The 72,089-nt window shown below is 33.8% G+C and overlaps 2 protein-coding genes across 2 annotated transcripts; both read left to right on the top strand.

Moving 5' to 3' along the window:
- The first annotated feature begins 33,415 nt into the window (after window positions 1–33,415).
- LOC149374665 (uncharacterized) lies at window positions 33,416–36,969 on the top strand. Its single transcript, XM_089592410.1, has 7 exons — window positions 33,416–33,592; window positions 33,901–34,423; window positions 34,563–35,602; window positions 35,829–35,919; window positions 35,970–36,232; window positions 36,470–36,690; window positions 36,882–36,969. Exons 1-7 carry the CDS (start codon window positions 33,416–33,418, stop codon window positions 36,967–36,969), a joined length of 2,403 nt encoding a protein of 800 aa, XP_089448536.1.
- Window positions 36,970–37,030: 61 nt separating this feature from the next.
- On the top strand, window positions 37,031–38,560 carry LOC149374664 (uncharacterized). Its single transcript, XM_089592409.1, has 3 exons — window positions 37,031–37,771; window positions 37,902–38,390; window positions 38,450–38,560. Exons 1-3 carry the CDS (start codon window positions 37,031–37,033, stop codon window positions 38,558–38,560), a joined length of 1,341 nt encoding a protein of 446 aa, XP_089448535.1.
- The last annotated feature ends 33,529 nt before the right edge of the window (window positions 38,561–72,089 follow it).

Genomic DNA, 72,089 nt, shown 5'->3' with positions numbered 1-72,089 from the left:
TTACTTCAATTTTGTATCTTGCCAAAAGTATGTTTAATTATTTGTAAGATTCAAGAGAGGAAATGAGCAATTCTAAAATAGACGAAATTTCAATACCTGTGTTTGAAGGCTAATATTATGCACATTGGAAGAAAAGAATAACGATGTTCTTAAGGTTTAAGAAATGTGCAACGGTAAATGAATAGAAAAATTATTGACAGACAAAGAAGATCAATGGGCCGAGAACGACTTGAAGGCCATGAATTATATTTACAGTGCTGTTCCAAACAAGCAGCTGGAATTGTTAGTTATTTGGACACGGCATTCAAGATTATAAAAAAGTTTGAAACTATGTATTTAAAGGAATCAACAGCTTTGCAAATAATATACCGGAATAAGCTGAAGAAAATCAGGTTAAATGATTTTCACGAATCAGCAGTCTTTATAAATGAATTTGAAGAATCAGTAAACGAGTTGAAATCAGCTGGTGCTACAGTGAATGAAAAAGAAAAGTAGTTATATTGAAGATTAAATAGACACGTTAAAACCGGAGGATTAAACTGTTAGTTATGTGATCGATAAAATAAAAATGTTAGAAATTGAAAATAAAAGTGAAAGTGCTAGTGTAAGCATGAAATCGAATGCTTTCGTGTCGAAGTAAGAAAATCACGAGGAACAAGAAAGAAAACAAGAAAGAGCTGTGGTTCACAGCTGTGGTGAAATTGGACATTTTAAGAAAGATTGCCAGAATGTAAGCGATGCTGGTTATGGAGGCCGATCACAGTGGGGCGGACGCCAACAATTTCGTGGAAACAACACTTAACAAGGAGCATCAAGAGACAAAGGCAGAGGCAGAGGCTTAAGCAGACAATGAGTGAGAGGCTACGCGTCCGGCGTCGTAACAAAAAATGTGGCAGCAAAGCATCCGCTCTTTCGGCGCATTTTCTGCGAAGCTCGTCGAGTCTCCGGTGATGCATAGCGAAACGCGAGATTAATGTATTAACTGGCTTTTAGATAGCGGTTTTACTGACCATATGGTTAATCAAGATGATGTTTTTGTAAACTTTGTTGATTTAAAAAATCCAGTTAACATAAATGTAAGAGTAGGTAGAAGTTTAAAAGCGACTAAAATGGGAAAAATTTCGAGTTATTTTAATGTGTACGATGGATCAGTGAGAATTGAAATGTCTAGTGAGCACTATGTTAAGGAAATAAAAGAAGATTTATTTAATTTATCGAAAGTTACAGATAGAAATAAAGTTATTGCTCAAAATAATTATTAATACGGCAAAAATTTATAACAGTGAGGGTGCACTTTTAACTATCGCTTGTAAAACAGATAAATTGTACAGGATGCAAAGTAAAATTCGAAATGAACCGAAGATTACCATTAATACTATGAGTACTGAAAATAATATAAGCTTCAAAGGAAAAATGGCATCGTATTTTGGGGCATGTCAATTTTAAATATTTGAATGTTTTATGTAAAAATAATCAAGCGGAAGGTCTGCCCTAAGAAATTGAGAGTGACTATATAAAATGCGCTATTTATATGAAAAACAAAATGCACAATTTACCATTTAAAAATAAAACACAAAAGGCCAAGAAAATTTTAAAAATAGTACATACTGATCTGAATGAGCCTCATAATACTAGTGGATTAAATGGGAATAAATATTTTTTAACTTTTATTGACGACTATAGCAAAATAGTCAGAGTATCTTCAATAGAATCAAAAGATCAAGTATATGATTGTTTTGTGTCATATATGAATGAAGTTGAAAATTTTTCTGGAAAAAAAATAAAAAAATTAGGATGTGACAACGTTAAGGAATATATAAATAAATGAATTTTTGATCTAGTTAAAGAAGAAGAAATAAGTCTAGATGCATGTCCACCGTATGTACACAAATTAAATGATACTGTCAAAAGATATAATAGGAGCATTATGGACATTGCTAGAAGTTTTTTATCTGAAGCTAGAATAAATAGTAGATCTTAGCCAAAAGCTGTATGCACGGCAGCATACTTAAAGAACAGGACACTTGCAAATACTGCCGATTCAAAACCTCCTTTTGAGTTGTTCTTTGGTATGAAACCTAATGTTAAACATTTAAAAATATATGGAAGTAGGGTATTTGTACGTGTGCCTCAACAGAGAAGGGGGTAAAAATGGGATAGAAAAGCCGATTTAGGAATGCTTGTAGGTTATGAAAATGTAGGATATCGAGTTTTGATTTATAATAGAGTTATCGTAGGAAAACATGTAGATGTCATTGACAAAGATTAATATTGTATTGGATTAAGGGATAATAATGCTGATGATGGAGATGGTAAGTATAAAAATGACAATGATATTACTGAAAGAGGAAATGGATTTTAAAATTCAGAAGATAATAATGTTAACAGGAAAGAAATGTAAAGCGTCCTGAAAGATATGATAGTAACAATGTATAAAATACGATTTATGTTAAATATTTGAGTGCAGAAAATCCTAAAAGTTTTGATGGAGCTATAAGAAGTTTTGAATCTGATAATTGGAAAAGTGCGATGAAAAAAGAAATTGAATGTTTAAATAAGAATAAGACTTGGGTATTAGCAGATAAGCCAAAAGATTAGAAAGTTTTAGATGCGAAATGAGTTTACTCTAAAAAGGATGAAAAAAAATTTAAAGCCAGGTCAGCAGTAAGAGGGTTTTAACAAAAAAAATTATGAAAGATATTTATTCTTCTGTAGCTAAGGAAAAAACTTTAAAAATTCTGTTATCATATTGCTGTCAAGAAGGCTCAACTATACATCAGATGGATGTTAAAACTGCATTTTTATATGGGAAAGTTAGATCAGAGGTATACTTCAAACAACCGCAAGGTTTTGACAATAATTCTAGTAAAGTATGTGAATTGCAAAAAGTATTGTATGGTTTGAGAGAAAGTCCTAGAGCTTGGTTTAAATGTTTTTATGAATTGATAAAAAAATTCGGAATTGAAAATAGTAAAGTAGACAATTGTTTATGTTCTTTGAGCAATGGAAAAGATAAAGCTTACATTATTTTATTAGTTGATGATCTAATAATTTGTTGTAAACGTCAAAAGACTGTTAATGAGAGTAAGCAAAAATTGTCAAAAAGATTTGACATCAAGGATTTGGGAAAAGTAAAGAATTACTTGGGAATAAACATTTATTATAATGTAAAGAAAAATGTAATGTTTTTGAGGCAAACAAAATATATAAAATCTTTGGCAAGTAAGTAAAAATTAGAAAATGCTAAATTATATGATACACTAAAGGGAATATGTTACATATAAGAGAGAATTGAATGTACTCAGAGGTACTAACATCAAAATTAATGAGCCACTGATTCGAACTGTAAGTAGTGTAGTTTGCTTGCGAGCTGTAAAGAGGCTACTGCAGACACAAAGATTACAATAAAAAGAAAATGCTACTGTGACAAAAATAATGAGCAGTAGATAATACTACTGGAATGCTTATACAGGTCACAGAGTACGAATCACTACGATATAAATAAAGTAATTGGTTACTAAGATCAACAATTAAGGAGAGGGGTAAGAGGACAACTGTCCCTTCACCACCACCTAACCTAATTAAGCACTTAAATCTAGAGTCACCTAATGTCACTACAAAAGTTATTGGTTTTAAATCATATTCACTTTTATATAAAATATTATACTTGCTTGCACTGTCCACACACTATACTACTGTTAAAAAAGCGTGCAAAATCATGCAGCGGCAGCGGTGGTGATGGCAAGGCGTGCAAAGGCACGTAGCACGCCGAAGAATAAGCGTGTAATGCATATACCAATAATTCCTTTCAAGTAACTTTCATGAATATAATGATAATGCATCTCAACTTATTTCGAATTTTTGGTAAAATTTTTAAATTTCGCAATGCTTAAGGCTCCAGAATTATCTTCATAAATTTTTATCGGCCCATTTAATTTTAACTTAAAAATGTCTACCAAATCTTTTATCAACTTTAAAATCACTTACAGCCTCTGACAAAGCAACATACTCCACTGAAGTCGAAGATTTTGTTAAATTATTTTTTTTTCGCGTTTTCCAATAAACCACATAACCTGAAAATCTTATTTCATAGCCCAAAGTGGATTTTCTGTCAAGGCTGTCACCTGCCCAGTTTGAATCAACAAAGCAATCTACTACATCTGTTTTATTATTTTTCTTATATATTAGGTTTAAATCTCTCGTTACGTAAACGTATTTTAAAATCCTCATAGCATACTCAATGTGCTTCATTATAAAAATTTTGAAATCGACTTGAATAATTAACGCTATAACTCATATCAGGTCTCATGCCTGAATTTATATACAAAAATTTTCCAATCAAATTTTTATACTTCAAATCATTTCTTATATCTTTTACTTTCTTCAGCTTTAAATTTATTTCCATTAGTGTATCATATAGTTTAGCATTGTCTAATTTGTACTTATTTGCCAAAGATTTAATATATTTTGTTTGCCTCAAAAACATTACATTTTTCTTTACATTATAATTAATGTTTATTCCCAAATCGTTCTCTACTTTTACCAAATCCTTCATGCAATATCTTTTTGACAATTTTTGCTTAATTACATCAACAGTCTTTTGACTTTTACAACAAATTCATAGACCATCAACAAATATTTGCTTCGTCTGTCTGGAAAAAGTGTCTTCTCTAAGTTAAACTTATTTAAATTTATTATCAAATACCGATTGCACCAACGGACGGGATTAAAACAGCTATCAACACCTTGTCCGGATTCTACGAATATGTTTTTATGCCTTTTGGGCTCCATAATGCGTCTCAGTCCTTTTAGAGATACATTTTCCAGGCGTTAGGCGATCTTGACTTTGTTTTTTTTACCTTGACAATGTGTTCATCTTCTCTTCTTTCATTAAAAAGCACGAAGAGCACCTTCACACTGTCTTTGGAAGATTGAAACAGTTCAGCCTCAGACTGAATGTTTCTAAATGTGAGTTCGGTAAAACGGAGCTTGTCTTTCTTGGTCATGTTGTTTTTTCCAAGAGTTCTCAGCCCTGCTCAAAGAAGGTAGATGCCATCCTCGACTTCCCTTTGCCAGTCACGATTGCAGATCTTCGCAGATTCCTAGGGCTGATCAACTTCTATCGTCGTTGGCTTCCTCAGGCAGCCTCCTTACAGGCCCTTCTCTTTGATTACACGGCTGATTCAAAGAAAAATGATCAGAGAGTCATTGACTGGTCTCGATAAGCCAAGCAAGCCTTTCAAACTACCAAGAGTCACTTGGCTGAGGCTACTTTCCTGGTCTATCCATCTTTTGATGCAGAAGCACGTCTCGTTACAGGCGCTTCTGATGTTGCCATGGGTGCTACCCTTGAGCAACTCTTTGAGGGAGACTGGAAGCCCCTGGCATTCTTTTCTAGAAAATTTAGCCAAGCTCAACGAAACTACAGTGCGTACGATTGTGAGCTCATGCGGATTTATGAAGCTATTAAATATTTTAAGCATTTCTTAGAGGGTCGTAATTTCAAGGTCATTTCTGATCATAAGCCTTTGATCTACACGTTTATTCAAAAGTCTGACAAGGCCTCTCCTCGCTGGCGTAGACAGCTTTGCTTTATTTCGCAGTTCACTACTGTCATCGAATACTTGCCAGGTTTGACAAATGTTGTGGCTGATGCACTCTCTAGAGTAGAAGTCATTCACCTTTCTCTTGAGTTAGAGCTTCCTAAACTGGCCAAGGAGCAACAACAGGACATTGAATTGGGTCACAGCCACACTAGTCTTTATTGTGATCTTACTAGTAAGATAATTCATCCTTTTATTCGTCAATCTCTACGTAGAAAAATTTTTGATTTAACTCATTCCGCATCTCACCTGGGTACTAAAGTTACTGATCTGCTCATCAAACAAAAGTACGTGTGGCCAAATATGCATAGAGACATTACCGCTTGGTGTAAAGGTTGTCTTGATTGCCAGCAATAAAAAATTTCCAGACATGTCAAAAACGAGCCTTTACAATTCATCGCTCCAGATGATCGATTTCACCATGTCCATATGGTCTTGGTTGGCCCTCTTAATACCTTCCAAGGCTACCGTTACGTTCTCACGATGATTGACAGATTCTCTAGGTGGGTGGAGGGTATTCCTCTTAAGGATATGTCCACTGCGTCGGTTCTTCGAGCGTTTCAGGAATCTTGGGTTGCTCGCTTTGGAGCACCTAGATTTTTGACCACCAATCAGGGATCGCAATTCCAGTACAGCTCTTCCAAGCCTATCTTTCTTTTCTCAGTTTTGAGAGAAAAAGAACGGTGGCTTATCATCCTGCTGCTAATGGCATGATTGAGCGGTGGCATCGTAGCTTTAAGGCGGCCGTGATGTGTCACAGTAATGCATATTGGATCAAGCTTTTGCCCTTAGTGCTTCTTGGTCTAGGTAGGGCAGTAATAAGTGACACAGGTGCTTCCCCTGCGGATTTTCTTTATGGTACAAACCTAAGGGTACCGAGTGAATTCTTTCTTCCCAGCGATTTCACTACTGATCCTCAGATTTTCATTGAGAACTACAGAGAGCATATAAAAAAACTTGGACCTGTACCCGTCACACGCAGATATCAGCTCCGTGCTTTCTTTTTGAAGGATTCACACCCCTTGTGTTGTGTCAACTGAGCTTTCAAAGCCAGCACATTTTGTCCCTGATGACTTGGCTACTCCAGTGCTTACTGAGAGCTCTCAGGGAGTTCAAGTACGTATATTTTTTTCCGTGTCCATTCTTGGCTGTAAATACCGTTTAAGAATTTTTTTGTTTAAATAGATAAATGAAATAAGACTATAAATCTATTCTTCCGACAATCAGTATAATTACAGTCGTGATAATAATATGTAGTGAAAAATTGTATTTTTGTATTTTAATACGCAAACATTTTTTTAAGACTAAAATTCTAGTCTGTCAACCACCAGTTGTCCCTAATTATAATTGCGTACTCTTTTTGTGTATAATAGCATTATTGCTTTTATTTATCTTGTTCTAGGAGGGGAGTATGTAAGGACTTAGAGCTCTGCAGTACTAACTCCGCCCACCACGCTTGCCTGCGATTGCAGCGCTTCTTCATTGTAGTGATTTATTTGCTCACTTTGCTTGCCTTCTTCTTTGTACGACTGCCAACCAGAGCAGTCACCTCACGAGTCGCTCAGTTAATAAAGTCTCTTTTGTTTTAGTGACACGCTGCCTCCTTGATTTCTCCTTCTCGATTGAACTCCTGGGCTTCTGGGAGCCTGTCCTGATCCCAGAGTCAACCTTGGCACCGCGGATCTTACCCCATAAGAAATAGACTCATGGCGCCACCTCTGACCAACAACAGTCATAAGATATTTGTAGACTCTTGGCGCTCGAACGCGGGTGCAAGGCAGATCTCGTCTGTCCGTCGAAGCATACGGTCATGCATGCAAGTAACCGTTTGTCGTTGGCTGTTATGTGTATCGTTCTTATAAGCTTATCCTCATTTCATTAAATATTATTAACTATTATAAGGTGTGTTTACTCATTTCCTGATCCACGGAATAAATTCCTTAATATACAATTATGTCTTGTAATTTTTAAATTTAAATTAAGGAGGTTCAAAAATATCATTCAAAGGGGTAAGGAAGAGGGCGTCCTCTTTGCCCACTTTGTTAGGCCCCTTAACCACGCATTCCCTCTTGCACCCATAAGCTTAATATTTAACTTACGTTCGATGTTGGTATTTTTAAAAAGCATTATAACATATTTAAAAATTAGGCTCACTGAATCATTAAATAATAAATTATTTACTGAAAGTAAGGTGTTTTTTCGATAACTTTGCAATTTCCAAAAACTTCTCTTTGTTGATGTTAAAATTAGGATTGCGTCTCGTAAGAGCCTATGTTAATCACATTATTTTTATTTTTATAATTCTTTAAAAAATAACCCATAACAATGAATTTTAACAATTTTTGATACGTTTTCTGTACTATCTAGAAAATTGTACATCGTTGTGATCTTTGCCTTTTATTACCACCCCTGAACCATCTGAAAAAGAATTTGAATGATTAAAAATTTCCCCACAAACTACGTTTTCAATTTCTGAATTATTTTTACGTTCGATTTGTGTAAAAATTCCATGCTTATTTTTGCCTCTCGATAATGGCACATACAGTAAACCATGAGAAAATAAGAGTTTGTGAAAGTTCCTACGTTTTTAAAATTTCAACTTTGAGATTCATTAAGTAGTTATTAAAAGTTGTAACACGAGAGGAAACTGTGTCTTGTATTTATTTAACATTGATAATGCATCGTCGCCATTTAAGATTTTTTTTGTAAATCAAAACTTTATGTCCAATTTTTTTTTCTGTTATAATTTTTGCTCTTATATTATATTTTAATAACTTAGTTATCTTAAAAGATCAACTGTTGTATAAGCACTTAGCTATACTAAAATATTTTATCGACGTAACAGTTGCTTTAATTTTTTGATGCAGCATATGAGGTAGAAGGATTTAACAGAAAATGTTCAAAATTTTGGAATAAAACTTTATTGAATTATTTTTCTTTTTAAGATTATTATGTGTTGCATAATTTAAGATGTAATGAGTTCTTGCTTTTTTTTAATAGTAAAAAATTTTGTATTTATTAACTAAGTGTATTTGTTGCAAGAAGTAAATATAACACTTTGTGATGAATAATTATTGTTACTTGTAAAAATTTGTAAACAACCATTATTTTCAAAGCTTTTTGACACTTATAAAAGCTTAATCGTGGATTGCTGAGCCTACTAGGTCCATCCGGAAAGCATCGAGTCTACCTCTACAACTACCCACCGTGGTGTTGGAGCGACCTATATGATGTATAAATGTAAACAGTAAAGCCTTACAAACTCACTGGTTGCCCGTTGATGTCTTTTGGACACAAAGTTCATGCGCAGCGCATCTTTGTTTACAAAGTTACTTTTGAGTTTGGCAGATTTCGTGATTGTTCAAAAGGGCTGAAAAGCAAAATCAACGAATTTGTATAAAATTTTGATTTCAGCTCGGAAAAATGAGCTCTGAATCCATTTACATAATGCAGAAGTCTTTTTTAAATGAGTGTATGAGGAGAACACGAATAGAAAAATGATTTAATCGTTTCAAAGAAGGCCATAGTTCTGTTGATAGTAATCCTCGTTCTGGCTGACCTTAAATGCCAAGATCATTGGATAATATTGAGTGGGTGTGACTTTCGATCAAACAAAATCGTCGTATGACTGTGCGGGAACTAGAAAAAAACCTTGGAATACCAAAAACAATAATTTTGAAAATTTTAACCACAAATTCACAAATAAAATGCATGTGTGTGAAGTTCATACAGAAATTGCGTAGTGCAGAGCAGAAACAGCTTCACTTCTAAATCACACAGGACAACTTAGAAATGGTCAGAGCGGCGTTGGCTCAGTGGTAAGCGTGCATGTTACTGATACAACGCTGTTCTGGGGGTCGTGGATTCGATTTCCAGTGAATGCAGATTTTTTCAAAAACTGTTTTCATCAGGAAAAGTTCCTATGTAACCCCAGCTGTTTTGAGGCAGGTTTTTCCGTGGAATTTTCCTTCAGAGTAATTCCAGAGTTTTTTCCTTGCCCCACACATCTTCGGGCCTGTGAGGAGCGGACGTCTTGAAATATGGAGTCCTCTCCTGGAAAAGGCTATACAGTGGCAAGTGGATTCGATGCACCATTGGTTCAGAGAGTGTCAGCTAAACTGGCAAGGTGTTTCACCGGAGATACTCGGACTGTTCTCATGGATTAGGTATAGCAGCTTAGAAATGGTAAAAAATGATTTTACTTTGCTCAGAAAGGTTATTACTAGTGATAAGTCATTGGTTTATGGTTATGATCTTGAAACAAAGCAACAATATTCTCAGTGGAAACACTCTGGATTGCCAAGACACAAAAAAGCACGTCGAAGTTGAAGCAATATTAAGTCAAATTCAATTGCTTATTTTTAGTGTAACTTCTTATGTTAGACCGTCAACAGCCACGTGAGGGAAAATGTGTTACGAAAAAATGTAGCCACCCACCCTGCAGCCCAAGCCCTGTCCTCAATCTCCTCTCTTATACACTGCTTCTCCCACTCTGTCTCTCTCTTTTACAGTGCACGTCAGTCTACTGTCTACCGTTCCGTCGCTTTTTCACTCGCATGGACGCCGCTTGCTTTTTTTTCCTGACGCTGGTACTATCCTATAAATGTGTACATGTATTATAGGTATGTTAGTATATATGTTTCTATACGCTACGACTAAACACTAAACTGATGATATGTATTTTGTATACATATATACGTGTTGCACGTCCCAATCATTTCATACACATGTTCATACCTATACATGTATGAAAGAAAAAATGTGCAAATGATATTAAATATGTACAGAATGACAGCCTTACCTTTAAAAACAAGAAAATAGCTGTATGTCTATTGTTTTTCTTAATCTCGTTTGGATCAAGTTAATTATTTTACTTTTATGGTATCAAAAATTTTATAAAAATTTTATTTGTCGGATGCAATGATTCCAACAAGAGTTGATTGTACACAATAATGCACGAATCGAATGGGAAAATAGTAAATTTAAATAAAGGGAATTTTTGTCCCACCTAACTAGACAAAATTACCTTTTTTGGGGCAGTATGGTGAAAACTACTTTTGTTTCATTCTGCATTACAAGACCAACAACTCGTACACATATAAATACATATATCGTAGGAAACATGGTAGTACTTTAAATTTGGAAATCACATGTTACAAAAGTATATTTATTTTATGCATGAACGTGCTCGAATACAATATAATAAAATAATTCTTACTATTTTAATATCGGATGGTTAAGGACCTATTAAAATTAGGTGTAAACTAATTTTTTTAGTTTTTGTTATAGCCAGTTTAGTAACTTTTAAGTTAAAAGTTTTACTTCTGCCAGGTGTCCCGAGACCCACATCTGGTTTTTTGGTTGGAAAGGTGTTGTGCACTATTAATACGTGATAACAGGTCAAACAATCAATGAACAATTTAACGTTAAAGTTTTAAAATGTTTGCGTGAAGCAGTAAGAAGAAAATGCCCGAACTTTGGGTCAAGTGGTGACTGGCTCCTTCATTACGATAATGCGCCAGCGTATTCATTGAATCTTGTAAAACAGTTTTTGACTTAACACAGTATAGTATTAGTGCGACAACTTTCCTACAGTTTTAACGTAGCCTCCTGGGATTTTCGGCTGTTTCCAAAACTAAAAAAATCACTTAAAGGACAGCGATTTAATGACAAATCGCTGGTTGAGAATAATGCGATGGGAGAACTCAAGGCCATCCCTAAAAGTGAGTTCCAAGACTGTTTCAAGAAGTAAAAACATCGCTGGAACCGTGTTGTTTGATTTAATGGAGATAACTTTAAAGGATGCCATGCACCGGATGATAAAGAATGACGCTAGCGCGAAGTTGTAGAGATGGGCTCGATACTTTCCGGACAGACTTCGTATTTCTCTTAACGGTTTTCTGATACCAATTAAATTAAAGTACTTTAGATTATTCGAACCTTAAAAACACAAAAGATCTTATGGCTAGTCATTTTTTTGGAAGTGATATAGATGCAATTAAAATTTATTATTTGCTTACACAGTGCAACTTTTAAGGTGTTACAACTTTAGTTTCAGTAAATTTTTTCTAGAAAAAGTGAGCTCAGCAATAAGCATAATTTACCTTTTCTTCCGAAATTTTATGTTTGTGTGTAAGAGCAAATGATTTGTACATTCATTTACCTAAGAAAGCTCAGGACGCTTCGAGGCCTGTGAACAAGCTATAATTGAACATGCGTTCTTTTTTTAAGCTTGGAGGCCTTTGAAATGTCTCTACACTATAAAAGTACTGTCACTAGATTGCTATTTGTTAATAATGGCTGAGCTCCTATACCAAAATGAATATACTTATATAATCGAAAAATAGCTTGGAGGCCTCCAAACGCTTCAAGGTAAATAAACGAACCAACCTCAAATACTAAAATTAATAAAACTTATATTAGTTGCAGTAACTATTAACGTTTTATAATGAAAATTTTTACGTTTCTAAATTTTTTTTAAATTTTCCTTTATGCTATTCACTTACTAATAAATTAATAAACAGTGTTTTTCATAACTTTCGAAAATACTGTACTTAATATGCCTGTACGTTGCTGTATTTTTTTCGCATGCTTTTCTTTCTTAAATCTTAATTGATTAAGATTATTCTATAAAATGTTATTTTCAGAAAGATTATTGATTTCTTATGATTTAAAAAAAAAAAAAACCTAATTTGTTGGAAGTCAGCTGTTTGATTAGAAGTTGAGTGACAGTACTTAGTATGATAATCGAAAACCAGACAGAAAACCTCTTAAGAAATTTTTTTAAGAAATAAAATTATAATGTGTATTTCAAATAGGAAAGGATAGGTTGCCTATACATTCATATACATATACATCCTTATATTTTTAAATTATACAGTCGTATGATTCTTAGGTTGAACAAGATCTTCCTCAGTTGAATAGTTTTCCCTTTATTACCCATCAAATTCAGCCCGATAAAAGTTTTTCCTTCCACCTTCACCGAAAGTTTGTTGCATCTGACCCAATTTCGAGCTAGAAAAAGCCTTATGTCAGTCCTGTCTTATGTGCGCAAACCAAGTGCGCAAGTACATTTAGTTACATATTATGTGACAAGGAGCAGCAGCAGTAGAACTGCAGAAGAAGCAGCATTAGTAACAGCAGACGTTATATTATATACATACTAGCAGCCCCCCGTCTAGGCTTCGCCAGAGACTTACTAAATAAAACACTGTAGTGTGTTGAGATGTAATGTGAAACATTTTAAGTTAGAAATTTTACACATATTCCTGATACATCTCAAAACAAAAATCTTCTTATAAAAACATAATTTTTGGGAATCCATATAGTTTATTTGGTCAAACAATAAGGTGTAAAAATTCAAAAAAATAATTATGCTGAAAAGTACCGTGCGTTCTTTATGCCATAAAATAATCGGTGGCCATAAGAAGCCGTTAATTAACAGTTTCTCCCGTGTAATTCACAAAAAGGGCTATTTTTTAAAGCTGTTAAGATTTTAAACCCCCAAAAAATATTTATTAAAAAAATTTTTTTTTCTCATATCTCACAACTTTATTACCAGAGCAACAAAGTCCTGGACCGTAAACCCTACATTTTTAATGCCACAAAAACACAAATACATTTTCTACTCATTAAAAAATCTGAAGTAGGATCTTTAAAGATTTCATTTCAGAGATTGCTGTGAGGGTACTATGAAAAGCTGATCTCTCACGTAATGGACTTTTTAGTTGTCGATTGTGACGCTGCTGTTTTAATCTCGATGAATTTTCTGCGTCAGTTTCTTCACGCCTAAGTAAAATTGTATTTATTAGATACACTTAAAGTTTTTCTTCCAATTCACCCTCTTGCGACTTTTGGCATGCTTAAATTTTTGTAACCACTAAAAGCTGTTTTCTGTCAAATTTTTTAAGTTCTACTATATTTGTTGGCAAGGTAGTTGAACGTCCGATGGCCCTAAAAAAGACCGGTGAGCTTCTTAAGTTAACTCTTTCTTCGGGAGAAAAATTACAAAGTCCGAAGTTTTGGGGCTAGTTGTAGTGCTCTTTCTCAACGTCTCCCGGTATAACGTCGAAGACGTTGGTGTCTAAAGCACCTTTTTTATTTGCAGATTCAGTTGTTTTGGTGATCTTAGACGGGAAGATTGGTTAGTGATACTCGTCCAGTGGAGGCTGTCCCGTTGGCTCAAGTTTTTTTTCCTTGATAGCTGTTGTAGGTTTTCCCAGCGCAGACCTTGGAGAGGATCAGTGATTCCTGGTTGAATGCTTAGAGTCGAGAGGGTAATATAGGGTCAACGGTCACTGGGGTTCCTAGCCTTGCGGCGAACAAATCCGCTTGTGACGTCTGACAGTGAATGACTGACTTTGTTTAATAGTGCCCGTCTTTAGTTAATATAGTCTTTTAGTCGACGAATCGCTTCCGGAAATGGTAGTAAAAATGTATTTGTTGGCAAGGTAGTTTACACTTAGGTGGATCCTAAAAAGAACTGTTGAAATTGATGGTTAAATAATTAGGGAACGTAAATACTTATAATGGCCCTAAAAAGCGCCAGTGGTAAAACTTCCAGGCTATTCTTTATTATTATTCCTGATGATGAAGAGCTGGCTACGGGTTGATTGATTCTTACCCAGGGAGTCTCGATGTACGGAGACTGTGATGAAGGGAGGCACGCCGCTGACCAAAGAATATCTCGTCTTCGGGTCGTTCCCCGGATAACCAACCGCTCATCGTTAGACGGGAACATGTGGGTAAACGCGTTGGGGACGCGACGACCAAGAAGATAGCCGTTGTGGCTGCCCGTGCCCCTCAGAGCTGTTCTTCTCTGGCTTACATTTGTAGTCAACAATTCTCTCACTGCATCAGGTGGGATGGTGGGACTGCCACACAACTCTAAAGAGTTGGTGCAGATTGTGCTCTGGCTAGATATGTCTCCTGGTATTATGCCAGAGACGTCATCGGTTGGAATTAATTTTTTTTTTGATCGCACTCGTTGAGATTCAGGGTGAATGGACACCTAGGTCTCTTCCCCTTTATAGAAAAGTGTCGTCCGTAACCGGGATACCCAGCTGCAAGACTTTCATCAGCATGCCTGCATGTACATCTGCATGGATATCGAGACGCTCCGGCTTATTATAACCACACTTATTTAATTCTGTTGCAGGTAACCTCGATTTTATATCGACGCCACCTAGCGGATTTTACTGAACTAAAGTGAAAAGCTGGCGTATTTTTGCTAAACTTTGAGCTCATTTATTGCTATTGTTATTAAATTTTTTATGACAAAAACTTTACTAAAACCATCTAGGGAGTATCATGAATCAGTGTGCAAAATTTCAGCAAAATCGGTTCAGTAGTTTTCGCGGTTAGCGATTACAACGGTTTTAGCGCCTTTGCTTCATAAATTAGTAAGATATAGCTCTGGACGTATAACCTTTACACTTTATGCGATACAGGGAATCGTAGGATGCATTTAAGTAACATAAGCAAAAGAAAAATTTTTTAAAAAATTATTCAAATTTTGTTTATAATAAATACATCTCAAGAATACACGTCTTATCAGAAATTTTGTTAGATAATTAACTTAAGAAATAAACTTTATAATTGTTTTTTAACAACAAAAAATAGATTGCTTATTTCAAGTAGCAGATCCTTCACCTTGATGTTTACCAAAAAAAAGAGAAGAGCAGATCACTTTTCCTACATAAAATTTACCACCTTGATTTGAAATAAAAAATGAATTCTGTATATCTCTTAAGAAGCAGCCATGTAATCTTTACTTAATTCTCCTCACAGAACATCTTTCTTTAAGTATTTCCAAGAAACTTTGCAGTCTTTTAAATCTGAGCACATCAAATTAAACATATTTTTTTGTTTACTCTACAAAAAATTCATTTACATCATACTGCGCCAAAAGTAGAACTTTCGTTCCGCTCCGCGAAATGAAAATCCCTTTTTTCGGCGCAAGATTGATGAAAAACAGCATACACACTACATTTGGAGGTTAAGAAATGCACGAGATTTTACGTTAACTACCCTCGGCTTTGCCTCAGGCGTTTATTTACGTGAAATGTAAGACATCCTTGGCCTTACTTACTAGATGCTAGTAAAAGTAGAAACAGGCAGCGCTATCACGCTTTTTTTTTCTGCTGATCACATGGATCCTAAGTTCAGGTAAACGCCACTTTGCTCTTGAGCACTAACAAATTGGCAGACTAAGTTAAACTTAGCAAGCGGGATTTTGAAAAATCATTAATATGCTCTGCCATTTTTTTTTATTTAAGATCGAAATAGATCCTTAGTTTCTCTAAACTTTTTGTGTAATCATGTATTCTAACTAGTGTAACTAGAAAGAAGTTGACTTAGTATTTAATGTTGATTAATTCCTGATCTTATGCTTTACAAGAGCAATGGAAATACCAAAAGGATTTTGTTACAAAGATACTATTAAAATTTTTAGTTTTTAATCAATTCTCGTATTCCATAGCATACAATACAAATTCTTCAATTTTTATACCACTTTAGTAATTATAACTTTAATCATTTTTGCCAAAGAGCACTTCAAGTTGGTTAAAAATAACAGTTTGTTAATTGTGATACTCTTAAAAAAAGCATAAAAAATAGCATTTACGTACGATGTAGCTGATACCCAGATGCACTTGGTCATAAAATACTAGCAAGATTTACTGAAATAAACACCGTCGTGTGTTGTCACGTGACGTAAAGTATTCCATCTATTTTTGATACTTCTTGGAAAAAAAACTACCCATTAAAAAAGTTTGTTTGGAAGCTATGCAGTTTATTAGGTTTGATAATAAGCTGTAAAAAATAATAACAATATAATGATGTTGAAAAGTATCGTAAGTTTCTCATTTTATAAAATAATTGGCCGGTAATTTGTACTTTCTCCCGGTATAATTAATAAAAAGGGCTATTTGTTAGGACTAAAATGATTGAAAACTAACAAAAAATATGTAATTAAAAAATTTTTTTTCCTATCTCACAACTTTATTACCAAAGCACCAAAGTCTAAAAGCTTTCTCTCTGTATTTTATATCGCTACAATAAATACAAATCCATATTATTCTATCTATTTAAAAATCTGTAAAACTTAAGTGACAGCTGTCAGGGTTATAATATAAAGGAGATTTTTTACTTCATGGATTATTTATTTGTTGATATTGACAATGCACTGCGGTTTCAATCTCGATAAATGTTCTGCATCAGTTTCTTGATGCATATAATTGTATGCATTTAGAGCATTTGAAGTTTTTCTTCCATTTTGCCCTTCTGTGACTATGGGCATGGTTAAATCTTTTATGAGCTCGAAAGGATGTTCTTTGTGAACTTTTTTAGGTTATAATACATTTTTTGGCAAAGTAATTCAACGTCTAATGGCCCAAATAAAAACCGTTCAGCTGAACCATCTCTTGACTGTAGTTTCCAGCAAACGTGACTGTTTTTTTTGCAGAGCTTAGTCATTTTGGCGATCTAAAATTGGGAGATTGGTTCGTAATTCTTACCTATTGGAGACAATTCCGTTTGCTTAAGATTACTTTTATTTTATAGCTTCAATGTTAGGTTCTACCAGGACAGACCTCGAAAAGGATCGGTGATACCTGGTTGAGTTCTTCAAGTAAAGAGGGTAATGCAGGGTTGTCGGTAGTCACGGTATCCAACATCGTGGCGAAAAACTCTGCTCATAATGTCTGCCAATGAAACTCTGAGTTGGTTTAATAGCTGATGGCTTGATATAGTCTTTGAGTAAACGAATTGTTGCAAAATATAATTGTAAAAATGTATTTGTTGGCAAGGTAGATTAGTAAGGACATATTATGATTGCTCTAAAAAGAACCAGTCAAGATACTTCCAGTTACTTCTTATTATTATTCTTGATGATAAAAAGCCGACTGCAAGTAGCTCCACTCTGACCCTCTAACCAAATAATATCCCGTCTCGAGTTATTTTTCACGTAACAAATTTTTCACCATTAGTCAGGTAAGAAAGCCTGGAGAATGCCTTCACTGTGGGTATACCGTTGGAACGAGCCAATGAGAAGGTGGCCTTTATAGGCTGCTCAAACTTCTCAGGGCTGTTCTTCCTGGCATACTATTGTAGCAAAATTCGCTTAAGTAACACAAAATTGGTCAGAAAAATGAGCATGAAATCCCAAATTGTTAGAGCCGATTGTGCTCTGTCTAGACATCTCCTGGTATTACGCCAGAGACGTTAGCGTTCAGAACGCCGTTTTATTGATGGCACTAGTTAATCTTGGTGATTTGGGACAGAATTCGATGTAAGTGGCTTGTCCATTAAAGAATAGTGTTGTCGGTAGCTCAGATACCCAGATGTACGACTGCCAACTCTATACTTCACCCTCCGGCAGAAAAAAGAAGAGGAGAGGGCCGCCATGCAGGTGACGGGGGCCCCCTGAGTAGGTAAATGTGGACCCAAGCTCAGTATTTATACTGATCAGCGAGGAAAAGCATTAAGTAAGCGCTAGAATACGGGTGCCGATTTTCAGGACTCGAGAGGATTGGCACCTCTAGCAACTGGTGGCGAGCTTGCTCGCTAATGCTGTGAGACGTGATGGTCTCCTTGGTGGCTCCACCCTGAAGTAATGCTAACGCGGTTCCAGGGTGCATCAAAAGCCACGCGGCATGGGGGGGGGGTTTAGTGGGTATGGGTGGTCTAATAAAAAAAAATTCACCGAGTCCCACACTACCGCTGTCCCTGCGGTGTGCCTCATTGCATTTTCCCTCCCTCAAAAAAAAAAAAAAAAAAAAAAACTCTATGCTTCATGCACTGATAGTAAATAACTGTGTTATTCGGCAATTTTTTTAACATATCATAACCAGAGTTGCTTAATTCTATTGCAAGGAGCTTCGATCTCACTTCTACGCCACCTAGCGAATCTTACAGTGCTAAAGTAAAAAGCTAGCGTATTTTTCTAAAACTTTAAGCTTATTTATTGCTATTTGTTCAGTTGAGAATAATCTGTTTTTGTATTTTGGCGCTAGCATGGCTGCCCTTGGCACTGAGACCAGAAGACAGTATACTAGACATTAGTTTTATGTTCAGTTGGCAGTTCATTTTTTTTATTATTTAGGCTACCATACTGTCTCCTCCCTTTTGCACCTCAGAGGCTTGGTGCCTTTGATATCGCGATGTAATGACACGGTGTGCCCGCTCTCTGCTCAACGAGATATCGACCTAGACGGACCTTGCTCATGCAAGATCACTTACAGTGAAGTCCTCTTGCTCATTTTAATTGCACTTAGCTCCAGGTCAACCCTTGCCCTGCACTGACACAGAAATTTCGTTACATTCAAGCATTTACTTTACTGTGTGTCATGGTATGGCAGCTTTGACTCTTACTCGCACATACACAAATCAACGCACATGTTTCAATTCGTATTCTTATATCGCAGTAGTGCAGATCAGTTTACTACCTGCACATCAGGACAAGTAATAGGCATTACAGATTTGAAGTGTTTGCATAGGCACATGTTCGTTTTCGTAATATTCTGCGAATCAATTTTGGATCATTCTTCGATATAGTTTGTTTTAGATTCGTTTTGCTTCAGGTCGACCCTCACCCTTCGCTTATATGCACACCTTGCCAAGCTTCCTCAGCACAATTCTTTAACATTAGTTAGCTAAATTCGTTCCTTTTTCTAATTCATCTTCGAACTCAAAATAGCTTTGATAAGATTTTTTCAATTTGCGTTCAAGTGTTCTACCAACACATGTACAAAATTTGTATTAAATATAAGCTAACTCTGCTACAAAATGAGAGTTGTTTCAAAAATTTATCGTCATCATGCTTTCACACCTCTGCAAATGAATAAGTGCTCCAAGTCTATGGTCGAGTCTCGATCAGTAGATTGACCAAGATATCACTAAATAAACACTATTAGAATTAATTTTTTTTTTTTGAAACTATATAAATGCCATGTAGAAAGTGTAAGGAATCAGTTTTTAAAATTTTATTAAAATCAGTTAAGTAGTATTCATGGTTAACCATTACAACGATTTTTGGAATTTTGCTTCACATATTAGTAAAATAGCAAAAGAAGTTTGTAAGCAGACCTCTTACCTAATTTATCAGACGGTCGCAGTAATATTTCATTTTCATATTTACTAAACATAATGCAAGTCTGTGGCTTTTATAAACCTTAATTATTTGGAGTATAAATGTGTACAAAGCAATATCTTACACCGAAATGTTCAGACCAAAACGCACAAGGAAACTGTATAGCTAGTTTTATTTCATGTAGCGTTATTGTATGCTTGATATAATAATATTTTAAAGTAAGACTCTTCGTTTTCTTCTTATTACATGTTTAACTAATGTTTCAAGATACTTCTTTTTACAGTTACAAACTTAGTAAACTTGTTTTTGACAGGTAGTGAATTATTAAATACAGTAATTTAAAGTGTCAAGCAATTCTATAGCTACCATACAGAGATAAGTTGCCAATAGTGTACAAAAATTTATTTTCGTAAACAACGTACTGCAATATTCTGTGACTACAGTTTATTTAAAAGGTTGTATTTAGATGTAAAAGTGCATGTCAAAAGTAATAGAAGGTTTTGATGAAATAATAATACTGTTGATAACAGTGACTTGACTAACAGTTTTTAGGATTGCTAAAAAAAAACTATCAGTGCATCTCTAAAACTTTGTATGATATTATCTCTTGTATATGTACAACTTACTAATGTTGCCCTGTGTTAAATAACAATTTTTTACTACATGGATCCTTTAATCTTTTGTAGCGTTCTTGGAGTAACTTTATGTGATAAAAAATGACTTTTGAAAAGATTTTTAACGCAACTGTATTACCTATTTATTTAACAGAAACTTACTTTTTCGTAAATAGTATACAAATAAGTCAGATGTGTCATTTAATATTTTCATTTCTGAATTCGTCTTTTTGAATGAAGTTCTCTAAAAGAAAGATAACTTTTCCAGGAATCCAGTGCTGAAAGTCTCATATTGTAGAGATTCTGAGAATTCTCTTACATATATGAAGGATAATAAAATGTAATTCTTGCTTTGAAAAAGACAGCATTCTATCTTCTAAGTACAACAAAATATACACAGAGTATTAACGGTGTAATGACATCAGCCTCAAAGTTTTATGAGCAGGTTATTAGAGCTTTGTCGTTATAGGGGCAGTACAATGTTGTTTTTGTTTTTTTTTTTTTTTAATTTTAAGAGTGGTTCTTGTAAAAACAAAGTTAAAAAAGTTCGTTAAACAATAATGGTAAAGCCTTTTTGGAAAAAAATTAATAATTAAGTAGGAATCTGCTTATTTTGCAACAACCGTAATACTTATCTGTTTAACAGGAACTCAATTTTTCGTAAATAGTGTACAAAGTCAGATGTGTTATTTAATATTTTCAACTCTGAATCCTGAGCCTGTCCGAAAAAGTGCTTTGGATTATTTGACTTTAAAATGCGGTATTGAACTGTACCAGACATAACATTATTGACGTGTTGTTTACTTACCTAACAAAGAAAGGTGTGGACAAGCAAGTGTATCGGGTTACTGCATGGTCAGAGCAAACAAGGTATTACTCTAGGATGAGTTGTACACACAATAAACCATACAATATTGAAGCTCATACTGGATGTTTTCATGAATCGCTTACTAAGTTAACAGAACTGCAAAAAGTCAACATTTTTTACAGTATAATAACAGACAACAATACAATTTTTTTTTAAGCCATCCGAATAAAGAAAAGACTCTTTTGTCTGATACTCCAAGTTGAGTCACAGAATTACTAATGTTTACTTAACAAACAATTCGCATGCTATAGTACTATACTTTTTTTTAATGTGAGTGCGTATACACGGTCGTGCGCACATGTGTGTGTTTTTAATATATGTGCATGTGCCTATATCATAGGTTAATAAGATGCACAAATGTGTGTACAAACTTTATGTACGCATGTGCAGATACGCATGACTGCAAGTTTGGTATGTATTTTACGTACATAAACATACGTATACGCGCGTGTGTGTGTATGTATTAGCATGTATGTTGTGATTAATTTGATTGATAATAATAATAATATGCATGCCCACAAATAATATGCACAAAAGTACTTATACCCATGTACATAAGCAATGGTGTATGTATTATACGAGTTAGTATGCATGTGTGACCGTATAAGGGTCATCATGAAAAAAACTTGGGCGATTGAAGAGTCATTTTGATTCCAAACAAAACAAGTCTTATCATCATTTTTTGTCGATCTATCGTGATAAGTAAGGTGAAAACTAAGAGAAAAAAAGTAGTAGCACTTTCTACGTACGTAAGCATCTCTAAATACGTACAAATTTCAGATTTTTGGTAGTTACGGTAACTACGCACTTTTTCAGAATTAAGATAATTTTAATGTTTTTCAGGATTTTCTTCAAGTTAATTACGCTACTTTCTTACTTTGTCTCTATTTTTGGCTAATTTTGTATTTTTGTAGTGCAATTTTTATTTTATTTATTCTGTGAAGTTTACCCATAACAAAGTTTTTGCGCGATATCGTTACACGAAATCTTTGTAAGAATTCTTGCACGATAGTCTACATGCTATCCTACACGATATTAAGCAAGACTTACGGCAATGAAAAAATAAAAAAGTATAAATTGTTATTCATAAAATTTTAAATTTTTCTGCTTAAACGCTTGTTACCATCCGGGGAATTATTTTATTAATTATTGTATACTAAAATAATCATTTTTCTTAAATTAGATCGTTTCTACATAAATTTAAATTTTGAGTACCGACTTCCAACTAGTACTTGATAGTACCACATATCGCTCGCCAGGTGGCGACCACTAGTCTATATCGAACATCGCAAGTAAGAAAGCGACGTAAAGTATGTAAGAAGGACTGTGTGACGACTGATTGGGATCGATCCGAGTTATGCAAATATGTGTAATGCATACCTCTTAAGCCACTCAATTACTTAAAGTACATATTCAATAAATATCACTGTATCAATACAAAACACTTGTCTACACCCTTTTTGTTTTCCCCTCAAAACAAAAAAACAAAAAAAAAAAACAACAACAAACACCCACTGGTCAACCTGGCCACCAACCCATCGAGGCCTCTACGCATCACTGCTCAAACGCCATATCTCTCCGATGAGTTGGATTCCGAGGAATGAAACGAAACCACTACGCCAACAACATCGGACATAGTACCACCATCGTTGTTTAACCAAAAGGGAAGGCTTGAGATACTTGAGAGTGACTCCAATCTCTTCCAACTACACCCCCCTTGTTCAAAGTTGCCCACCCCCAAAGGCCACTTTTAACAAGCTGTTAGAAAAGCTAATATAAGTATTTAAAAAAAAGCATCTCTTTGCTCTAGTTAGGGGATTGGAACCTGGTCCGGAGGACTCGTAGTCGTGTGTCTTACCCACTGTGGATTAGACACTCGGAAAAGAATTTACGTCCTTATAAGGTAGATCTAAAACTTATGTTTATTATTTTATCATTTCGTAAATAATATTTACCATCTTGGTTACCTAATTAATAATAAACATCTTATAAATGTACATTTTATATTTTTTTGTGTCTCTTAACACGTTTATCAACAATAATTCTAGCAATTGATTTTACAACTACTTTTTGTTCACGGATTTTACTTATACTTTACATATACTTTTCATTCCAAGAGAAAATTAGTCCATATTTAAAAGTGCCCGAACGAAAAAAAATAATGTAAGGAAATTAAACAAACCGTAACTTTCTGTGATGTAATATAACATTTTATTAGATTTTGTACCACATTTACAGTTTGTTACGTTTTGTTACATTTAGTTACAGTTGACTAAAACTTGATATATTACCTTACGACACGTAACATTTACTATAAAGATTCTAAAAAGGCACTCGAATCTCGTGAAAAAGCGACCGTAATAAACCCTATTAAAACGTGAGGAAATGTTGTCATGTGTGATATTTTATAACAGCTTACAGTTTTTAGCAGTTTATTGCACTGGTTTAATTTTGTTATAATTAATAACTTTTAGACACATTTTCTTACATTTTTGAATAAAAATTACTGTCAACGAGAAAACGTTGAGGTATTATTATGGATAATAATTAGTGTAATAGTATGTGTTAAATCATATTAAAACGTAACGAAAATGTAAGAAAACATAACACAACATTATAAAATGTGAAAAACATCTAAACTCCATGAGAATAATAGTTTCTTATATCTTCTTAGTTTTCCTACGGGTCACAGCATATTATCACACATGATGACTTTTTCTTCCATTTTGTAACGATTCCTCATTCCCGCTAGGGTCTAATGAATTTATCGTTACTATCACTACAATGTTGTAAACAACCTTTTCTTTTATAACACATTAATGTCGGTATCGAATACCAGCACGAAAGATAATATTTTTCACTTATTTATACAGGACTCAGATAAATTACATAAATTTTTACAACATAAGTTTATACATGCAATAAATTTTTTTTAAAAACTATTAGATCCAAACAAAAATTACAAAAATTTCTTCTTAACTTGAATAAGAGACTATTAAAAAGCATTATCTTAAAGACATAATAACATCATTAAATGCTATTTTACATAGTTTTATTAAATTATTTGTATTTTTTATAATTTTAATAATAATATTAATCATTTTTTTTCATAATTTTGTTTAAGAAAGACATTGTAAAACATGGTAAAAAAGTATCATATAGGCAGTGTGCCAAGATCGTGCCGAGAACTCGCGCACTCTTGTGCGCAGCCGGCCTCCGATTGGCTGAGCGACTGCGCGTCGCTTAAACCTCCGAAACTCAAAGACATAGCGCTCAAAGCCCGAACACATGAGACCCAAATGCCTAATCCCCAACGACCCAGTGCGCTTACTTGGCCGCACTTTTATTTTATTTATTGGTAAGCAAAATTCCAAGCGGCTAATCCCCAACGACCCAGTGCGCTTACTTGGCCGCACTTTTATTTTATTTATTGGTAAGCAAAATTCCAAGCGGCTAATCCCTAACGACCCAGTGCGCTTACTTGGCCTCACTTTTTTTTATTCATTGGTAAGCAAAATCTCAAGCAGCTAATCTCCAACGACCCAGTGCGCTTACTTGGCCTCACTTTTTTTAATTTATTGATAAGCAAAATCTCAAGCGGCTGATTTCCAACGACCCACTGTGCTTACTTGGCCGAACTTTTATTTTATTTAGTGGTAAGCAAAATTCCAAGCAGCTAATCCCCAACGACCCAGTGCGCCTACTTTGCCGCACTTTAATTTTATTATTAATTACTAAAATTCCAAGCATCTAATCCTAAACGACCTAATGGGATCACATACCACGATTAATTATTAATTTGAATCACAAATCAATTTAAGTTGATATATAAAATTAATAACAAGGAAAAGGATGTCTCAGCATAATCTGGAGTAGGCCGAACTTACGGAATCGTAACGACTCTGCACACTTAAAAGCTTTGCTTCCTAAAGGAAAGAAAAGTTGAACATCTGAGTAAGTGCGATTTATACTAAATTCAGAATAAAATTTAAATAACACAAGTAAAGGGTAAGCTGTGGTTGATACTATCAACATATGGAAGTTTGTAATCTCTTATGTCGTGTAGTGCACTCCCTCAGTTGTTTACGAAGTATATTTTGGAACCAGAAATTGTGAGTTCGAGACTTTAAATTTTTTTTTTCTTCTTCATTTTTTTCTGTGTTTGTAAATACATATAGATATTTATTTATATATTAGTAACTATGTACAAGCATGCATGCATAATAGTCTAATTCGAGTAGCGCAATAACTTCTGTTCGCACATTTTTAAAAAAAATTTTCTTTTATTTAAACTTAAAGGAATTTAATCATCGCTAGCTGACCAATACGTTCATTGCCTGCACTTTTGTTTATTTAATAAATAAACAAAGCTTTAAGCAGCTAATACCCAATTACTCCAAGCTATCGCTTGGCCAAACATTCATTCATTTATTTATTAATCATTTAACTTTTCAAGAGTCGTAGCCTAAGTAAGTTGAAGCGCTCGCTTGTGTGTGCTTCCATTTATTTGCGAAGTATGTTACATTTTGAGAGCGTATTCTACTGTCAAGTAATTCAAAGTGCTTCCCTGGACACAGTATTAGTTATTTATTAAGTATTGATCGTTTCAGAGCCTTATCCCAGGAAATTTTAATTTCTCGATTAAGTGCGCTTTAATTTATTAAGTCAATACACTCATTTTATTAAATTTATTCTCAATTTAGTATAAATCTTACTTACTCAGATGTTTAACTTTTCTTTCCTTTAGGAAGCAAAGCTTTTAAGTGTGCAGATTCGTTATGATTCTGTAAGTTCCGCCTACTCCAGATTATGCTGAGACTTGCTTTTCTTTGTTATTAATTTTTTATATTAACCGAAATCGATTTGATATTCAAATTAATAATAAATCATGGTATGTGATCCTATTGGGTCGTTGGAGATTAGATGCTTGGAATTTTAGTAATTAATAATAAAATAAAAGTAAGGCCAAGTAAGCTTACTGGATCGTTGGGGATTAGCCGCTTTAGATTTTGCTTACCAATAAATAAAAAAAAGTGAGGCCAAGTAAGCGCACTGGGTCGTTGGAAATTAGCCGCGCAGAATTTTGGTAATTAATAAATAAAAAAAAGTGAGGCCAAGTAAGCGCACTGGATCGTTGTGGATTAGCAGCTTGAGATTTTGATTACCAATAAAAAAAAAAAAGTGAGGCCAAGTAAGCGCACTGGGTCGTTGGGGATTAGCCGCTTGAGATTTTGCTTACCAATAAATAAAATAAAAGTGCGGCCAAGTTAGCACACTGGGCATTGGGGATTAGCTGCTTGGAATTTTGCTTACCAATAAATAAAATAAAAGTGCGGCCAAGTAAGCGCACTGGGTCGTTGGGGATTAGGCATTTGGGTCTCATGTGTTCGGGCTTTGAGCGCTATGTCTTTGAGTTTCGGAGGTTTAAGCGACGCGCAGTCGCTCGGCCAATCGGAGGCCAGCTGCGCACAAGTGTGCGCGAGTTCTCAGCACGATCTCGGCACACTGCATATAGGTTTTACTTTGGATTCTTATTAAATCATGGTGAATTAAAATAGCAAAACAAAAAAGGTATTAAAATATATATGTAAAGTTTATTTTGTTCTATACTTTTGAAAACACAAAACTTATTTTAACAACAAAAAAATCGTCAACAAGTAATGCTTCTCAATCATTTATATTATTTAAAAATTGTGTAAGTTGTCTCATTCTAGTATGCTGAAATGTAATGGGATTCAGATTTTTTGAATACTACTACACAAAGTAAAATACATACGTATTTATACAGATATTTAACAATTTTAAAAATACTGTTCATGAAGATACAAGACTCATGAGAGTGACAACAATAATTTTTGAGAAGCATCGATTAAATACTGTGTTTTTGTTCTGAGACTCAAATTTTTAAATTGTTTTGACTAAAAACATTATAGGTACCTGCTCTACAACTTTCTCTAAATACACCTAAATGTATGATCATAAAAATTTATTTCACTAATAGAAACGGTGAATACTTGTAGGAATCGCAAGCGGTGAAAATTGTGTGATGTATAACATATTTATTGAAGATAGTTTGCGCATCACTATTCTGCTCTAAGAATGTTGTTAATACTGCTTGTAATAAGAAAAAAAATCAAAATTTCTTGTCACATATATTTTTAGATTCTTAAAGAAAATGGTGTACCTGTTTTATTATAAATAATCTCACATTCACGAGTTTTCCTCGAAAAAGGAGAGAAATTAAATTTTTACCTTATCTTCACCTTTTCAAGCTATCATACATTAAACACAAAATTTTCAGTCAATTATAGATGTATAAAATGCTCAAAGAAATAGAAACTAACAATGGAATAAGTTATTTGATTAATAAAAAAGATTATGAAAATATCTGTGTCTAAAGCCCGATAAATCTGGGTCTAAAACTAATGGTCCAGCTGACGGTGCTAGACTTGTGATCTTATAGCGCTAGCATAAAAAGTTCCGTACACTCTTCATAATTTTAATTATTTGAAGTTGATTATTTAACTTTTATAGTCGATAGTATTATATATTATGGGTGAAATTAACACTTTTGTTTGATACATATTATTTAAAGGTATTAAAATTTAATCTTTAGTACTAAAGCTGTGAATTTGCTTTTTGCAGAGGAGCAAAACTGTAGTACTGATACTGATGTAGTACTAATAAGCTTTCATAATTATTTAAAAAACTTTTTGTTATGCTGTTAAGACCTAACCTTTATTATTATAAATGTAAAACAAAAAAATATGATCTTTCTTTACAATTTTAATAATTTATCTTACTAAACCATGTTAACAGATTTATTATGATTTAATTTACGAAAAATGAAATAACTTAAATTAAGTTTTACATGAAACAACATTTAATAAAGTTTCTATGTTCTCACGAAATAATTATGACAGGCTTTGAGAACAGTTACAAAAATATCAATTTTCTTGTGTAAATTGAACAGTTTTTAGAACAAATTCTTAATAATTTCAACAAAACTATAGAAAATAACATTTAATAATATTATTGTGTCTTAAGGATATTGCTTTTTTACAATCTGTAATTCAATTTGAGAAAAAATTTTCCTAATTTTTGTTCAAATCTAAGAGTTTTGAAGAATACTTTATTTTATGTATACTCTTATGTTGTAAGAATTAATATAATTAATCTAAGTACTGTATAACTAAATAAAAAATTGTTTTTCCTGCTAGTATTCGATACCCAGATTATAGTATTGAAGAGAAAAAGGTAATCTACAACTTTGTTGTGACAATTACAAAAATTTATTACACTTCTAAATATCGGCTAATTTTTCCTTGGAATGAAAAGTATATGTTAAGTATACGTACAATCCGTGAACAAAAAGTAGTTGTAAAATCAATTACTAGATTTATTGTTGATGAATGTGTTAAGAGACACAAAAAAAAATAAAATGTACATTTATAAGATTTGAATTATCAATGAGGTAACTAAAGTGGTAAATATTATTTACGAAATGATGAAATAATAAACATAAGTTTCAGATCTACTTTGTAAGGACGTAAGTTCTTTTCTAATCCACAGTGGGTAAGACACTCGACTACGAGTCCTCCGGATCAGATTCTAATACCCTAACTGGAGCAAAGAGATGCTTTTTTTTAATACTTATATTAGTTTTTCTAACGGCTTTTAAGCAGAAAAGTCGGCCAGTGGGAGCATATAGAATGTCAGTATATATATACGTAGCTGTAAAAGTTAAAGAGGTTAGGATTTCAGTATATCTACCACAACACAATATAAAGTTCAATACATTATACGAATCTAACAAGATGTAATGATAAGTGCAGTAGGCACTTGTAGTCACTTTCCTGTTGCGTATAATAATTGGTTTTCACTCGCAAAGAACAATTTACATATTGAGCCAAAATAACAATGACAATCCCATACATGTATGCAAGTATGCACTTATATGTATACATACATATCTCCACTGTATATTATAAGCGCACGTACCTACTATGCGCGGTAGACGGTACAGTAGAAAGCCATGCGCAGTATACAAATTTAATAGACTATCCATGGTACAGAAAAATCCTGTACCAATCCGTCAAAATGTGAGACTGGTTGCAGAAATCTCAAGACCTGTACGTTATTTTTCTATGCTTATCACTTTTGGTATAGCTTATTCTGGTAACAACAATCTTCCGTGTTTCTTGCACCATATCGCGCAGAAACTTTGTTACGGGCAATGTTTCATTTTTTTTACTTTTGTTGTTATTTCTTCATTAACTTTAAAATTTTTGAGTTTTACGGAACTCAGTATGATTTTTCTATAAACTGGTGTCATTCTCAATCCTTAAATCTGTTATGTAGGCGAAAAAATGTATCTGTGCAAATATTTAACATTAACATTAATTTTTGGGGTTACGGTAATGACAGTTACGGTAATGACAAATCATCTCAAAAAATGGATTTCTTAACTAAATAATTTTTTAAAACATTTTTCACGCATCTATAACTTATATTTACTATCTTGTTCGAGTTCTTACCACTAAAAATATGTACATACACCTTGACGATACTATACAGCCGGTTACGGTAATGACCGATTTCATTATTTTTTTTAAGAACATGAAAAAAAAGACAGTCGCAAAAAAGTGTATTTTCAATTTTTCAACTGCCTTGCAGGTTTATAAACATAGTCCATACAAATAATAGATAACATCAGTGGCGACCCCACTGAAGTCGAAAAAACGATTGTACTGCAAGAATTCGTGCAAGAAGTTTGAAATTGACAAAACAGAGAAACACAATTTAATAAACAGTATGTACTACGGAAAATTTTTTAAGAATATTTTTACTGTACAGTTGAGTAGGTATTTGACTCAACTTTAAGATATTTCAGTATAAGAACTTAAAAAAATCAAAACTTTCTCTTAATATTGGTAGAAAATGTGGAATTCTTATCGGAGACAAGTGACGGTAATGACACTTTAACACTATACTTTTTGTTCTAGCTTGCAAATCATATTTGATTCGGGATTTTCCGTATACATACAAAAAAACACAATTACTTTGAATAAAATTTTTGTTTACAGTCATTATTTAATTGATCTAACTGTTAGTAAAGAGGAAGAGCATGAAAAGTCCATGTTTTTTTCCAATGACATATATATATATTCACGTTTTTCTGTAAATGTCTATGGGCAATACATCGAGAAAAAAATTTTAACGTTTATTATGAACCCTAACACATAAGTTATAAATAGTAAAAAAACTAAACTATTGCAAGCATTCGCTCAGTAAAATTTTTTTATGGTTTCACAATAAGGGAGTCGGGGCTGAATTAACTTAACGATAAAAATGTTAAAAAAAAAATGTTGTAGGGAAAAATTGCATGGATGTACAGCAGACATCATTATGGTACTTCATGCACATGCACGTGCTCCCCTTTACCTCCCTGTGGGAGTGAGCCAACTCCCTCAACTGGTTGATTTGAGAGATAACGAGCGTTTTGAGTATACAAAAAAATATTTTCTAATAGTATATATTTGTTTCTAGTAGTATATAGTTTTCTAGTAGTATAAAGTTTGTAAATTTGGAGTACATATATTTTCATCTTGCGAAAAATATACTATGTAACGTGTTTAATCTATATATCGCACCATTGTTATCATAGACAATGAATATTTATCACTTTTTTCCTAACTAACAATAGTCTTATAAAATTGTAATGAGAACTACATTTTGTTAAAACGAAGGTTAATAAAATAATCATGCACAAATCATTCATTTTAACAACCCAGAAATGTCTTTAGTAGCGTGAAAAAATATTCATATAATTCTATTAGAAAAAAAATTGCATCGATGCCCGATGGAAGTCAGATATATTAAAATACTATGTCTATGGATTTACTACTACTGCTAGCAGTGTCAGAGTCAGACTGGTATAACATGTGTTGCGACATACCGGTACACACAGATATGCTTATGAATTAATAGAATCCTTACATGATTACCCCCTGTGTGCTACAAAAAAAATTCCGTGATCAGCATGGGATGATGAAGTAAAGTGAACTATGCAAATATTGTAGCTATACTGTACCAATTAACAAATGGTGAAACAAAGATTGAGCAGTACACTACTGAGTTAACGGTGTACGTATATTGGTCATATATAAGCTATAGCAATAAATTGCTTTAAATTTTGATTAATAAGTATATTGAGAAACGTATGGACCGTGTGTACTAGGTAACTGGAAGGAAGTTTTTATGCATGCACGCTTTTTGTTGTTATAAATTATTAAATCAATGAATATTTAAATACTGTTAAACATACAAAGAATTAGTATACTACGTACCTAGGGCAGAAAGTTGGGCTATTACTGACTGCACTATATTATCGGTCGAGCTGGAGGCAAGGCCAGTAATATGCGGTTGATAGTAGCTCCACTTTTTGGCCATCGTACGTATACTTTTTTTCCTTACACCTCAGCCAAAAGATCAACACAAAAATCCAAATGATGTGTACTTCTCGTTGTACTCATATTAATGATTTTTGTAACCTCTACCTCTTCACTGTATGCAGTAGCCACGCTCCTGTGACAGTTAATCATTTAATTTGGAAGTAAATTTATGCTAATGTTTTTTAGTTATTTATGAAAATACAAAAAAAAAAAACCATAGCAGAAAATATGGTTAATTTCGCACTGTTACAGCAATAGTGTCTAATCAGGGCATTTGATATATCGCATATTTCATTATAGCATAATGGTCATGTGTCGTCATTTACCTATTCAATACACAAATGTGTAAAAAATAACACTTGAGAAATAAAATAGCTTAATACTATGGCACTGTAATATAACGTGAAATAATTAGATGTATTTTAGATAACCAAAATTCAAATAATTTTTTAACAAATCTTTGTTTAGCTTATGTCACTAAAATATATCCAACGATTTCCTGTATTGCATAAACTGTGAGGGTTGGTCACGGGAGAATAGGATTGTAACACCAAGCCGAGGGTGAGCCCAAGCAGCGGCGCTATTACATTCCTCCACCCGTGGAGAGGCGGTGGGGAGCTCTCGTGGGTGTTACGAATGTAGTGGTTTGCTTACTACAGTTTCTATTTTTATGTTCCGATGTCCAAACACACATGCTCTCACGAGGGTATCCCCGCCCCGGCTCCTCGAGCGCTCGGGCTTCTCAACGCAACGAGGCCCCGCGCTTGCTCTCTTCGCCTACAGACCGGTGTGCGAGTAACACCTGCGGGAGAGCCTGTTTTCTGCTGCTGAGTCAGGACAGTTTTTGAAGCACATCATGCTATTCAATAATTATGTGCTGCCTCTCTACTTTTGCTGCTTAGGATGCAATTCTTCTCGTCCTCGGCTTGGTGAGCCTAGTTTTACATTCAAGACAGTTCCTTTCTCTTTAAATCGAAAATCAGCGTTTTCTAGTTGTATTTAAACATTGATGTTGTTTCTTCCGCGCAACTTAACAGAATTAAAGCAATGTAAATCGTATTTCTTTTGGATGAATGTAGTTGAATTCTTTTGTTAAGATTATAGTTGTTTGTTGATTTGAGATACGCATCCAACTTCTTATTTCGTCATTGCTTCCCTTTGGATAACCATTCATACCACAATACTTATTAAATCATAATCCTGCTGACGCTCTCTACTCGAGACTTTCTTCACTAAGTTTCGAGTGAGCTAAGCAGTTCATTAAACATTGGTAGAAGAGCTGCAGATACATGGTCTTCTGGAATCTCGTGGCCCCGCATCCATTTTCGATGACGTGGTTCAACACGTCGGCCATCTTTTCTTCGGCAATCGGTTCGGTGGCACGGGGAGGAGAGGAGAGAGGAAAATCTCGTCTACACTAGGCAGCCATTTCATCGTGCTGTCCTTTTCTATTACGTCACATCTACACCTTCTCTTTCATCGCCCCATCGTCGGCTTTGCAGCGGTAAGCGCCTATACCTCGACGATTGAGCGAGGTCAAGCGAGCGGGGGGAGAAGCTCTCTGCAGAAAGGTACTGTAAGTATACACACGTTCTCTCTCTCTCTCTCTCTCGCTCTCACATTCCAGTAGTGCTTTTTCCTTATTTTTTTGAAATCTTATACGCCTTCAGGCTTGTTATTACGTTTTTGCTTGTTGTCTTGTTAAACAGTGCTTATCTTCGTTGTTATTGTAAATACATATTATTTAGTTGTCTAAGTTAACCTTTGTTGGTTTTTTGTTGTTCGTCATGGACAAGTTAATGAAGAAGCAGGTTAAGCTGTTCAACAACATAGTTAACTTTCTAGAAAACTCCACCCCTAAAGTAGGTGTTGAGAGACAAACCTTAGAACATTTTGAGACCCGTTTAGATATGCTTGAAAAATACTGGGCTCAGTTTTTCAAATCTCATGACGATCTCGACGAGGTTAGCTTAGCAGAACACGTTTATTTTAAATCAAATTGTTACTCAAAAGCGGAAGATAGTTACACCCATGCCAAATCTGTCATTCGTAAGCGAATCAAAGATCTCTCGCTGGTCCCACGGCCAACTATGACCCTACGCCTAATCCTGCGGTAGTTGATCAGATTTCTCTTCCTGCACTCTCGTTACCTACTTTCTCCGGTAATCACGAAGAGTGGGAATCCTTTAAACAACGCTTCACTTCGCTGGTTCATAACAAAATGAACCTCTTAAATGTCGCGAAATTATTACACCTGTGAGCTTCAGTACAGGGAAAAGCCGCGCACAGGTTGAAGGGTTTAGAAATCACTGATGCGAATTATACCATTGCTTGGGAAAAGCTTACTCGTTGGTACGACAATATAAGACTCAGGCATTATAACAATATGGAAAAACTTATCCAACTTCCTAACGTTCGTGCACGGAACGCACAAGACCTGAACAATCTCTTAGATCAGGTCGAGGAAACAGTACGAGCTTTATTAGATTTAGAGTGTGAGGTTGCTCAGGCTGATTCTTTTATTGCTCATTGTATCATTTGGAAGTTAGATCCTATCTCGCGAGAAAACTGGGAGATTTCACAAGAGGGAAAACAGGGATTCTCTTCATATAAGGATCTAACTAAGTTTCTCGAACGTAGAATTCAAAGTTTGGAGCAGTCGCGTACAACGGCAGAAAAATCCGATGATCGTTCAAGTTTTCAGTCAGTCAGTAAAAAACAAGCGGCTGTCCATACAGCCCAAACTGTTGATTCTACTCCTAACAAGTCAAACCCGTTTTGCGTGTTGTGCTCTGGTATGCACTGGCTCTTCGGGTGCAAAAAGTTCAAAGACATGTCAATTCAACAAAGGGTTCAGTTTTGCAAAAAGGAGAAGCTCTGTCTGAACTATCTTCAGGCTTCCCATTTTGTCGATAAACGGTTATATATGTCAAGGAAAATATCATACTAGGCTTCATCCAGATAACCCAGGTGCTAACGTCACAAGACCAGGTTGCTCTTCAAAACCTGTGACTGGTTGCCCTTCTTCTTCAGAACACAATGACTCGACACAGCAAGCTACGACGTCGTGTTCTGCCACGATGTCATCCATCGTAGCTAACTCAACTTCTGTGGAGAGTATGGTTTTACTAGCTACTGCTCAAGTGATGCTAGTCGACTCCAAGGGGAACTCAGTTTCCGTTCGTGCTTTGATCGATCCTGGCTCACAGCGATCGTTCGTTTCCAAACGAGTTGTTGAGCAACTCTCTTTAAAACCTACTAGGGTGGCTATTTCAGTTGTTGGGCTTGGTGTCACTGTCACGTCGAAGTCACAAGCTGAAGTGCACCTGTCTGTAAAATCCAAAGTCGATTCACAGTTCAGCTTAAACGTCGCGCTTTCAGTCTTGGATGAGTTGATGAAACTCATTCCTTCGAGAAGACCTGTGGTTCAGCTCTGGTCTCACATTCGAGGACTTTCTTTGGCTGACCCTCAGTTTTCTAAACCAGGCAGGGTTGATTGTGTGTTAGGCGCGGACATTTACGCATCAATCATTAAGGATAGTCTAAAGGTAGGACCGATTGGGACACCTGTTGCACAACAATCAGTGTTTGGGTGGCTGCTCACGGGTCAGGCCCATTCGAAAGTATTATCTGAAACAAATAGTTCAATTAAGGTTTTCCATACCTACACGGAACCGTCGATCTCTAGTCTTCTTACAAAATTCTGGGAGATAAAAGAGATTCGGTGCCAAAAGATTCTATCTCCAGAAGAAGAATTCTGTGAGCAATATTTCGTTGATACTCACTATCGTGATAAGCAGGATAGGTTTGTAGTGCGTCTTCCCTTCTCGCAAATACCCAGATTCACCGGCTCTCGAGAAATTGCTCACGCTTGTCTTCTACGTCTAGAGAAACGGTTAGCGCACAATGAGAGCCTTTCGGACGCCTACAAGGCCTTCATGCTCGACTATTCGGATTCTAATCACATGGAATTGGTATTACCAAATGCCAGATCTCATGAGGGTTATTTCATGCCTCACCATGCCGTCGTCAAGCGAGATGATTAAAAAAAAATTCGCGTTGTATTTAACGCCTCCCAGAAGGATTCAACTAGGCTCTCGTTGAATGATGTCCTATTGCCAGGTCCTAAATTACAAACTGAAATTTCGGCTGTCGTAACTCAATGGCGTTTTTTCAGATATGCTTTTTCTACGGATGTAGTCCAAATGTTTCGACAGATCAAGGTCCATCAAGACGACACCAAGTGGCAGTCCATCCTCTGGCGAGCTGAAGATTCATAGCCAGTTCAGGAGTTCAGGACTACGACAGTGACGTATGGGACGGCATCTGCTCCTTTTCTAGCTCTGCGAGTTACGAGGCAGCTTGCACTAGAGGGAGAACAGATACACCCAGAAGCCGCAGCCATTCTTCAGTATCAGCTCTACGTCGATAATATCTTTGCTGGCTCGGATGATCTGGAGGGAGCTCGTCATACATGGGATCAGCTAATCTCCCTACTTGCGTCTGCGGGTATGAAACTAAGCAAGTGGGCGTCCAATCAGCCCTACGTACTCGATGGACTCCTGTCAAGCAACATATTGAACGTGGAGGTGAAATTAAACGAGGTGATATCTACTCTTGGGTTGTTTTGGAATACAAAAACAGATCATTTCAATTTTCGGGTGTCAACGCCCAAACATGCAACTGAATCTACAAAGCGTACAATGGTTTCTGAAATCGCAAGGTTGTTTGACCCTCTAGGATTGTTAGCCCCAGTGCTTGTCGTCGCGAAAATACTGTTACAGGAACTTTGGCTTCACAAATTGGACTGAAATGAATCACTACCCGATCCATTGCTTCAGCGCTGGCTGCATTTTCACGGCAATCTAGCTCAAGTGGCTGAAATTGCTATACCACGGTGGACCGGCTCAACTACCTCTAGTGAGTGGCATCTTCACGGGTTCGCCGACGCATCCAAACAAGCTTATGCAGCTTGCCTCTACTTCGTGCTACCTGGGAATAAGGCGACCCTGCTCATAGCAAAGTCAAAGGTGGCCCCACTAAGAGTAGTTTCGCTGCCAAGGTTAGAGTTGTGTGGAGGCTTACTTCTCACCAGGCTTGCTGCACAGCTTCTGGCAAGTCTACGTCGACCACCAACGACTGTTAATTTTTGGACCGACTCTCAAATCATCTTGGAGTGGCTTAAGGGTCAGCCTTCTTAGTGACCGACTTTCATCGCAAATAGGGCAATCGAGATCATCTCCTCGTTTTCAGACGCCCCTTAGAGGCATGTAAGATCGGCCCAGAATTCAGCGGACTGCGCAACTCGGGGATTTACAACATCAGAAATCTCAAACTCTGATCTTTGGTGGAATGGTCCTGCGTGGCTCACATCACCCAAGTTAGAGTGGCCACGCTCTTGAATGCACGAGCAAAAAGTTCATGCCCTCCTCACCAAGGAACTGGTGGACACTCACGAACCTAGTAGACCACTCGAATCTCTTTGCTTACCCTCACTTAAGCAAACCACTAGTTTCTTAAAAATTCTACGAATTCTTGCCTACATCAAACGTTGGCAAATCAATGCCAAACTTTCTCGTGGCCAGAGAAATCACGGACCACCGACGGTGGATGAGATCAACGCTGCAAGAATTTTTTGCTTTAGAGCGGCTCAAATTTGTCACTTTGCCGACGATAGACGTCGCTTACTCGAGGACAAAGATCTTACCAAACGAAGCAGTTTAAGACGCTCACACCCGTTTATCTGTGAGAAAGGCTTGATCCGAGTTGGAGGTCGGCTTGATCACTCTACTCTAACCTACGGTGAAAAGCACCCGATCATACTCCCAGAAGGCTGTTTGCTGACCAAAAGACTCGTTCAGGAAGCTCATAGTTTAACCATTCATGGAGGCCCTCAGTTGATGCTCTTGGTTCTCAACTCGTTCTGGATCATTCGGGGTACGAGAGTCATCACGGCAGTTTTTCACCAGTGTGTCTCTTGCGCACGACACCAAGCCAAGAACGCAAGTCAACTAATGGGACAACTTCCAGCGTATCGTCTAACCCCAACTCGGCCTTTCACAGTTACAGGGCTTGACTACGCGGGGCCCCTGTCAATCCTGTTCTCTAAAGGCAGAGGGGCTAAAAGTACTAAAGGTTACGTGGTAATCTTTATATGTATGGTGGTTAAGGCCATACATATTGAGGTGGTATCAGATTTGACCGTTGACGCTTTCTTGGCAGCGTTTAGCCGTTTTTGTGCACGCAGTGGTACTTGCTCGACTTTAATTTCAGATAACGCCTCAACATTCAAGGGAGCTGCCTTGGAGCTCAACAAATTGTTCAACGAGTCATCTGCATTTGTCGAGCACCACTTGCACAAGCACCAAGAGGGTGGTCGGAACATCAACCTTCACCTTTGAAGACTTGGCAACTTTATGTGCCAAGATAGAGGCCTGCTTGAACTCACGCCCTCTTTGTCCCCTCAGCTCCGACGAAGCTTCAGCTGTTGCTCTGACTCCAGCGCATTTTTTAGTGGGTTCTTCATTACTGGCCTACCCTGAGCTCTACTGTGAGAAGCCAACTTCGTCAAACAGAGTCAGCCGTTGGAGGATACTGACTAACCTCAGAGACTCCTTTTGGGCCAGGTGGAAAAAGGAGGTGCTGCGTCACATGCAGCTTCACAACAAGTGGCTGAAACCCCAGCCAAATCTACAGGTCGGTGACATCGTTCTCTTAAAGGAGGACAATATTCCGCCAAGCCATTGGCCATTTGGCCATTGGGTCGGGTGACGATAACTCACAAAGGGGATGACAATTTGGTACGTGCAGTAACTCTACAGACGGCCACATCCACCTTCAAGCGACCAGTGATCAAATTGGTGAAACTACCCACTGAATCGGAGCTTCAACCTTGTTATCAAGATTTCTTCAAGAACCAAGCTAGTGACTAAGTGCAGTGAAGGTGACACAAACAGTTGACATATTAAAAGTTCTATAGTTTACTTTGTTTTTCATGATTCTGACCGTTAGTTTTTTCTACTAATTAGATGTTATTCGTAACTCTTCCCTTAATTATTCTGGATTGAACATTTTTTTTTTACATTTAAAGATTCAAATTTGACCTATTATTTCTATTAGCGATAGCTTATCTTTAGTACTTTTGCCTACCAAAGGACTTTTCAACTATCAAATTTACGTAAAAATCAAGATAATTTCTTTTTTTTTTTTCTTATACGCGAGTTTGCTTCTTTTGAGTTGATTCCTCTCGTTTTTGACGCAAGCAGCGTCAAGGCGGGCGGCTATGATCACGGGAGAATAGGATTATAACACCAAGCCGAGGGTGAGCCCAAGCAGCGGCGCTATTACATTCCTCCGCCCGTGGAGAGGCGGTGGGAAGCTCTCGTGGGTGTTACGAATGTAGTGATTTGCTTACTACAGTTTCTATTTTTATGTTCCGATGTCCATACACACATGCTCTCACGAGGGTATCCCCGCCCCGGCTCCTCGAGCGCTCGGGCTTCTCAACGCAACGAGGCCCCGCGCTTGCTCTCTTCGCCTACAGACCGGTGTGCGAGTAACGCCTGCGGGAGAGCCTGTTTTCTGCTGCTGAGTCGGGACAGTTTTTGAAGCACATCATGCTATTCAATAATTATGTGCTGCCTCTCTACTTTTGCTGCTTAGGATGCAATTCTTCTCGTCCTCGGCTTGGTGAGCCTAGTTTTACATTCAAAACAGTTCCTTTCTCTTTAAATCGAAAATCAGCGTTTTCTAGTTGTATTTAAACATTGATGTTGTTTCTTCTGCACAACTTAACAAAATTAAAGCAATGTAAATCGTATTTCTTTTGGATGAATGTAGTTGAATTCTTTTGTTAAGATTATAGTTGTTTGTTGATTTAAGATACGCATCCAACTTCTTATTTCGTCATTGCTTCCCTTTGGATAACCATTCATACCACAATACTTATTAAATCATAATCCTGCTGACGCTCTCTACTCGAGACTTTCTTCACTAAGTTTCGAGTGAGCTAAGCAGTTCATTAAACAAGGGTTATACACGTTTATTAGCCATACATGTATATAACATAACGTCTGCTGCTGCTGCTGTTCCTCCTTACATAATATATAATTTTTTTTTTTTTATTACATTAGAGTGCTCTACGTCTGGCTCCTCTAATAAAGGCACTAATATGGGCACTTAGCACTTGGGAGAAGGAAGGGATGAGGGATGGGAGCCCTCCTATTACTGGGAGGGTGGTAGGGGAAAATTAGGCAATTTTTGCTGCGAGAAGGTCGCCTAAACTCTCCTCGAGGAGCATTGCGTGGTGAAAAAGCACATGTAAAAAATCACAGAGGTACTTGCCCAAAAAAGTCGCACTGACCGGGAATCGAACCACGGTCCCCCGCGTGCCAATCCAGGACCTAGCTGACTGAGCCACCGCGCGCTGCTATAATATATAATTATATACGTATATCTGTGCACATGGTTCTGCGCACATGAGGCAGGACTGTTATGGAGCTTTTTTTAGCTTGAAGTCGGGTCAGATGCAACGAACTTACGGCGCAGGTGTAAGGAAAAAGAAAGTGGCGACATTAAGTCTTGAACTCATAATCTTATGGTCCAAAACGAAGTATCTAACTCAGCAAACATATAATATTACCCGTCAAAGTGATATCTTATAAAAGTTCATAGTATGAACCGGAGCTTAACCTTGACTTGTGTATGCTTCTATTTATTTAATTAAAATTCTAATTATGCACAAAATGTACTTGCTTAAGAGTTTTAGTTATTTTCAACTCAAAAAAAAAAACTAGGTGTGGGTCTCAGGACCTCTGGCAGAAGTGATACTTCTAACTCAAATGTTATTAAACTTGGTATGATACAAACTGAAAAAATTAGATTACACGTTATTTTAAAAGATCCTTGAGAATCCAATATAAAAATAGTGAAAATTTCATTATTGTTACGTATTCGAGCCCGTGCGTGCATGAAATACATATATTTATGTAACATGTGACTAAAAAATTTTAAGTACCTCCATGTTTGCTATGACATACGTATATTAATATGTTCACTAATTTGTGGTCATGTAATGCCGGACAAAACAAAAATTTTCATCAAAGTGCCCCGAAAAAGGTACTTTTGTCCAGTTCTGCGGGACAAAAATTACTTTTATATAAAAAATTCGTGCATTTAATATGACATCATAAGTATATGTACTATCAATTCTTCTTAGAATAATTGTATACTGACAAATAAATTTTTTTTTTATTTTGTCTACCGTAAAAGTAGAATAATTCACTATGCAGATTAAGGAAAATAAGAGACAAATAGCTATTTTAAAGTTGTATTAATTTAATTAATTCGTTTTCTAGAACTATTTATGATTAATATTAAAACTAACACGTCCTGCTAACTAATTTTTACGAATATCAAAATTAATAACAAGAGTACAGGTTTTGTCACGTGACAATTATTCTTATGAAATATAATAAATAATAGAAAATTAATCAATTTGTAGCTAGGATACGTAGGATGTAGCTCCACCTTTCAAATATGGCTTACTATTTTTATAATTATTATGATTGTTTGTATAAATCCATGTAAAATATATTTTTGTACCTCAATAATTATTTTCTATACGTGGAATCATTTTCGGCCTATCTGGATTCCCTTTCAAGATGTGACTGTTTTTCACATTTTGAATGGTTATGTTGTTAGAAGAGTTTTTCAAAGATTTTGTTTATGTCTATATTCATTTTCTAAATACAGTATGAAAACTATGATTTATCTTACCCGTTTTTTTCAAGATTCAGTCACAAAAATAAATAATTAAAGTTATGTTTTGTGCATACTCCAACTTCTCTATATTTGTGCATTTTAACGACGTAGTTTGCCTTTGGGTAACCCGTTAAAATTGTTATTTTTAGCCAATTTTGCTTTCCCGTCAAGGTATAGCGTTTCTTGTTTTCAAAAGTAAGGTTGTCACATAATACATATTTCAAGTTATGACGTCAACGATGACGTCATTTCAGGCATCGCAAAATACATCATTCATGACGTCATGAATTACATCACATTGACGTCAATATGATGTCACTTGCGACGTCACAAAAGACGTACTCCACAACGTCTCAAAAGACGTCATTTACATAGGTTGTTGTTTAACAAAGGGCTGTTTGAAAGCACTTGATGGCCTCGTAGGTGCTACCATCAGGATGGAAACACTAAAACCGGGAGGTTCAAGTATTTTTTATAGGAAAAAAAAAATGTTCTCAAATTGGAAAAAAACTTTCTAAATTCAAAAACTTTTCAAATTCCTCTGTTTTAGTGTTACAATCCTGATGGATAACCTACAAGGCCATCAAATGCTTTCAAACACCCTTTTGTTCAACAACAACTTGTGTAAATGACGTCTTTTGAGACGTCGTGGAGTACGTCTTTAGCGACATCGTACATGACGTCATATTGCCGTTCATGTGATGTCATTCATGACATCATGAATGACGTATTTTGTGATGTCACACATGACGTCATTATTGACGTCATAACTTGAGATAGGGAATACTGTACGCACGTTTTTTATATACATGTATACATATGAACATGTGTATAATGACTGAAACGTGAAACTCATACATACATACGACCATCGATCATATATATATATATATGTATACAATATACATTCTTTGCCTCTAGTATGTAGGTATAGCTGTTGTTTTTCTCTTCTATTCCCTTTTCTCGATAGCTTTACTTGAGCTTGAGCAAGCGCATCGGTTTAGTGTTGAGGTTGAGTTGTAGCGTAGAGTTATACATACTAACTTACTCATATACCTAGAATGTATACATACTCACTTACTTACATACCTATAATATATGTATATATATAGTAGCAGCGTGAGGGGAAGGGAGCAAGCAGAGTACATGGGAAAGAAAGAGAGACGGAGGAAGAGGGAGAGAGTGTTGAAGAGAAAATTAAGGAGAGGGCTTGGGCTACAGGGTGGGTGGCTACGTTTTTTCGTAACGCTTTTTCCCTCACGTGGCTGTTCACGGCCTAACATAAAAAGTTTGATATGGCAGCGACCAACGGAGGACTTAAGTTGGAAGGTCTATGTGCCCCAAAACATGGTACCCCGAGTGCTCTATGAGTTCCACACTCACCACGCGGGACATCCAGGAATGGAGGAAACGGCTCGCAGTATCAAAGGTTACCACTATTGGCCTGGGATGAGCGCCGAAATCAAGAAATTTGTCCGGGACTGTAGGCTGTGCTAATACTAGAAAAGAGCAATCACTGCTCCAGGTACCATGCGACCACATCAGCCCAAACACCCATGGGAGATCATAGCCATTGATCTAATGGGTCCATATCCAAAGAGCTCTAGGAGACGACGTTTCATACTGGTTGTCACGGATCTCTTCAGTCGGTGGGTCGAGGCCTTTTCTCTGGGTTCATCAGAGGCACCCTGGCTTACCCAGCTCCTGGAGGATGAAGTTTTTGGTCGGTGGAGATATCCTCGAGTCATCCTAACGGACAATGGACGACAATTCATCGGACAATACTGGCAAGACGCTTGTATGCGTTGGAAAATTCAACATTGGACTACTCCCATTTATTCCTCCTTAAGCCAATCCTATGGAGCGCCGAAGCCAGGAGATTAAGAAGGGCCTTCGTCTACATTTGCACGGGCAATCTCACAACAAATGGGACGTACACTTACCGAGAGTATTATACCAATTAAGAAATCGCCCTAACGCCGCCACTGGGGCATCTCCGGCTCAACTGCTGTTGGGTCATGATACCTCTCGACCAGGGGAACGGAGAACTCGTCAATTCGCAGAACAACTCCCACAAAAGGGGTATATTAATGCCATAAATGAGCCACAAACGATGCCTATTTAAATGAGCACCAAAAAATTGACAATGCACTACTGTACTGTTGTTTATTTTGCAATGTATCATATGTGAATCTGCAACCATCATCAAAATTTTAGAACTATATTTTTAAGCTCGCAGTGGCTAAGTTGGCTGTGTCAGGGGTTGGAACAGGGGGATTACGGTTTTTTTTTTTCAACCTGTTCAACATTTTTGGGCAAGAACCTTTGTGATTCAGAAATAAAGTTATAATTTTTGTTAAAATAACGCTTAGTTTTAAAACTATGAAATTATATAAATGTAAATGTGAGGTCTTTAATCATTTCAGAAAAATGGCTGATAGAAAATGTATATTTTAAAACATTCGGTGAAGATTCAGATTCTAATTTTAAAAATATCATGTAAATAACACATAATATATGTACATACTTCTTTAATAATATAGTATTATTTTGTCAAAGGAGAAACTTCCAATTATCAAAGTGTAGATACAGCAACATATAATAATGTTTATGAATGTGATGATAACGTTTGTACAAATTTTCCAAAATCAGTCTTAAATAATATAAGTCAATGTCTTTCGCCTTATAAATTAAATTTGAAATTCAGTGCAAAAGTGATACTAATAAAAAATTTAAGTATAGTAGATAAATGATGTAATAGAATAAGTAAGACATAACACAATTATTAGAATATAGTACTAAAGCAAATAAAAAGCTCTGCATTGTAAGACGTGCAACAAAAAAGAACTATTCGCATGTTACCTTTATTCTTAGAACTTTGCTTGGATCTTAATACCTGTTCTGAAATAGTATGAATAGCATTCTTTGATCACACTTGTTTGTGAATAGAATGATTTCATTACTAATATTAACGAAAAAAAGCTTGTCACACTGCAATTTTTATACTCACAAATAAAAGAAGTTAAATTATTTATAATAAATTTTGTCATTTTACTCTTAGCTTTAAAAATGCAAGAACTATTAACTGTTTATATGTATAAAGTTCATCTATCTGCCTCCTAGGTAGTGAGCAATGTTTTTTTTTGTTTGATGGAGCGGGGAGGGAACAATCTTCATAGACACCCCAGCTAATCCAGTGGTAGTGTCGGATTCACCCGGTGTTCCTACTGACTCAAACCTAACCTTCCTGCAAGGGACAGGTCCGTGAGGACAACTCCCCTAGAAGACAAAAGGGCATAGGAGAAGAAAAAAGAATTAAAATAACGGAGAATTTCGGAGGCCAGCTCGCTCTCAAAGGGATGAGAGGAGGAGTGCTTACGCATCTGGGCGAAACTTGAAAGCAGTGAGCAACAGTATACAAAAATAAACAATTAAACGTAAATATTCAAATTTGTGTAAGGTTGATCAAAGGCAGTCCAGTATTTCGGTAAAAAATATTATAAGTCAAAATAACAGGAAAAAAATTTTTTTCTTATTTTCCTCATGTGGCTGATTGTGTACACTCACTGCGTATTTACTCTTGTACATATCACGAATTCCAAGCACGTGAAAATTGCAAATAGTGCACTTACAAAGTAGCTCATAACATACATTATCTATGTACCATTTTGTTAGGATACTAAATGATTTCACATTTTTAGTTTCTATTTTGATTAACTTTTTTTAAAACTTTCTTTGCGATAATTTCTACGTTATCTTAAATAGTTAGATGGTATTTTTACAATTTTTGCTTTTTTAATTGTTATTTCAACAGTACACTTAAGCCATTGTCAAATTTAATTTAAAATCAGACATTCCATGACTTGTCATTCTTTTTGGAAGTAATAGTGAGGCAATACAATTCTATGCTATTAAGAAAATTTATCATCGGTTTAAGTGGAATAATAAATAAATGTGGTATACACAAGCTTACTTCCTGTACAACCAGGATCCCCAGCAAAAAAAGTTTTTGCTTATTTTCACATATTCAATGAAAAAATGTTTCCATACTCTGATTGAGAAGACAATCTTTTAAACAGTCTTGTGCAATACGTTATGCTGTTTGTCTTTTTTTTGCTATGATGTAAAGATATATAAAAATGTGAGTAAATTAAAATATTCTTGTTTTATTTATTAAACACAAAATCTAATACTAAATGAGTGCGCTATTCTTTTATTTTTCAAATCCTTGTCTATTTCACATTAAATTAAAACCACGCAAGAAATTTTTATTAATGACATGATCTTACAACAGACACTGCTTCTCCAAAAATTTTATTAATATGGGAATTGTGCTTTATTATATGTATAATAACAGCAGGTTCATTAAAATTTTCATTATGATTGTTTAAATATATTCGTATATATTCGATACGTAAACCTCTTTGTTCAAATATTTAATCCACCTATAATAATATTCTTTTTTACAAGTATTATTGTCATCTTCATTTACTTTTTTTGTGTTCTTTAGAACTAAAAATTTAGGAATAAAAAGATATTAAACATTCCAAACAACTGTTTACTTAATTTGGTTCAAACAGAGCTGTCACAAGAAATACCTACTTATTAATGGATTTTTCTAATTCAGTTACTAAAAACATAGTTGTTTTGTTCTTTTGATAAACTAATAGATAAGTAACTGTATACATTCCACTACATGTTGGAAATTCTTGAAATTTTCGTGTGGCTTCTATGTGATTTAAGTATCCAACGTCAACGTATTTAGTTAACACATCATAAATTTGATAACTTGTACTTCTTTTCTATGATTATTTTAATACCTTATCACCTCCTTTACGAATATAATCTGAAATGTATTCTTTTCTTTTTAGTAATGCACAGTACTCAAGGTTAATATAACAATCATATCCAGTGAATAAAAAAGTATACCGACTGCTGGAATTGCTAATGGTTTAAAAGTTTTATTTTAATACGCAGTTTTTGTTAAGTATACAATAACAAATTTTTTTTTTAATAAAACTATATATTACGTATAAATTAACACATTTTATTTTAACTTTAACGTTTGTGAGGTGTTTTGGCAAATTTAATTACATCAGAATATTTAAAATTTAATAATTTTCTTATCAGGATATAATGTTATTAAAAGATAACGTTATGTCGAAAGTGTCAGTAAAAGGTCCAAAAAAATGGTAAAAATGGCCAAATTAGGTTTTTTGTTTTTATCGAATAAGCTGTAATTTTGCTAAATAAACGTTCTGTATGAAAAATATGCGCAAATTCAAGAGGAACAAAATGAGCCCTGGTGGACCCCAATCGGCCTTACCGTTTTTCCGCAAATGGCCAAAAAGTGACAATTTCACTCTGTTTTTCGGTATTTTATAACTAGAGTTCTAATTTATAATTTGACATTAAATTTTAACAAAACATGGATTTCACGATTCTTAAGAAACCTACCAAATTTCAAGACGATCGGATGTAAACTTTTTGCAAACCGTTAAAAAACTAAAAAAATATCCTTCCGAAGAATAGCTCTAAAAAGTAGTTAGACCACATAGAATAATTTGTTAAAAGGTTTTTTCCTAATAAGATGTTAATCTAACACTGGTCAAATTTACGTGTCTCCAACTTTTTCGTAAGTACATCAAAAATGTATCAGAAAATAGTGTTTTTTGGTAAAATACCAGCTGCGTGGCGGTGGCTGGCGACAGCGCTGAATTGAGTGTGCCGCCGATTTAGGCCACGCCAACTTCCTTGCAGTGCCGTGCTAATCCAATGCCACTGCGAGCCACCGCTGTTACTTTACGAAAAAACACTATTCACCGATACGTTTTTTGGGTACTTACGAAAAAGTTAGAGATACGATAATTTAACCACTGTAAGATTAACATCTTTATAAGAGAAAACATTTTGAAAAATTGTTCTACGTAGTCTAACAACTTTTATAGAGCTATTTTTCTCAAGAACTTTTTTTTATTTTATTCGACGATTTGAAAAAAAGCCCAATTTCGTCTTGAAATTTTGAAGGCTTGTTAAAAATCATAAATTCTATGTTCTGTTAAAATTTGGAGTCAAAATAATAATTAGAACTCCAGTTATAAAATACTGAAAAACAGGGTGAAATTGGCACTTTTTGGTAATTTGCGGGAAAACTATAAGGCTGATTTGGGTTTACCAGGGCTCGTTTTGTTCGTTTTAAAATTGCGCATCTTTTTTATGCAGTAAGTTTTTTCAGCCGAATCACATCTTTTTCGATAAAAGCGAAAAACCTGATTTGGCCATTTTTACCATTTTTTTAGACCTTTTGCTGACATTTTTTTGTGTGATAATAGTTACATTTGTTGTAGGACTTGAGATCGATACAAAATAATGTTTTTTTGGTCCAGTCTGGATTTTCATCAAAGAGGGGTAGTTTTTATCTAGTTTGCTCACACTATCATGCCTTTTAAACAAACTGTAATATCGCGAAAAATAAGAATCTACCAGTTATATTTAGTATGTTATATGTAATGTCGTACTTTTTGGATGTTTTCAAAGGACTTTTTAATTCATTATATTTTCAACCACCTGTTATGGTCATAAAAAAATTTAGATGACGGCAGTTCCTCATTAAAGCCATAGTATTCTTACACGTTACTGCCCGTAACATAGTCCACCAACGAAAGTCATACTTCTATAACAGTATATGGCAAACAAAATAATTATAAATATAATATACTTTCTATAAATCGATATTGTATACAAAGGTGGTGCAACTATCGTTAGAATAAGTATACTTTCGTAAGTTGGGTGTGAGTTCAATAAGAAGTTGAGTATTTAATAACTGAACAAGTATAAACAATATATTTTGGCACCTTACAATATAAATAACATGGAGAAGGCCACTACAAAACTATGCACTTCCATCGAATCTTCCGATAGTTTCGAAACATCTTCCTATTGCTTGTGTCAAGTGGCTGAAGATATTTCATCATTGCTCCCAAACCTCTAAACTTGATACAATATTAGTATATTTAAATTGTATTTAGCATCGCTTTGTTCAGTGTGAGCGTGTTTTGATGTAAAACATCTATCGGTCCGCTTGGGGGTTCAAGCGACGAGATAAAGCGACCCATGCAATGGCACGATCTCTAGTTAAACTTGGCTCGACTCCGCTCTCTGTCTCTTTCTGCACGCGCTGACTGTTGCCCCTCTCGCTTAAAAAAAGTACTATCCGTATTATTATAGCTATGTAGAAAAGTATGTATCAATTGAATATCATATAAGTATTGTATATGTTGCGCATACGTACACGTACGCAATTATATATTATACATGTGTAAATAAGATTCTTAAACTATACTGACTCTTAGAATCGAACTACATCTTCAGGATTCGTAGTCGGGGACCTTATCAATCGTGCTATGTAGCACGTCAATGCAATCTTTGTTTTTATTATTTATGGACACCAACCGAGAAACTTTTGAATTAGAAAATTGATCTATAATAAGGCGTTTTTTGTATTACATGTAATTGAGCCTGCCAATTTCAAAAGAAATAGTTATGATTATTTTTGAGTGGTCTATTAATGTCGAAATTGTGTAAAATTATGTCTTAATAAAATAATGTCTTACACAGAAAAAATAAAAACTCCAGCGTGCAGGGCTGTTGAATGATAAATCATAATTATTTATTTTCATCATCCAGTGAAAGCTGGATGTTTGTAAACTTCTGATGGGCCATGAGACCAGCAGTATATCCAACTATTCGGTTGCTTACTTTCTTTAGTGTAATATGATTTTTGTTTTATATATATATATATATATATATATATATATATATATATATATATATATGTATAAGAATGATAAAAGATCGAACACCTAGTTTTATTTTCTTTGTTTGTATTATACTTGGTTGCTGTCAATCCGTCGTCTGGTGGTTCTTTTTTCTGTTTATTTATAGCCATTTTTATATTTAATTCAGATACAAATTGATCATACAAAGTAATGAGGAAAAAAAAGCAGTCAGTCACTTTTTAACAAAAATGTTTAACAAGCTACCTGTTTAATGAAGTACTGCACTCCATAAGTAGTAGCGGGCTACTAACTAAGCCGTTACTCAAAGAAATGCACCTTGCACGAAGTTTAGGTTAAACTTCTTTGGCTTGGTGGCTATGTGGCCGGTACTTGCTGACTTAATGTGTTTAGGCTTGGTGGCTCGCTTCGGTTATCACTTGACACTTCCGAGACCCACGAAGTACATAGTCAGCTTTGTTAGGTGACGACTTTCGTTAAGTAAGACTCTTTTCAGAGTCAAAATCTTACCATGGAGGGAATAAATATAAGATAAAACGGAATAAAAATGGAAAATTTATTCATTTACGCAAGTCATCACTTAACAAAGGAAAAATTTTTTTTATCAATAAGCACTTTTAATTTTGTGCTTATTGATAAAAATCTTTTAATTTTAAGTTGTTGATCGTCTGCTGTCACACTCGCCAGTCCCTGTCTCTCTGTCTCTCTATTGTACTCATACAGATTTTTTCAAATATTTTGTGTTTGTTGAAAATGATTAATAAATATTACAATTAGTATTATTTCTTTATCATTTAAACAAAATTTTTTCTTTGTAAACAGGATTGTTTTAAAATATAAAGATTCGACCATAATTTAAAATTTCCCTAGGCTCTTGCAATTGTGTTTATTTAAACTCCATATTAACCCATTTTCCATGAAGAGCCAACGAAATTCACGGACGTGCACAACTCCACACAGTAAACAGGTATCTTAAAAGAGACATGGAAAGTAATATACACGAACGTTTGTTAAACTAATTTATGAACCTATGTGTAGGCAGGTAGTAGTATATATACTCTTCGCTGTGTATTGTTGTTCTTTCTCGTCCTCGTTGTATATATGTTAATAAAAAAAAAAAAACATTAACAATATACTCTTCGATGTGTATTATTTGTTGTTAATTGATTTATTTCTATTTAATTCAGATACAAATTGATTATTCAAAGTGATGAGGAAAAAAGAGCAGCCAGTCACTTTTTAACAAAAATGTTTAACTAGCTACCTGTTTAATGAAGTACTGCACTCCATAAGTAGTAGCGGTTGTTCTTTCTCGTCCTCGTTGTATACATGTTAATAAAAAAAAAAAAAACATTAACATGATTTGCTTTTTTCTAATCTGTAGTATTTACTGGTAAAAAAATTTATTCACAAATAAACTGTCTTTTTAATATAAAAATATAAAATGAACATCAATCTCGCCAATACAATCTTTGTTCTTATCATTTGTGGACACCAACCGAGAAACTTCTGAATTAGAAAATTGATCTATAATTGGCATTTTTTTTTAATTACATGTCATTGAGCCCACTGATTTAAAAAAAATAGTTAAGATTATTTGTGAGTGGTCTATCAATGTCGAAATTGTGTAAAATTGTGTTTTTAAGTTCAGTTTGCTTATATCTTATAACAGTTTGATACACAGAAAAAGTAAAAATACCAGCATGTAGGAAGAAAAATTTACTAGCTGTAAGTGGATATAAGCAACAAGTTTAACTGTCAGATATGACAAAAAGTTATTTTATGAGTTGAATTAATCGTAAGAACTATATTCATTTTTTTTTTTTTTTTAATATTTACTAAATAGTATAAATAGCATTTACTAGAATTGATAGTTTTATCAATAAGTGTCATATCATTACTGACTAGACCATGAACATTTTTATTTTATACTCTTAGTTTACGGTTTAGTTTTAGCCACTATTCAAATCATATCCTCTTTTAAAGTTCTTATCTTATCAAAATTAGAAAATGAGTTTAAGTTAAATAATTAAAAAATCTGAGAGAAAAATGTGAACTTTCTTATATATATATCACTTATATTTCTTTTCTCTGCAAGTTGCCAATCAATCAGCTTATATTTTGACTTGTTTTATTTCTTGAAATTCAATAATTGTAATTGAGCCTTGGTTTGTAATGAAAAGCGTTATGTTCTGAATAAATACTGTTATAAATTAATATAAATTGCATCAACTCAGTTTGTGAGGTCGGTTACTTCACTTATTTCTACAATGCTCTTCTGGACACTGGAAAAATCAATTATTGTCCTAAGAACGTCTTTAGACACTTTTAAGTCGTAAATAAGCTTGTCCAGATATTTTCGTCAAAGAATCGATCCTTCAATGAAATTGATTCTCAGAGTATCGGAACCTTAAAAAGAAATGTGCGTCGTTATTTTAACTTACCCCTGTAGTACTTTAACGTTTTCTCCTGCTCGCACTCGTCTGCATAAACATCAGATTATTAAGCTGCATATATTTTCATGATCAGTTGTTTTTCTATATGACTAAATGAATATATATTCAACAATTCCTAACCTTATAAGTACAAAAATCAGTTATAATATCGGTACGATAAAACGATACTGTTTTGTGCTTTTTGTTAAAATTTTTTTTTAAGATTCAGACAGTTGATTGAAGAGTAAGACGCTTGGTATGCATAACATGAGCATTGTTTTTTTATAATCTGGAACTGAGGTATTAATTAACATTCTACATGTGTTGCGATTGTTTTATAGAGAAATGATAAAAATATAACTGTTTACACAGTTAATTTCTTGAAATTGATAAAAGTTTCTTTATGAACTCTCCTGAGTCAGTTATGTATACATACGGTATAAATATGCAATACAGTAGTACTCTTAGATGAATTTGTATATTACACATTTTTAGGCATTTTGCACATGAGTAGTACTATAGTCATAAATTTTTGTAGGTCAAACCCATGCTTCAAATTCTGTACATGGTACAAAGTACCCGAGAAGCACATCGTAAGTTTTAAGAAGCAGACCAGAGCCCTTGTTACGCATTTCTTACGCAGTTGCATAAAAATTGCGTAAGAAAAGTATGCTTCCCAAAACTTAAGATATGCTACTAGGGTAGCAGCTTTCTCCAGGTCTATCCTCCATTCTCAATAAAGTATTGAGCCCTAGAAATACAGAAACAATACGCAAAAATCGGAAAAATTAAGCTTCCAATTGTCTTTATTCCAACTCCATCTTAACCCGTCTATAGTAAAGAGCCAACCCAACGAAATTCACGTACGTGCGTTACTATGAACAGTAAACAGGTATCTGAATTTAAAAAGAAACAGAGAGACAGAGAAAGTAATTCACACGAACGTTTGTACAACTGATGTATAAACCTTTGTACACGTAGATAGTATAGATACTCTTCGCCGTCTATTATTGTTTTTTCTCGTTCTCGTTGCTTATACGTTAATGATAAAAAAATAAAATAAAATAAACATAATTTTCTTTCTCCTCATCTGTAACATTCACTTATCAAAATACATATTTACAAATAAACTGTCTTTTAAATATAAAAATATGAAATGAAGATTATTTGGAGTCTAAATATTAAATACTTCTCCTACCTCGCGCGTTTTTGAGAGGCTGGTGTGAGCTTGATAGAAAAAATAGGATTTGCCACATAACCACCATTATTCCATGGCTGGCTTATGTCCTTCAGGCCATGTTTCTTAAGTCCCTCGGGCTGCAAAATAACCCTGGAGATGATGACACTTATTTGTCGTAAACTGCTATTTTCATCATAGACAATCAAATACTTCCAAGTTGAATAACATATTCTTTAATGTTTTACATTTGTCGTGGGTCCCGAAACCCACACCTTTTGTTTTCCTTTTTTTTTTTTTCTCTCTTAGAAATTGCTTCCAAGAATAAGAAATAAAATTTAAAACGTATGCAGCAGTAAGTGTGGTGCCGTCATGTTGTGTGGTGTACTGTGCTGAAAGGGGATGAGGGGTAGGTACGTCAAGAGGAGTGTGGCAAAGGGAAAGAGTCAAGCAAAATTCACTTCCATTGCACTTTTTCTCAAGGTGACCAATCTGAAATCGTTGATTTACCCTATAGGGCAGAACGAGCCTATAGAAGTATAACTTCAAAATAGTTGTATCAATTTTGAGGGATACAGCATGGACTGAATTTGTTGATGTCAGATCTGAAAGATAATTTATATGCGTAATACTGTAAAATCGTAATATCTTTATCACATTCATGATTTATTTAAGTATTATTGTCCAACCTAGTACCCCCAACGAAAGCAATAAAAAAAATACTACTTGATCTACCAATATCTTATTTGGGTATGCGTAGTTTGAAACATTATTTAGCAAAGTTCATATAAGTTCATATAAATATTAAATTAATTCTTAAATCATTTCAGACTTTAACACATTAATTGCGTCATGCTGTAATGAGATTACTTTTTATGTGTCTCTTTTTATTTTTGAAGTTATACTTCTATAATTGCGTTCTACGTTCACACGTGACTCTCTGCAGGGATCGCCTTGCTTGTAAATGAGAGTAATCTGACGCGAAACCAAGAGTTTGTCTGGATTCAAAATTGTCTAACGCGCCTAAAGAAGTTTTCGTTTCAAAAACAGTTTCCAAGAGATTTGAACATCCAACCTCTTGCAAATTGGGCGAGCCCCTAACCCACTCTGCTAAGAGCAGGCCCGACAATTAAAAACCGATTACTTCATAATGTTGTACAGTTCATAACTTATTTTCAATGTCAATTACCATTTATTATGTTTTTATTTAATTGGTTTTTTTACATTAAATAAGTTAATAATAACACAGTATAAAAAATTGGTTATTGGAGCATGACTTTATTTACACAACTAACATAAAAGCCAATATTTCGACGTCATGCTGACGTTATCCTCAGGGCAACTAACAAAATATATAAACAATCATAAATACATAATATCCAAAACAAATCATAAATTACTAAGAAAAGTTTAATATAATTACCAATGTAACTGTCAGGATAACACGTGGCATTGCAAACGGAGCAAAAATTATTAGTACATAATGATTAATGTGAAGAAGTTACGTTTAATAAAAAGATTTTTGCTTTCACGAGGAACATAGTCAGAAACATTAAAATGCAAGACCATAAACTAAATATAAGAAAGTAGACGCATATGTGAAATATGTAACAAGGTACACTGTAAGTACTGCAATTCTTGTTCTGGAACACCTTTTATTGTATTTCCGTATTTTTAGAGCTTACAAAGTTCTTTACGTAAGATTTTTTCTAAATTTAATATTAGAATAATTTTTTCTAATTCATATAAATTTACTGATATTATACGATTAGGTAAAGATAAAACTCCTACACTTCAAAAGGGGGGCATAATTTATTTAATTCTGTGTGAATGCGGTATTTGCTATGTGGGTCAACGTAAGAGATTGCTTGGCATTCGTATAAGTGAACACTTACAAATGGTCAAAAACCATGATAATAAATCTGCCATTGCTTCTCATTCAATACAATTTCAACATACATATGATTTTAATAATGTTAGAATTTTGGACCGGGAGGAGAATAGATTTAAAAGTGAATTTTCTGAAATTATACATGTTTTTGTTTATGATAATAATGTAAATAGACAGATTGATACCATCAAACTGCATGTCTCTTACAAAAATTTTTTACAAGATATTAAGCGAAAAGTTATGCGAAAACAATATTTAGTCTTTTTACACGTGTAGTATACATTTTCATGCGTTCAATAAGTTTTATACATTTTACACACATTTCATTGGTAGTTTAACATCCTTGATTTTTCCTCACTATAGTACTTACAGTGTACCTTGTTACATATTTCACATATGCGTCTACTTTCTTATATTTTGTTTATGGTCTTGCAATTTAATGTTTCTGACTATGTTCCTCGTGAAAGCAAAAATCTTTTTATTAAACGTAATTTCTTCACATTAATCATTATGTTCTAATAATTTTTGCTCCGTTTGCAATGCCACGTGTTATCCTAACACTTACATTGGTAATTATATTTAACTTTTCTTAGTAATTTATGATTTGTTTTGGATATTATAAATTTATGATTGTTTATATATTTTGTTAGTTGCCCTGAGGATGACGTCAGCATGACGTCGAAATATTTGCTTTTATGTTAGTTGTATGAATAAAGTCATGCTCCAATAACCAATTTTTTATACTGTGTTATTATTGATTTTTGACTGTGGAGCAAGTGTTTGGAAGTTTCACCTTTGATTTTATTAAATAAGTTAGTTAATTATTAATATACATTTTTTGGTACATAGTTTTTTCAAAAATTTAGAACTAATTATATACCAGCAGAGCAGCTTTTATTTGCATTAATATACATTTTTTACTTATAATTAATTAATTACTTTTACAATAAGGAGGTAATTGTTGATACAATTTTTTCACACTTTTTTAGAATTTTCATACTTAAAAAAAAAATTTCCGTACTGTATAAATGCATCAACTGCTTTTTATTGCGTTTTATTTTTTTGGCAATTTTTGCTTTGTAATTGAGAACAAATTTTAGAGAGGTGGAAGAAGCGCAAATATATGCAGGAACGCTGAAAACTATTTTTCTCACATGAATGAACTTGCTTTCACGTTGTTACGCACACGCAAAGAAAAAAAAAAAAAAAAAAAAAAAAAAAAAAAAAAAAAAAAAAAAAAAAATTTAAGATCTACTTGAAAATGAAGTAGGTTTATAGGTTTATATAAAAGTAATCTTTTATACAAACAAAAATTGGGAAATTTAAACAGATCTTATAAATGCAATTTTAAATGATTTTTCCATAAGGTTACATGTTACATTGCAAATTTTAAAAATTAAATATGTGAAAAAGAGGACCGTTGAACCATCTGCAACTGTTTGGGGGTATTTTTTAAAGTATTTTTAGTATACTTTTGTTGCTTGAATAATATTTGTAAAAAAATAGATATGTAATAAACGTCCTGAAGGGACATCTACTAGCATGTACTACTGTGCTATCAAACAAAGCGGTACTACAGGATGGTTTGTCTTCATTTTTGAGATATAATTATATTTTGGGTGTTAAATATGGACTAAGAACAAAAGTGTTAAAGTAATGTGAGCGTGACACTGTAGATGTAATCCGCATAGGCAGTAGGCAGTTGTTTTGAAACTATCGGATGATTTGTTTGAAGTGCATAATTTTGTACTGGCCAGCCTCCATAGTGTTTGTATTTTATTGTGCTATTATATGTATTGTTCATTATTATTCAGTTATTAAATGTTAATAAATTTATTAAAACCATACTTAATTAACGTAAGTATATACTCATTCCAACGATAATAGCACCACCTTTGTACACAGTATCATTTCATGGAAGGTACATTTTTATAATAAATTATTATTCTTAAAAACTATTTGTAAATTTTTTATAGCGATTATGCTCGAATTTTCATTTCTGGAAATCTAAATGTCAGGACAATTTGCGCTAGTTATGAAAAGATTTACATGAAAACAGTGTATAGATTTGAGTAAAAATAACACTACGAAAAGCAAAGCTACAGCTCAAGCGATTATTTACTTTTCATAAGAAATAGTAACTACATAATGTATACTTTGCATATTAATACGATATGTTGAATAAAATCTTTGATAAGTCTTGAATTTTAATTTTTTTCAGTATAATCATGCAATATTGAAAATGCTGTATGATGATGGCAGTTCATTGACATTGAAAGAAGTTATTCACATAAGAAAAGTCTTGACTCGAGCTGAAGAAGAATCATTGCCTGAGGAAAATCATATTAAAGAAGACGTACAAAAACGAAAAGTATGTTTCTTGTGTCTGAAAACTCGTTTTGGATTATTTGGACCACAAAGTCGTTGCTGCAAGCTGTGCAATAGGACAATTTGTGTACGATGTTGTTCCAAGATAAAAATACCTGCTAATGAATACGAAGATGTTCCTATTATACTTCTTTCACCAGCATTACTTAACTTGTCCAGTTTACAAATATCAAGTTCAAATGATATACAAAACAGATTTTCTGAGCATGGCGTTACTCCTCATTCACAACTATCTTTGCCAGTAACTGATTCCCATCAATCAAGAAAGCCTTGTGTATTTTCAAGAGATATCTTGCGAATCGACTTTAACAAAAAAAAAACTCCTAGAACCTCTTTTGTGGTTACTTCCCATCATCAAAATCGGTATTTTATACAACTACTATGTATTCATAGGTTTTTTTTTTTTTTTTTAACTAGAATGTATTAAAATGCTACTGTTACCTTAATCTTAATAAAGTGATAAATATTTGATAAATATCTAAGTAAGGAATTTTAGTACTGATTTTTGTAAGTTAAGTATAACTTGCAGCTTGTTAGTTTTAGGTTTTGAGTTTATAAATACATTTCAAAGATTCTTGTACCATATTTTAATATGCAGTAAGTACATCGTGATACTAAGAAAATGACAGTATAGTTACTAAAATTCATCATAAATTGTGTTTCTGTAATGAACGCAATGAGATACGATAAATATAATAGTAAAACTATTTCATTATGTACGACGGAGAGCAGATAGTGCAACTCAATTGAACAAATATCTGAGAATTTTAAACGTGATTTTGTTCTTATGAGATAAAAAGTTAAATAAAAAACACTATTGTAGAAGGTTAGAAAGTTTCCTACAGTGTTGGTGTGTAGATCTTAATTGTATGGATTTATGTTTTCTATATTGAACTAGTCAAACATGCATGAATAACAAGTATGAGTAAGGATATTTAAACTTCTCTATACAGCATTAATAAAATTAAACGATTGTCTTTACAAAAACCATAAGGCTATATTATCTGAAAATTTTCCGTCTTGTTGAAATCTTCATGGTTTTTTATGGTATAGGATTCGCAAACACTACGTGGTTTTTTAAAACAAAAAAATGGTTTTCTGAGACCCTAATATTGTCATTGTACTAACGTTGTTATTTTATTAATTGAGTAATTATATGAGTAAATCAGGAGTTACAACAGTGATGTTATCTTAAGCTATTAGTGATTGACGAATTGAAAAACTACGAGAACTCATCTTGTACATAACGTAAAAATGAGTTTGTGATTTTTTTACTTGTCAAAATAGCATTATTTTAAAATACCACTTTAGTCTGTGAACTCAACTTTTAAATAAAAAAGTTTCTTGTTCGTCAATATGTAAACAAATACTTTCATTTTCATTCGTCTGGCATACTTTTTTTTTCCAACAAAAAGTTTTAACAGTTTTTTAAGTTGTTTAAGATTACCTCTTATACTGACGATTACATTGGTTATAATAAATATATCTAATTTGAAGAAGTAAATCAACAAACGGTCACTTATTAATGTATGAACAGGTTTATTTAATAATAATAACTTAATTGGAATTGGATTAAATTGGAATACAAAATATTTTCTCATTGTACAGAAAGACCCAACGAGAGCGTGCATGTGTGGCAACGTCAATGTTCTGTCTTCTCTAACTGTATTGATATACAAAATACGTATACATATCATCTTGCACTCATAGTGCGTATGTCGCACAATACATGTTGCTCATTACTGGTCAAAAATAAGTTTACTTTTCTAAACCTTTCAAATTTATTTCTGCCTAAGGCTTTGGTAAGAAAAATTATTTTTCTCAATCCACTTTTACAATACCATTTAATTCTCGTGTTTCGCGTAACTTTTGTTTTCAAAATGATGACGAGTGTTAAAAATATTTAAAACTACATATAATTTGGATCATAAACTTTAATATTAAAATCAATTGACAAATCTTTAACAACTTTCAGTTCACTTACAAACTCAGATAACGCTACAAACTCAGTTGGTGTCAAGAACTTTGTCACACTATTTTACTTCAAAGATTTGCAATAAACTACATTTCCATACATTCGTATGACATAACCTGTCGTTGATTTTCTATCATAAATATCTTTTGCCCAATCGGCATTGACATAACAATCTATAACATTATCAGTAAATTTGTTTCCAAAATCTAATTTAAAATCTTTTGTGGCGTAAAAATGTTTAAAAATTCTCACAGCAGATTTATAATAAACACTAAGATAACAATTTTTTAATATACTTAAATAATTAAAACTAAAACTGATATAAGGTATAGTTTCTGAATTATTGTTTAAAAGAACTTCAATTCCATTCCTGTACCTAATTTCATTATGTGCTGATTGCACAATTCCAGTTTTAAATTTTGTTCAATAGGAGTTTCATATAATTTAGAATTTATAATACGTTTCTTTGCTAGTGTTTCAACATAGTTTTTCTCATCAAAAGTTACTTTTCTATTTTCATAGTCATAGTTGATGCTCGTGCCTAAGTAAATACTTATTCTACCTCAATTTTTAGTTGAAATCTTTTACACAATTATCTTTTCATAAAATTTAAGTTTTCTTTATTTTTACAGCAACTTAATAAGTCATAAACAACAAAAATTCAATATACATCATTACTTCTGTCATTACAAATATATAAGCGATAATAATTTTTACTTTTAAAAAAATATAAACTGTGTAATAAGTATCAGAACATTCACACCAAGCTTTTGAGCTTTCTCTTAATGCATATAACGCTTTATCTAATTTTAGTACCTTATTTTAGCTATCCTGATAGCCTTGTGTGTTTTACATATATTTATGATTTTACTTTTTTATTGAAAAACGCTATCTCCACATCGTTCTGTTCAATAATTCAGTTAGTTTGACAACAGCAAGAGAGTAAAAGTTTTAAAGCTTGCATTGTTGTGACTGGTAAATGAATATCATGAATCAAAAAATTTTATTAATTACCCTTAACAACTAATCAAGCCGTAAAAATTTTATTAGCTCTTTTTGAATAAGCCTATTTTTTTAACTAAAGCTTATTTATAATAGAGTTTATTTACAGAAATACAAGTTTTATCTTTGTTCGAACAATACTTTTTCTTATCCATTGCTCTTTTCCACTTTTCAGTGTTATTATGAGTTAGAGCATCATTATAAAAAACAGGTGTGTCTCACCATTTGTGTAATTTACATAAAAATTATTTCTATGTGCTAAATTTTTATATGTTTGTATATCAGGCGTTTTTTCTCTCTAATTGACCATCTAAAATTATAATTCTTATTTTTATAATTTTCGTTTGTATTTAAATCGTCATTTTTGTTTTACAATTTTTCTCACTTTATCTAATTTTTACTTTGTTACCTCCTTATTTTCAACCAATATAATTTGTACCATCTTTAATGATAGCAACGTGTCTATCTAATACTAATTTATTGTTTATCAAAACTCTATAACTAACATTTTCATAATCCATTGAAATTTCTAAATCTGCTTTTTTATTCCATTTTAAATCTTTCTCTTGCTTAAGTATTCTAATGAAAACTCTGCTTCCATAAGTTTCTTACTTCTTTATACTAGGCTTTTTCCCAAACATAATTTTGAAAAGGTTTTTTTTTTTTAACAATATTAGTGATGATTCTATTTTTTGAACAAGCTATTGTTTCAACTATTTCTTTGCAAAATCTATCATTTACTCTTGATTTTTTCAGTAAACATCTAGACACATCCATGATATCTCTATTTTACCTTTCTGCCATTCTATTTAATTCATGTAGGCATGGTAGACACGGTAATAGATATATCTCTTTCTCTTGCAAAATTACTCATTATTAAAATACTCCTTGCCGTTATCATATCTAAACCTTTTTTTTTTCTGACTTACACTCAACTAATTACACATAGTCAACAGAACAACTATAAACTCGATTTTTTAGCTTAATACATTGAACTTTCGCTACTTTATTATCCATATTTGCTACTTTAATCATTGATAAAACTAAAAAGAAATTTTTCGCCATTGAAACCAGTAGTACTGTAAGGTTCATTTAAATTGAAATGGACAATTTTCTAAATATCTTTTGCCCACCATCTGTCATTATTAAATGCTGACTTGTGCATTTTATTTCCTAAGCAAATTCCAGATGCTAAATAATCAGTTTCTCATTTCCTGGGTAAACTGTCAAGCATTTCTTTGTCACACATTGCTTTTGAACAATTAAAATTTACGGTCCCTAATGTTCCATATAATTTCTCCTTTTTTATTAACTGATTTCTTGTCATACGAGCTTTGATGGCTCAGTGGTTATCGTGTTTGCCTTAAAGCCAGAGATACTCAAGAGGTTGTGGGTTCGAATTCTGTTAAAAATTTTCAAGACATTTTTCTAGGGCTTTTTCGATGAGATGAGCCCCCAGGATGCCAAAACACCAATTATCCGGGTTTTAAAACCAATAGTCGATTTTTGTGGTAATGTCTGAGCCTCCAGGGGCTTTCTTATAAAGGAGATCGCATACCTGACCAGCTCACTACGTAAAAAGTCACTGTTAGTTATAAAAATGTTGGTACAGCGAACTAGATGACTTATTGCAAAATATATTTCTGTTATACTTGATAACAGCTGAGGTGTGCTTAAGAAAATCGCTGCATCCCGTAAATAGTACCCAGTAAGTTAAATAAATGAGTTATCTGAGCGGAACTGAGCAAGGGGCTTGCACGAAGGACTCGCACATTGTCCGGTTAGGGCAAAAAAATTAAAAGCTAGCATGGTCTTATGTATGGCAAAAGCTGAAAGAGAGTCCTAGAAATCAAAATACTAATACTTATTCCTTATTATTATATTTGATTCGCTATACATGATTTTACTTGTCATCTGATTAATACCATTATTTTTGGATAAAAAATCTTTGACATTATTTCTACAAATACAATTTACTTTGCATTTGTTGCGTTACCACAACTTATCAAATTCCTATTCATATCTACAATAAAAAAAAAACGTTTTTTTATATTTATCTTACTTTGACCATAACATTAAGGTTACAGTAATGTTAAACGCTTATAACATGTTTAAAAACATCAAGTAATAATTAATTTTTCAACACGCCGTGCACGGGGACCTCGATTATAAGGCATCTGTTGTAGCTCTAAAGACCTTGATTTACACATGCGACTCGAGATCTTTAGAGCCACATTAGATGGCTCATAATCTCGTTCCCTGCGCACGATGTGTCGAAATGTTGTATATGTTACCGGCAAAGTCTGAAATTCAGGCATTCTATAGAATGCCGGGCTGTTTTAGGCAAAGTATGAAATACTAGATTCTTTCAACACTTTGCCTTGGCATTCTATGAAACGCCTAGGCATTCTATAGAATGCCTAAGAGGTATCCGGCAAAGTAATAATTAAGAATAATCTGTTAATAGTAAATTTATTTGAGGCTCGGAATTTGCATTTGCATCGAAAAAATGCATTTATTCTAATTACAAAACTATTTACAGATGATCTGTTTAAATTAATATGGTTAAAAAAAACTTATTTGTTACAACACGATAAACATTTGTCAGGTCCAAAGCGTAGCACAAGCAGCGTTATTATAGTGAAGATGATGTTTTTAAAATTTTATTCTCAGCTTACAGCTAAAGCTCAGAAAAGAGAATTTAAGTAGTCTTACTATTTACGACTAAAGATAGTAGAAATGATCAGGGCATCTAGGGAATATTTAAAAGTTTGTTAGTCAAACAGACAAGAGTACTAAATAAAGTTGATGATAGTGAAGTAAAAAAACCAGAAGTTCTCATACTTATATGCGTGCCAAATCATACATGGGTGTACATGAAGCAGTTGTGCAGATGTCATGTCTGTGGAAATTAAGGAAATAATGGCTAAAATATTAATCCATTATTACATAGAGGCAGAACATCATGCTGAAGAACAGCAAGCCATAGCAAGATTTCCTTCACCCGATGCATAACAGCAATTAAACCCAAGCCAGTATTTGCCAGCCTTTTCAATACCTACATAAGCTTTTCATAGTTTACATACTTTACTGAGCCCAAAAGTATTGCCATATCTTATGCCTCAAAAACTGTTTTAAACAGTCCTAGCTTTGATAATTAAAATATTTTGCTCTTTCCAGATAAATTTAAACATCCTCTTAAACTAGACAGGCTGTCTTAATAAGGCCATAATCAAGAAGTATTTGTTGCTACAATGTATACAAAGAGTTAAAATGCCAAGAGCAAAACTTTTAAGGCAGATTCTAAGTTTGGAGGATGCTAAGAATAACTCGATGCACATTTGAATTCAGTTTAGCATTTAGATTTAATTTTGCCGTGAATTCGTTGGAGTACACGATGATGCAATACATATTTACAGCCACAGCTATATTCATCATCTCAAAAGAAGAAATTTGAGCAGACTGTAAGCAATTTGTAAAAAGCTATTTGGATTAAAAAAATTAATAACCAAATATAAATGATTACTTTTAAATAATGTATTGATATTTAGCGGTAAAAAAACATATTTTACGAATTTTTTTTTTTTTTTAAATAGCTTTTTTTTTTTAGTCTGGGTGCAACCTGTGAATTCATTGTTATGTAGTTAATTGAAAGGAAATTTAGCACAAGCACAGACGTTCATAGACAAAACTACCTTTGTTCAATGCACAGCAGCAATAGGACTAAAACCAGCATTTGACCCTTTCAATACCTGGAAAATCATTTTATACTTTGTATACTTCAATGTGATTAAAGTATTACCATAACTTACGAATTGAAAGCTGTTTCAAACATTCCTGGTAGTAATTAAATATTTGGCTACTTTCAGAGAAGTTTAAATATCTGCACAACGTACATAAGTTGTCCAAGTGTAATTACCAAGGAGTATTTGTTGCTTATTAAATACAAACAATTCAAGTGCTAACAGGCAAACTTTTAAGGCAGATCTTAAGTCTGTAGAGTGACCTTAATAACCAACTTAATGAATGGATTATGGGGAGTAAACGATGTTGCTACACATATAGCTAGTCAAGTTCATTAACTTAAAAAGAATGAATTTGAAGCAGACTATGGTATATTTTTAAAATGATATTTAAATTTTTTTTTAGAAACAAATTATTAAAAGTTAGTAACTGCTGTTATGTAAATGCTGTTTAGTTGCAGAAGTGAGCGTATAGGTAGTACAATTAGAAATGCGCTTCTTGTACGTGTTTCGTAAGCTTAACAGATTTTTATATGAATCAAAATCTCAACAAGTTATTAGATAAGGGTATAAATATATTGATCGTGCTTATTGGTTGTTCTACATCAATATCTGTTAAATTAAAAACTTGTTGGAAATACATTTACTGTACATGGTTCTATTCATTTGTTTACATATTTTTTATCTAAGATTTTTTTTCAAGCAATTGATCGAAAAGTATAGTTTTAATTAGTATTGTTTGTTCTTACAAATGAATTACTTAAAAATGTAGCAATGGTTGAAACTTAATAAGTGTCAGCTATATCAAGTTAAATATGTTAACAAAGTTTTTAATTTTAATTGAGAAAATTAATATTTAGTTTTATTTATTGTTACAAATCAATACAATCCATTTTCAAAACAACATGTACGACAAAATCGTTGGGACTAATAACCCAACAAATAAAAAAAGTGCTTCAGCTATATGAGAATTATTTGCTTAAGATAAAAAATACTAAATGAATAGACATCACTTGACAATCAATCTTTTATAATGGTATATAATGTGTAGTTTTATTTTTGTGTTGACTTTTTTTCTTTCAATTTGATCCCATAAGTTGTTTTATCTAATTTTGTTTTTCTTATGAAGTACCTATTATATGACATATTATTACTCTTAATTATTTTTGTATATTCCAGAGTTACTGAAAGTTATTTACTGCTATAGGTCTACGTAGTATATTTAAAAATTATTCGCATAATGGACACATTTCACAAATCGAGATACTCTTGTGTTTTTTTTCAGCTTGTATTTACAAAAGGCACTGTTTGTTATTGATTGAATGCTTGAAGATAAGAAATTTCTATATACATGTTTAAGAATTGAATAACTGCATTATTTTTCGTTTATTTATTTATAAGTTTTACTTGATGATTTCATTTCTAGCTTAAGGTTCATGTATGAAGATAAATAAATAAGGGTTTTTTGTTACCAGTTAGTATTTATACGTATCCAGTTGTATCCAGATATCTCTAAAAATGTAAAAAAATGACCATTTTGGATACACCCTTTGAGGCATGCTCAGAAGTGCCACCGTTATTAACGCGTTTCGCTGTGTGTATACGGATAGATGAACGAGAAAGAGAGTGAGATAACGAGAGTAGCATAGATAGAGAGAGAGAGAGAGCTAGGAAAGTTGATAGAGACAGGGCATTGAGATATCTCACGTAGCACTCACGCTATCTGCCGGGTATCTCAGGATTATAGAAGGAATACTTTTTATCAGACTGAAGTCAAAGTGTTTAGTTACATTGTGAATTCTTCTTTTATTTAGATACCGTGAAGATTTTATCAGCTCTACTCTTAAAATTTGCCTTAAGAATAAGGAACGCAAAAGAAGATGTATAATTCTGTTAATAAATTGTCGTTATTCGAGCCAACTCGTTATTTTGTGATCATTTCACTATCTTTTAGTTAAATCCCTTGTACTTCAATAAGAAAATGCTTGTTTTTTTGTGTTAGAAAATGCGTAAAACTCAAATTCTCATGTGTGCAGAGACAGAGGGAAGTATAAGCTTCTTCAAGTAGAGTTGATAGAGAAAGAGAGAGAGAGAGAGTTAGAGTTAGAGTTAAAGTTTGTTGACGGCTGAGGATCCATTAGTCACAGACTAAAGTTCCTGTCTAGCCGTAGCTTGGGACAAAATATTACAAAAGATGATACATGTACAATGTAGTATTTACAGCAGAAGTAACGCAGGTACAAAGTGAGTAATACAAAAAAAAGAATAAGGAATAAAATAAAGTAAAGTAAAATAAATTAAAATAGAACGAGTCTATGGTACACGTACTACAATTTTACGCTTTCGCGCACTTAAATCCATTAAACAAATGTTCATATAAGTGTTAACTGAAACATAACCGTAAGCTTGTTCCATCTATCCATTGTTTAAACGAAAAATAAATCACGTAGATAATCAAGGTAAGCACTGTGTTATACTAGATCGAGGTACGATGCGCGCTTTGATTCAGGCCGATCAGGTAGCCTAAAGTTAAACCTAAAAGAGAGAGACAGAGAGAGAGAAAAAAGAGTTACGAGTATAGGGAGAGCAACAGCGAGCAGAGCAGAGGAGAAAATGAGAGAAAAAGAGCACGCATGAGTGTAGAGAGAACAAGATCAAGCTGGGCAGGAAGGCTACTGAAGCACGAGCCAGAGAACGAACGAATGATATATAGAGGTTATGAACAAATCTGCATATATAATTATAAAGTCTCCTCCGTTCTCTCGCTCATATTTCAATAGCCTCTCAGAGTAGAGAGAGAGAGAGAGAGAGAGAGAGAGAGAGAGAGAGAGAGAGAGAGGTAGAAAAAGAGAAATAGGTAGAGAAAGAGAGAGAGAGAGAGAAAACCAGTAGAGTTGCTGTGGATAAATTGAGTGTGCATATGTGAGTGTGAGACGAGGACAGGCATGCGTTAGAGCAGAAGCCTCTCCTGATTCAGGAAAAGCCAGACATGGTAGACGTGCGTTCATGGCTCATGTAGAGTCGCTGCAGCGCAGTCTTAGTGACGTATTAAGTTAAAAGTACAGCATATAGAGTATAGTGCATAGCGTAGGAGAAATACTGTGTATTAGTATGGAGGAATGTAATAAAACATACTTAAAGATACTGGTAGTGTTAAATTAGTAGTTCACCTCGTAGATCGATAGAATTCCTGCTCTAATTCCTCTTTTTAGAAGAAAAACCTCAATGTGTACGAAGAACGTAGGTAACGTACAAGAACAACATTTGTTTATGCTATGTTTTTGAGGTTATAACATGTTGATACTAACAAAATAATTTTTTAATGGTTTATTGGCTTTTTTACAATTTAAAATTAATATTTTAAAGTTTAAAATCAAAATATAAAGACTGTAACTACATACAAAATACTTAATTTTTGCTATTACAAATATATTTTTTTTTTTTACTACAACTTGTAAAAAAATTGTATTTTATCATCAATTCTAGTAGTTAACATTTTATATTAATATAATTAGTATTTAAACATTTTAACACATCATTTTTCATCAAACATTAATTTGTTCCTACACGGAAAGATAAATCAATCATCTGTAGCATGAATACCATCTATATATCGACAGTGTGAGAGAAGTATTGGGTTAAACGCATCGGTTCACGTAGCAACACTGTGTGATACAGGTATAGACGGTATAAGATGCGCTCAAACGAATGTAGTATGGTCTGCTAGCATATACACTGTGACACACATGGTCGTAGCGCGTGGAGCCCGCGCGCAAAGTGTTTCGTGTGTACTCAAACTGATTTTGAATGAGAGACATGCATGAGATGCGCAGACATCTCAGGTATTCTACGTGCCTATCATGAGGTTGGTCTTTTTCACTGTGCTTACTAAGGTATACTTAATCTATTAGAATACACATTATTGTAAATTCAAGGACTGTCCTATGATAAAATATCACGTAAAAAAATTTTTTTATGTATTTATATGGCAGAAAAACCCTAATAATTTTATATAATCAAGACTCACTAATAGAGAATTCTTTGGATATAAATACGTAGTTCATGCTGCATAACCAAGAACTTATTGTTTATTAATTTACCTTTTGCCGTATAACCTTCAAAATTGTAACGTATACTGATGTTGTTTCGGTGATTGTCTCCACTCTCTCTCTCTCTCTTTCAGTGTTGGTTAATACAGTACCTTTCCTTAGTTACATTTTTACTATTGTTAATTTTATTATTGTTAGTATTGTCACTGTTGTTATTTATTTATTTAAAAAAATTTTTTTTTTCTTTTTTTTCCTCATTATTCGATGCGCTACTATAATTTGGGCACCGCCTTAGCCCCAAATATTACTTATGTAAACAATCACATTGTAACCTTTTGTACTTTGCTTAGGCTATACAGGAACTAGAGTATGTCTCGATGAGTCCTTAGCCTCTTTAAATAAAAATTCAATTCAATTCAATTCTCTCTCTCTCTCTCTCTCTCTCTCTATATATATATATATATATATATATATATATATATATATATATATATATAATGCACTCAGCGCAGGGTGTTGACGGATTGCGTATTGCAGATCGCGTATGTTATGTATAGATTATGCCTATAGCTCCCACTCGAATTCAGCGTGCGGACACGCGAAACACTTTGCGCGTGGGCTTCACGCGCTACGCCCGATGTGTGTCATAGTGTATACGCTAGCAGACCATACTATATTACTTTGAGCGCATCTCATACGATCTATACTTGAAATCCAAGCATTGCACACATGAATCGATAGTCATACTAACGCAGTATAGATTCTCATGCTACAGCTGCTTGATTTTCTTTTTCAGTGTATAATTAATTAAAGTTATTTCACTTAAAAGTACAGTTTGTTAAGACATTTGGTAAAAACGACTTATTTACTCAATAAACATAGTCAGTTTCGATTTTAGCGACTTTGGGTACTCTGCTCTACTTCACCTCAAATCCAATGAATTCAAATCACGGACTATTTTGTTTAAATTTTCCAATATATCATCATCCTAATTTTTTGGTTCTTCTCTAAACACTGTTACCGAGCCACATACAAAAAAAGTCTTAAAACTATGTAAAGAATAAATATTTAATGATGAGAAGTTGAATTTCTAATGACTTAAGACTCACAAATGTATAGAAACTTCACTACAATTGATTATCAATTTCAGGTAGTTGGAGCTGACAGGGTTGGAACGGACATTTTGAGGTTTAGGCGCCACGTAGGGTCCCGTGGCCTTTTCAATTAGAACAGACCCACCAAAGTTTTTTTAATGTATTTTTGCCTGCTGAACACGATTATCGATGGTGGGTCGCGATCCGGATGAACATTTTTTTTTATCAACAAATTTTATAAACAAATAAAAATTATTCATTTTTTTGGAAAAAAAAATTTTTTTCCTATTTTTTAGCTCATTTTGAACAAAAAAGTTTACAAACACCATATGCCTGAACCCAATACTTTACCCGTAAAAAATTTGACAACTTTCAAAAAATGCATTTTTTGCTATTTTCAATAGCTTACTACTTAAAGCCTGATTAATATTTTTCAACTCCACACCTCTCAAATTGTGAGCCAAACATAGTATTTGATGAATACGTAAAGACCAATTGATTTTATTTGGTTGTTTTTATCCAGCAAGCTTGACGGTCTGTGCCTTTTTAATGTGACCGTACGGCCTCGGCGCAATACAATATATTTTGGCATTAAAGGGGGCTCCAGCGAGCACTGGTACCAACCCGAAAACTATTCGGTTAGTTGGTACCACTTCTGTGAGTATATATCTATATACACGTGTATATATAAGCGAGCAACATCATCTATATATATGATGTGTCCGTACCTATGGTAAACAAGCAGCAGCTTCTGTTATGTACGGAGCGTTTTATTTAGAATTAGTTTTTTTGTGTTATAAAAAATGAAAGAAATCACACAACTCTGTAAGAGTCATCAAGACTTGCAGGATGCTGAAATGATTTTGCAACAGCAAAAAAGAAATAAAAAAGTAATTGATGATAACAAACAAACATTAATTGTATTAAAAGGTATTATTAATGATAAGATAATTTATAAAATGGCCAAAGAATCGATATCAATAGAAGTATTAGTGGATGCATATTAAAAAGATCCTACAAATGGCATCACCTCATTATTATCTATGAGTGTAAATAATAAAGTAACAGTTACTTCAAATAAAAAAATTATTGACGCAATTTTTGATGAAATAAAAAGTAATTGCAGTTAAAATTTTTCGATGTTCTATTTTATTTAAAAAAAACAAGTGTAAGTAATCCATAGGAGAACACGATTAAAAAAGAGTTACAAATGACATGAAACTTATGTAAGTACTCGCAGTATAATTCTAAAATATTCAAAAGCGCGCTCCTTACAAACAACAAGATGGCATCCCGTCATGACCCTGCTAATTCAATGACTTGATTAATACTTTACAAAATATCTCAAATATTTCCAGGCTTACCTATATTTTTGTAGGTACCATCTGAAAGCTGAGATGTTTTTCTATAAAACAGTTACAGTCCTGACATGTAACTCCTTAATTATTGTTAGAAAATACCGATGTTTTCACGTTGCTCTATGAGAGGCTATGTATAATGTACGAACTTTGAGAGCAAATATCTCAAAATTTTCCAGGGTTAGAGGTATAAATAAGGACACCGTTGGAATCAGCGTGTTTTTATCTATCAATTAAGCTACCTGTGACCTCCTAACTCCTCCCGCTGGAGCCCCCTTATAGATTGTTTTTTATGTATTTTTGCCTGCTGAACATGATTATTGATGGTGGGTCGTAATATCGAAGGTGATCAATGTTTTTTTATTAACAAATTTTAAAAACAAATTGCAAAAATGTAATTTTTTCTAAAAATAATGTTTTTTTTGCTTTTATTATATTTTTTTACTAAAAAGTTTTTGATTCTTTAGTTTATTTAGGGGCTAATGGTAGTATATATATAGCTATGTAGTCAGTTTCTTGTTGTCAACAAATTAGCATATACCAGTAATCAAAAGTTTTTGATCTTATCAATGTGTACAAAATAAAATCCAAGAAAATATAACAGGACTACCCCAAAGTATAATAATGTGATAATACGTAGTTCATTAAGGTACCATACATTTCTTTGTTTAGAATCTATTTTATAGTATACTGCATCTTGTACATATATACATATCTTACGAAGTTACCACAATTTTTTTTATTTTATTTTTCACTGTACTTATTTTTACACGTGTTTTCTTTTTTACAATTACAAAAATAAGTGCAGCACAGTATTTGTTCTGCAACACATAAGCAGGTTTTTCTACTGCATACTTAACAAGAACAAGGTTGTAATAGTTCTTCGTAAGGTGGAATTAAAGTTTCAATTTTTCGTGGCATAAGTAGATCGTCACACTCTATGTAACCAAACTCTTTCGGATCTAATTGTTTAACATCAACATTCAAACATTTAATTTAATAATATACTACGAAATATGCTCTTAAAATGTGCAAATTGATAGAATTAGAGGTCAAAGGTAGATCTTCAATTAAACACTGTTTTTGATGATGATAAGACCATACACGCAATTCATCGAAGCTATTGCATTTTGAATTTTTATTAACAACACATACCAAATACTCTTCAGCCTTGGTGATACTTTCATTCAAATTTGACTCAGAGTAATCTGAAAAATATAGTAATATAAAAATAACACCGAATACTGTTATCGTTAGAATATGGTCAAAATTTTCATGAAAATCGATAAGCTCTATCTTCTGATGTTTTTAGATGTATTAACATATTTTTTGGGGGGGGGGAGTCAAGGGACACATTGATTAATTTACTTTACTAATTCATTGTATACGTAACACAAATCAATTGTTTTCGAACGATTTTTGTAAGACAAAGAGTTAGACGAAAGAAGGGGATAGTATTAAAGACGTTGGGTTGTCTTGCATTTTTCTACTTAGAGTTAAAAAGCATGAAGCTGCTAAGTTCACGGAACAAAAATAACAAACGAATAAAATTAATCAACTATAAGACATTCTTATACCCCTGCATGAACTGGAGAATTAAAAACTTTTTAGTAAAAAATTATAATAATAGCCCCACGTTGCAGCTGTGTGAAAAACGGAAAAAGTGAATTTTTTACAGCTCACGTTTTTTTGCGGAAATAGTATGGGCTTAACAGATGTACATTATACAAAACTTTTTGTTTAAAATAAGCTCAAGAAGCGTAAAAAACTTTATTTTACGAAAAAATTACA

Source organism: Copidosoma floridanum, unplaced genomic scaffold, assembly GCF_036245765.1.
Source record: "Copidosoma floridanum isolate Cflo_tuat_1 unplaced genomic scaffold, Cflo_Japanese_pri ptg000016l, whole genome shotgun sequence".
NCBI classification, from domain to species: domain Eukaryota; kingdom Metazoa; phylum Arthropoda; class Insecta; order Hymenoptera; family Encyrtidae; genus Copidosoma; species Copidosoma floridanum.
Note: the sequence above shows the minus strand (reverse complement) of the source record. Positions and strands in the feature narration are given on the sequence as shown.

What these genes read in the sequence shown, in the direction of transcription:
- LOC149374665 (XM_089592410.1), top strand. Translation starts at nt 33,416, where the DNA reads ATGGACAAGTTAATGAAGAAGCAGGTTAAGCTGTTCAACAACATAGTT. An exon ending in GTTTTGCGTGTTGTGCTCTG is followed by an intron (nt 34,424 to 34,562) that starts GTATGCACTGGC and finishes ATATATGTCAAG; the next exon opens with GAAAATATCATACTAGGCTT. An exon ending in GATTCATAGCCAGTTCAGGA is followed by an intron (nt 35,920 to 35,969) that starts GTTCAGGACTAC and finishes CTCCTTTTCTAG; the next exon opens with CTCTGCGAGTTACGAGGCAG.
- LOC149374664 (XM_089592409.1), top strand. Translation starts at nt 37,031, where the DNA reads ATGCACGAGCAAAAAGTTCATGCCCTCCTCACCAAGGAACTGGTGGAC. An exon ending in AAAGTACTAAAGGTTACGTG is followed by an intron (nt 37,772 to 37,901) that starts GTAATCTTTATA and finishes CTTTAATTTCAG; the next exon opens with ATAACGCCTCAACATTCAAG. An exon ending in ATTGGCCATTTGGCCATTGG is followed by an intron (nt 38,391 to 38,449) that starts GTCGGGTGACGA and finishes GTAACTCTACAG; the next exon opens with ACGGCCACATCCACCTTCAA.